Raw genomic sequence first — 72,089 nt, forward strand, 5'->3', positions numbered from 1 at the left:
TTGTTCAGTCCTCAATTCTTAAGACCACAACTGTCTTCTAAATGAAACTATCACATCACTGCTCAGGATTTCTAAGTTTCTTGTCTTTTGCTTTTCCTGTTTCTGGAATTTTTGCTGAGGAGTTTGTAATTTCTTAAACACAGCAGCCATATCAATAAGGACTTTAAATTTATTATAAAAAGCACATTTAAAATACACACTTGCTGCCCGATTGTGTTTGTTTATTTCTTTCGAGACAATGTCTCACTCTGTCATCCAGGCTGGAGTATAGTGGCATGATCATGGCTCACTGCAGTCTTGGACTCTGGGATCAAGCCATTTTTCCACCTCAGCCTCCCGAGTAACTGGGATTACAGACATGTGCCATCATGCCTGGCTACTAAAAAGAATTGTAGAGATGGGGTTCCACTATGTTGCCCAGGCTAGTCTTGAACTCCTGGGGTCAATCTTCCCACTTCAGCTTTCCAAAGTGCTGGAATTACAGGTGTGAGCTGTGCTGTGTCTAGCTTTTGTTTTTAAATCTTACTTTGGTTTATTTAGAAAACTGATTGTTTTTCATGCAATAGAAAATATTTTTTTTAATTAGGTCATTGTCTTTACTTACCTGTACATTTTTGAGTAAAGTTGCAAGGATTTATAATTGGCTGATTCTTCATAAATATATTTTGGGCAAAATTCAGAAGTATTAATGAAATACCAAATACTCCATTATCTGACATTTGGAAAAAAGAATAATATACATACATTTCTGAGCAGTATTACTGGAAAAGCTACTCTCGGTGACTGAATTTTAATCATCTATATAGAGACTTCAGTTTTTCCATCCTGGTCCTGAAGACCCAGAAAGTATTCCTCGCAAGCTGCACTGCCTCAAATTTTTCTGAGTCTTTGCATTTTCTAAAGGATTTCTACATGTATTATAATATTTAGGTATCACACAGGGTGACCAAGGTACCAATTTGTCCAGGACTGTCCTGGTTTTAGCACTGAAAGTCCTCTGACCCTAGGAAACCCTTCAGTCCTGGACAAATTGGGATGTTTTTACTGTAGCACAGCAACCTCATGAATTAGAGAGGGAAGAGTTTATGTCCATTTCATATATCTTAAAAATGAGGTAAAGTAAGGTTGTATTATATCACTTCCCCGAAGTCACAGAATATGTCTTTTTATGCTGGTCCAGTTCTTTATCTACTGAAATCTACACTATTAATCTTTCTCTGGGGCTCTGGGCTCTTCACAGGCAGAAATTTTATCTTATTTATCTCTGTACCCCCACCCTGGGACTGCCCCAGTGTCTGAGGAGGCTCTCCACAAATGTTTCCACATACCTGTTGAAATAAACACAATGTTAAAATATTGGGGGTATGGCTTTTCTTTCTAAGACCTACAGTATAATTAAAGAGGATCAAAGTGAAACACTACAAAAAACTGAACTGAAGGGAAAAGTTTTCACCCCGTTGGGTCTTCATCTTGCCTCTCCTACCAGCAGGCTCCACTGTCTGACTGCTGCATTTCTTACAAGAGCTGTTATCAACCTCTTCTAGATGTTATGCTTTTAATTCTCCATATTAAGTATATCAAATCCAGTCACTTGTGTCTTGAGAATTTCTCTCATTTCACATCCGTATCTTCATCCTTACTGCTGAATTCTCATATGAGACCTTATTTTGCACCCTCCCTCCATTTCTGCCTTCATTTCCAGACTCATCTTCCTAAAATCTTCCCTGCTATGTCACTTTCCTACTCATGAACTCACAATGGCTTCTGATTACTTACCAAACTGTTGAGATTGTCTTTTTGTCACCCAAACTCCCTAAAAATCTTCTCCTGACGTACTTGATCTTACTTCCCATTCCTCTTGAAGTAAGCCTTCTATTGAAATCAAGACTCTTCCTCTGAATACTCTCATCCTGCCTCTGAGCTTGAAATATTTATGAAGCAGCTGATAAATAGTTGGAAAAATAGATATGAGACCAGAGAGACTAGGAGCTGGCTCTACTGCAAGTGGTGGGTACTTGAGGTCATTGGAGCAGATGAGATCACCCAAGCTGAATGTCTAAACCACAACTCACAAAGAGGTGGCCCTTGATCTGAGTTCAATTTCTATTAGGCCCCCAAATAATTTTAAAAAGAAACATTGAAGTAGTCTTTAATATTTTCAAACATAGCCTTTTATATAAAAAACATATTTCCAGATTTTTTTTGAAAGAGTTTTAGATCTGGTCACCTGCGACCAGGCCTTTCACCTGGCCACAATTAGCTAGACATGGTTTGTATTTGAAGTGAACTCCATGATCATCAAGATCACACAAGGTCTCCTTTACCCTTCCTCTTCTATACTTGGAATCTGTGACCTCTTGTGTAAAGGCAGTAGAAGAGAGAAGAAGGGTGGAGAAAGAAGTCAAAGAAAAAGGGGAAGAAAGAGAGAGAAAAGGAGAAAATGGGATTGGAGAACCATAGAAAGAAGTGAAGAAACCCAAGAAATGTCAGATGCACAGGCTTTACTGCAAAGCTCAGCGTGTGAAGGAAGGAATCAGACATTTAAACTGGGCCAGGAGTAAAATTCCACTGAAAAGGAGAAAGAATGATCACATCCAAGATGACATTGAAACACATGGTCCAGCTGAGTGGCTATGAAATCAGAGCCCATCTGAAATACACACATCCCATTACCTTTGTTGGTCCCCACCTGTGAAGTCTTCAGGCATGTCAGGCATCAATTTGCATATCAGTGCCTGCCATTAGCAGTATGCTGTCTTTCATTCCTGCACATAACGCTCATTCAGTGTCAAAACCAGCACCTTCACACCAGGCCTTTCCCTTTGTCCACATGCTTGCCTGCTGTGACCACAGTCAGAAAATCAGATCAGCTTAAATGAAGGTAAAAATTAAATCTGCAATGGAAATATTGTCTCCTCCACTATCCACTCAGGTGGCTCCTCCAATTATGTCAATAACTTTCCTTCCCAGGAGGTGACCTTCAGTGCACAATGGCTGCCACAGTCATGTCCATGTATACAATGAGATATTTCAGTATGCTCACAGACTCAAAATCTAGGTTTTTTTGTGACACTGCAGGCTTTTTGCAAGTTTCAGAAAAGTGTCAAGAGAGCAAGTGATTTGGACTGTATAATGTACAGGTGCAACAAGGCGATGCTATCATACAAGCCAAGAGTTAAGACATAAAATAAATCCTGCTTCAGGATAAAGTGGAAGAGTGACTGGGCTCTCTAACTCGTGTTTCTTGGCACAAGGCCTTCATTAAATAAACCCCTAAGAAATGATGGATTGGACAAGTAGAATTGCAAACTGGATACACTGCCTACTGTTTAAGAGATAAACAGAGTTTTCATTACCTATTTTATCCTCTAAATTTTACAGTTTGCCATTTCCGACAGCCTCTGACAAGCTCTCTTATTAGCCTAACAGGAATAATCTTGATAAACAAGTGAATATGGTTCGATCCTTTCGGGCTGTTTGCCTAAAATCTGGATTCATTGATCCGCGCCCACGCTTAGATGGGAGGTGCTGACTGTTGTAATCTACATGTAATAGGCATTATGAGATTTAAGAAAAATAGCTCGGCTGCAGTTGAGTCAGTTTAGGACAGATCATTATAAAATTCCATTATCACCGCTACAAGTTGGACTATTTGTCATCACAGAAGAGATGACAAGCTCAGAAATACTACATTTGTTATTATCAGATGATAAATGATATTCCATTAAAGCCGCAATACATCATCGGCAAAACTGCAAAGAAGATATCAAACCTATCAGGACTTGACTTATAATTTAATTTTCAAAAGCTGTCAACTAAAATTCCAAAGGCTAAGCATTTTCATTTTTAAAGTTCATCTTATTTATTTTCCTCATCTGTTAGTCTAATTTCGGTGATATGGCAAAAATAACTGATTATGTGCAATGTATAATTCTCTTCTTTTGATTAGGTAATATATCAGGTGTCACTTAGGTATTAAAAATTAAATGACAGATAATAAAACAAGAGAGTTCTGTAAAACACATCTTATTTTGATTTACTCACGTTTTGAAATATAACAGTAAAGGACAGGTCAATATTTGTTAAGGGCACACGCATGCTACAAAAAAGCATATTTCCCCATTATTAAGCACTCTTTCATGTCATCTACAGAGGAGCTAAACATGCTTTTCTATTTGGTGTTTATAAAATCTTTTCACAGATGGACAACCATTCTTTAGTTTAATTCTATAAATCACAATCATATATTCCTCCTATATGTGCAAGTGTTCATGATTTTTCTGTTATTTTCATCACTACCAAGAATAAGCACTCAAATGCTGACTGGGACAGGAACAATTCTTGTCGGTTTTTACTGGCACGAACATAAAGACACAACCTTTCAATTTATGTGTGTCTTGCTCACACCCACAGACTTGTAGACATATTCGAAAATATTTGGACCACCTGAGACTAGCTATATGAAAAGAATCAGCACATTTGGGAGCTGGAGTGCAAATTTGAGATCACCTGACAGGCTCAGAGAAGAGAAGGAACTTGCCTAAAGTCACAGAGCATGTAAAAATGATTGGAGAAGAAGCCATGATCTGGCATGCCTGTTCTAATTAATTCACTATTACACCATGCTGATTTACGGAGTCTTATGAAAAACGTGACTCTTAATACTTAGTTTTTGGCTAAAAGTCTGGCTTATAGTTGGTACTCCTTAAAGATATTTTAATAAAGTGGACATACAGATGGATAGATAGATAGATAGATATGGATGGATAGATAGATGGATGGGTGGGTGGATGGATGGATGGATGGGTGGATGAATGGATGAATGAATAATTGCCTACTTCTCTAATCCACTACGTGAAGGTCTTGTTTATATAAATAAAACCTCCAGAGCCTAACCCAGTCTCACCTTTTAAAAATGTAGCATGTAAGATGTTTTTCACAGAGACTGTGCCCGCTGCCTCTCAGGTCTTGTAGAGCACTCCAAGGTACTCTAAAAAAGAAAGGGAAGTCTCTCTGCCCAACATTGAGTCAAGCACAATTATATGGCTTCAAGCCATACAGGGAAGCAAAGGAGCTGATGCTCAGATGCACCTTCTACTACTCAGGGATAGTGATGCAACCACATGTTCAAATAGGTGAAGCTGTAGTTACATCTCACTGGCCCTGTGAGCTACTGGGGATGCCACACCTCTGTGACACAGCACCATAGAGGCAAAATGGGAAAAAGAAGGGAAATAGAATGAGTTTTCCAATAATCAAATGAATTCAATTCAAAGCAGGAGAATTCTCCTACTCTCCTTCTCCTTCTCCTTCTCCTCCTCCTCCTCCTCCTCCTCCTCCTCCTCCTCCTCCTCCTCCTTCTTCTTCTTCTTCATCCTCCTCCTCTTCATTCTTATTCTCCTTTTCCTCCTCCATCTGCTCCTCCCCCTCTGTCTTCTTCTCTGTGGTAAAATATACATAATATAAAATTCATTATTTTAACCATTTTGTAAGAATTCAGTGACATTAATTACATTTTCAGTGCTGTGCAACCATTGTCACTATTTTCAAAACTTTTCATCATGCCAAGCAGAAATTCTGCACCTATTAAACATTAAGTCCTCATTTCCCCTCTCCCAAGTCCTTGAGAACCTTGAATCTATTTTCTGTCTCTATGAATCTGCCTATTTTATACATTTCATATAAGTGAGATTATATATTTGCTCTTTTGTGAAAAGGACTGTCTTTTTAACTATTAAAGTGATATACATTTAGTGCAAATAAATGAAGCAATATAATAATTCAGAGTAAGAAATAAAGGTCTCAAACTTATCTTGCCCCCCTCCCTCCAGTCCATCCCTTCTCTTCAGATGTAACCTCTGACAACAGTGGTGTGTGTTCGTCCCTGTGCTTTTCTGGGCTTGGACACTTAAGTTATATAAAGTCTTCTAGAACAGGCTCTGGAATCAGACTACCTGAATGTGTGATGCTGGGAAAGTTGTTTAACATTTCTAAGCCTCAATTTTTGCATTTATAAAATGACATGGACAACAACTCCACTCCCTCAGCACTGTGAGCATGAAAGGAAATAAGGGTTTTGGGTTTGTTTTTTTTTAACATTTTGATGCTGTTGTGTTTTTCTGTGAGATGGAATCTTGCTCTGTTGCCCAGGTTGGAGTGCTGTGGTGTGATCTTGGCTCGCTATAATCTCTACCTCCCAGGTTCAAGGGATTCTCCTGCCTCAGCCTCCTGAGCAGCTTGGACTACTTAGCCACTACACTAGCTAATTTATTTTTATTTTTAGTAGAGACAGAGTTTCACCACATTGGCCAGGCTGGTCTCAAACTCCTGACCTCAGATAATCCACCTGCCTTGTACTCCCAAAGTACTGGGATTAAAAGGACCAGCCATCATGCCCAGGCAAGTTAAGGGTTTTAAAAGCACTTTGCACAGTGCCAGGTAAACACTAATAACTTACCAAATGGTAGCTACGTATTATATGGAACTTTGGTTTCTAAAAGCAAAAATGTGATCACATTATTCATGTTGTTCTCCAACTTGCTTTTCAAACTCATTCCTTATTGGCACACATATGCCCACCTCATGCTTTCTTAACTGTTGTATAATCTTAAAGCTCTATAATTTGTTTGCAAATACATCCTTCTGGTATTTTAATTTTGTTTTATAAAATTACTGAAGCTTGGAATTCTGGAGCCAACATGCTCCCAGGTAGGTCAACACAACTTGAAGATTCTAAAAATAATGATAAAAAGAAGAAGATGAATCATTTAATGAACTCCAACTATGTTCCAAGTATTGTGTTGGCGACTTATATGTCTCATTTCTGGCCCTCACCACACTGTTCTGCCTCTGTGGAAATGATGTCAAAGGTGAAGAGTCCTGTCTCCTGCCTGCAAGCTAGGGGATGTTTGTTGGCAGTTGGAGAATTTCACCATCCAGCAGCCTTTCACTGGGCCATGAACCATTTTCAGTGGAACCCATCAATCTTAGTGTGCTCTGTGTGTGTGTGTGTGCGCGTGTGTGTGTGAGAAGTTTTGGTCCAAGCAGTGGAGAAAAGAGGGTGGTGGAAAGATGGCTAGTGAACAGAAACTTGAGAAATATGAGTAAAGAGATACTCAGTGGGGAAACGGTGATGTCACGACCTCCTGAAGATGTTTCAGAGAAAGATGAGAGAGATGATTTCTTTCTTTCTCTAGTTTACCTTCTGGCTTCTGGGGGAAGCTGAGAAGCAGGGTCTTTTCTTATTAAATGAGTGAGATCTTACCCAGAAGCATAGGTGAAAGATAGGAAAGCTTTAAAGCCTCCTGCTGTATTCCCAAGCCCCTGTCTGGAAGAGATAAAGGGTGCCTGTAAAGAGGAAAGCTCAGGCTGTAGTTTCCTGGTACTTCAGAATGAAAGCTGCCCGTGTTGAATGCACAGAAGTTGGAGCAATCTCTATCCAATAACCCACAGGGTCCCAAGGAGACCCTGTCTAGTCAGGGAGAGAAAAAGCACATCTGCCATACCATGAAGTCTTGTCAACGAGGGTGGAGTTCCTACTCCATTGTCCTACTGTCCCCAAAGAACAGGTTGTTAGGCTATTATGTCAGCTGGGTGTGGCAATCTGACTATAGTTAAGTATGGTTTCACCTTCTGGGACTGGGCTGTCCACACACAAATAACTCACTGGTCCTTATAAAAAAAGAATTATCCTCTTATTTTTCAAGTACTAGATACTGAATTTAGATATTGTATTATTAATATATATCATTCATATATTAGATACTTAATTTAGATATTAGATTATTAATAGATACAAATATCTATTTGTATCTATTATGAATTATTGTATTAAAACAGTATTATTAGTATTCTAATTATTACTATATAATTGATAATTAATTAATATATAGTAATATTAGTATATTATATAGTATTATATAGTATATAATATATAACAATTATATAGTAATAATAATTATAATATTTCATATAATACTATAAGAAATAAAAATATTATAGTATATATAATTACTATATTACTACCTAATATCTATTAATATCTAAATTCAGACTCGTGACATATAGTTTTGTTGCGGTAGTCACTTTATAAAGTTTCCAAGCTTCATCTGTTTCTGATGAACAAAGATACTCTCCATATACAGGAACATTTTCCTGGAACGCTCAGGCCCAAGGAAAAAAAAATTCCCAGAGGCCCCTTTGTCAAGAGCTAGTTTTTAAAATTGCCTGGAACTCCATTTATTCTCTTATCTTCTTAAAATTCTTCCCAATTTTCCCAGCCATATTGAAGTTCCATTAACTCCATGAAATCTTCCCCACGTTATCCAATCCATGGATTTCTTCTTCTGTTTAATTCTCACAATTGCCACATTCTGGAGAACATTGTTGCAGCATTTATCCTTTCTCTATTAATATTACTTTTGCTGAATTATAAGTGCAGCAAAAACAGTGACGATTCATCATTTTCCTTCGACATCCATTACATGTTCTAGAATCATCTTGAGTGTATACACTGGTCTCAGTAAATATTTGTGGGTTCTAATCTCAAGTCAGTAATAAAAAAATCCCAACTTGTAAGAAAAAAAAAAATGCCCATTTTTTTCTTTTTCTTTCTTAACCCAATAATGAAATCCTTGGGAAAATATTTTTACATAAGAATCTTAATCTTGCCATGCCAATTTGAGAAAGGATATTCTTTATGTGGTGTCACTGGATTTGTGTCAGTTCTTATGACTTGAAATGAGATAGGTTAGTAAACATTTACAAGTTTTTCTCTGATCTCTAAACAGAGCCCTTTGGAAAGAGCAAACCCAAATGCTGGTAAACTTTAGATAACTTAGAGAGAGGAAAAGTCTGTCTAAAGCAGCATTTACCACATTTATTTAAGGAGTTATTTGTAAACAAAAAGGTTTTGATAGTCATGGAAGGCCTGAGAAATCATGATTAAATAAAATTATTTGTGTTTCTTCATTACAAAATTTCTCAGTACTTTTAGTATGCTAATAACTTCAAAGAAGGAAACATTTCCCAAACTTAGTGAAAAGCTCTTCATCTGAGCCCTCTCTGTGGAGTGTCTATGGGTCTATTATTTTGCAAGTCAGTTGTTTTTACCTCTGCTCACTCATCTGTCACTCATTTGGTACAAAGCCCTGCATGGAGGCCTTTTGACTAAGCACAAAGTTACCCAGATTTCTATCAAGACAGGAGTAATACTAGTTCCCATCCACTCCTCCCCGATCCTCCACCTTTGTAGAATCCTCTGTTGTAATAATGACAGTGTGTTTAGGAGATCATTGTTTGGCTAAAGTATTTCTTTTACTAAGCCGGTGTATTTTGAAAAAAAAAAAATATATATATATATATTTTATTTTTAAGAGATGGGCTTACTCTGTCACCCAGGCTGGAGTGCAGTAGTGTGATCATCACTCATTGCAGCTTCAAACACCTGGGCTCAAGAGATTCTCCCACCTCAGCCTCCCAAGTAGCTGGGACTACAGGCATGTGCCACCATGCTTGGCTCTGTAGATTGATTTTTTGATGGCATAGCAAATCCTATTTTTCAATTGTCATGATGGTATTTACACGTAGTAAATACGTCAATATGAAGTTATTATACAACAATCCATCCAGTAGGCATAAAAGACATGTGTTTAGGCCTGCCAAAAATGTAACTTATGCTCTCAGAACCAGCTCCCCAAGTATAGAACGGGGAAAAACGGTGATTAGGAGTTGACAGCCAAACAGTAAAAGCCTGCAGTTCTCCACTGAGTTTAAGGTAAATTTGTGTCAGTATAATATTGCTAAAAACAAACACAAATGATGGTTTCAGGCTAAATTAGCATGCTTATATGCAGAAATTAAATTACTTTTGCAGATCTCTCAGGTACTAGGCAAGAGGAGTGACTGCCCACCCTATGTTGGTCAGACAACTGACCTAGAGTTCTGCAATCAGTTATGAGTTCTATATTCTCAGAAGCCAAGTGACATTTGTCAAAGTATAAAGAGAAAAGTGAGGGCAATGAAAAGGAGATTGTACAGGGAGCATTAGATCTGGTACAATGTGGACATTTGTAAGGCTGTCAAGGGAGTTAGTTGCCTTCCCATCTCAGTTCTAAGTACAAGATCAGTGGGTAGATGCTATAGGCAGACAGCTTCTGACTACAAACAGGAAGATAGCTGATGGTCAGAGCCAAAAAAAGTTGAAGGCATGACCATGGCCTCTCACATTCGTAAACATCTCATCATGAAAGATATTTAAATAACTCCTTGGTCTCTAAATTTGAAAGTAGATTTAATCATAAGGTAAAGATGGAATCAAGGCCACCAGGAATGTATTTAAGGCCCAATGTAAAACTCTCTGCAGGTCCTCTAGCAAAGGCAGATGTGCCAAAAATGTTCACCCAGGCTCTGTTCTGGCAGAGTGGGAAATGTGTACTTGGTTCCCTCACTTCCTGTGTGCCCTGGATCAAAGGAACTTGCTCCAAGGTTCTGTCCCAGCTCTGAGGTCTTTTAATAAATATATAATAGACTCTTACCAGCTTGCCATGAGGTCATCTCGTCATGACCTCGAGGAAGTCCCGTCTTGTCTCTGAGCCCTGATTTACAACTCTGTGAACCAAAGACGTTGACTTAGATGAGCCAAAGATTCCCTTCTATTCTGATAGATTTCATAGACACACACGAAACAGGGCAGGAGAAGTGCTTAGAAACCTACTTATTTTAGCTAAAAAAGTTTAACTTTAGGAATCCTCCCTGAAAAATATGTTATTTTTTTCTTTTTTTGATGGTAAAGAGGGATTCAAGGAAATAACACACGTTAAGGAAGTTTATTTTTATTTAAATAAACAGAGTGAGACAGGGTCTCACTCTGCTCCCCAGGCTGGAGTGCAGTCGTGCAATCACAGCTCACTCCAGCCTAGACCTTCTGGGCTCCAGTGATCCTCCCACCTCAGCCTCCAAAGTAGCTGTGACCATAGGCTTGGGCCACCATGTCTGGCTAATTTTTGTAATTTCTTTTCTTTTTGGAGATGGGGTTTCTCCATGTTGCCCAGGTTGGTGTTGAACTCAAGAGCTCAAGTGTGCTGCCCACCTCAGCCTCCCAAAGTGCTGGGATTACAGGCATGAGCCGCCACACCCTGCCTCAGGGAAGCTTTACAAAGCAAGATGGAAAGGCTGGGTCTGGGGCCTGGAGAGCAGGATCTGAGCTCTTTGAAAGGACTTGGGGATGGAAGGAGGGCTTGGAAGGAGAACATTTCCCAGTCAGTCCCAGCAAGGGTCAGAGTCCACCAAACATAACCCAGAGGAAGTGAATAGAAGAAGTGGCATTCCCAAAGCCATTTCTGGGCTGCCTGCTAACCACAACAGGAAGCCTTCTCTGATAACCATCCCTCCTCTGTCTGAGTGCCATTGTGTGGTGTCTGTGTTACTGACACTGTTGTTCTTTCCAGGCTTCAGTCTCCCTAGCTGGACTAGACCATCACTCATGACCAGTTCCTACTCTCTACAACTCTTGGACGTGATGTGGAAGGCAAACCTTAAAGAAAAGTGGTGAGCTGGATTCTCTCTACCATCCACCTCAATGAAGAAACTCCAGACTTCACACCCACTCACCCATTGTAGCTGAGCTGAATGGTTCCCTGCCCATTTCAGAGACTTACCCCAAAGCTAACATGTCCAGAGCTTCCACCAGCAGATCCCGATGAGTCTACATTGGCCTGAGCTCAGGGCTAGCTGGAAATGGGAGCTAGTACCCTTCCAGAAGCAGCACTCTACCAATTTAGGAAAAGAGCTAGAGGAGGATGGACCAAGACTTCCTGGCCCTTTTGGTCTCCTCAGACTGGTTTCTTAGAGGGTTCCAACTGGAATTGAGCCTACTGATCCACGGCAATACCTCATGTGTAACATCCTTCATTGGCCTTTTCTCCTTCCCTATCATGTGAGACTCCCTAACAGTGCTCCCTTGAATTCGCTTCCAAATAAATTACCTGTACACAAGTCCCCAGCAAGTGGGCTACTTTTAGAAGGACCACAGGCTCAGATGGCCATTAAACTCTGCGAAGGCCATTTTGGCCCTTGCTGGGTGCAGCTTCATTGCTAAGTCCCCTTTCATGGAACTTACAAGGGAAAACAATGGCAGGGCCCCAGTGGAAGTGGCTGTGAAACCCATAGCCCTGGGCACCATGTTCATCCCCTCCCCCATCCCATGCATTCATCTCTGTCTTCTTTTTCAAATTTGATTTTAAATATTTACAGCATCATATATCTTCCCCCACCAGATATTACTAATGAACTGTTATTGTCTGCAAAACCTCCCAGATGAGTGATGGCCAACTTAAAAAGAGCATAAATGTTTTATTCGTAAAATAGAAGCTGGAAACAGAAAATGCTTATGCACTTTTATGCCTTTCATCATTATTATTATTGATACTCCAGTACAGAGGAGGCACTTGGGCAATTAGCAAAATCAAACAGAACTGAAAATTCTACACAGCAGCAATAAAAGTTATATAAATATGTACATGTTTACAAACGTTTAAATCAATAAGTAGGGCACATTTCAAGAAAATGTTAATGTTCAACCTGTACATTTCAAGAAAAATGTGGAATGCTAAATGCCTTTTCTGTGGGTGAATGTCTCATTGGCAAAGAAGAAACTCCAGACCCTGCACTGTCCTGCCAGACAGAGGGCAGTGCCACTGTCAATTTGTATTTCTTGATTGCAGCAAAACTTCAGAGACCCTCATGGGCATTAACATCAGCCTCCTGGAATTGACTTGCGTTCTGTCCCCATCTGCCCTGCCTTTCTTCTCTTACTTCTTTTTCATAATATGAACCCCACATGGAGGTTCCTCTTCTGATTCTGGCAGGCAGGCTGGCTTAGCAGACAACAGAGGATGCCTCTTGGTGACTAGATTAAGGGAGTCACAGAAATTAGAGTTCAAATCTTAGCTGGCCTTTCCAGCTGTGTGACTTGGAGCACACTAGTCTCTCTGATTCTCAACTTTTTTATCTTTTAGGTAGAGACGATACTAACCTAAGCTAATGCAGACCACGTGCTTAGTGTGGGGACTGATCCCTCCCGAGTGCTCAGTACGAGTGGCTATTCCCTGCCCTGCATGCAGTAAATTAGCCCAATTTCTGTAAACTCTGTAGGCTCTGCTTATGAGAGGACCTGCATTTTTAAATGGTTTGTCTTTGCCCAGTGAATCTGTGATTCCAGGTAGCCCAGCCTAGGTGAGATCATGGCATTCAAGTGAGCTAGAAAGCTATCATCACCACAGATTTAAGGCTTTTACTGGGAACAGTTTCCTTCTATGTTAATAGGGAGTGGTTGAGAACCCATGCCCACCACTCAGCCTCCTTGAAGTGGCAGCCAGCACAACTTCTCCAGATGTCAGTTTGCTAAGGGGGAATTCAGGAGGGTGGAGACCATACTGGGAAAATGAAGCAATGGAGAAATATTAGAGGGGTGGGAGTCAAGCACTTGGGTTCACCTCCCAGACTCACCACTGGTGGCTATGTGACCTTAGGATAATATAAGTTAGCTGGGGTCTTTAAGAGTGTGAACCTGGGATCTAAAAGTCCTGGTCTAGAAATTTGGCTTTACTACATCCTTATCTGTGTGTCTTAGGGGAAAAGGCCTCAGTTTCCTCATCTGTAAAACTTCAAAATGCATGCTATATGGAGAATGCTCTGGACAGCAGCAGACTTATAGGAAGTGCTCATAGCCATTGTTGCTCAAGTCTTGTTTTCTCCTCTGTGTAATAGGATGGTCATCTCTTGCCCTGCTACCTCAGAGGCCTGCAGAGAAACTTTTCCTAGGCTAGCTCTTCATAGGATGAAATCATCTGCCATCTCAAATAATGATTAATGCTCTTACTATATCTGCACCAGATTCTGGGTGGCTGCTTGAAAGATCATGCTTCAAATTAGCACTGACCAGTTACAAGAAAGAAAGAACACACATATGTGATTTCATTTAACTGTCCTAGTTGAGGTCATTGCCCAAGTTATGGAAACTGATCATCTTCTGCCCTCATGGCAAGTTCATATCTCCCCATTCTTCCATTTTGCTGCAATTTTCTGAAATGAGAGACCCAGTTCTCTCCAGAGGGGAGACTTTTCAGCTAGACCTTGGACATAGCAAAGCAGAAATAGAGGCATCCTGGGAAAGAGGCAGCTAGCTCTCTGCTGGGATGGAGTAGGAGAGGAAGGTGGGTGATATTTCTAGTCTTATGTGCCCTTCCTTCCAGGTTAGGCTGATTATAAGGCAGCTTAGATTCAGTCACCAAGCTTAACAGTGTGGGTGACAGAATAATTTAATGCTTTCTGCAGGAGGGCTAAGTAAGCCCCAGCATAGACTTTTCACAATCACTGTGCAGACAGATGGTGAATGGCTGTTCAGCATGCCATGGGCCACAGGAGGTTGGCTATCTGCTGCATGCTCTTAGCAACTGAGAAATTTCCACCCTTGTCTGATTTTTTCTAGGTCTACCTTGAGACTGAGTCACTTATCTCTGTGTCCCCTAAAACAGAGCACAGTAAGTGGTACATATGCATAAAACAAGTGTTTTTTGGTTGAAGAAATAAATGCATTTATTGGGGAGGGGGGATGAATATGGGAGAAAGAATGAATGGATTGATGGTTCCAAGGCAGAAAGCCATGAAAATAGAAGGAGAATATGCTGAAATGTCTTGGAGGCCTTGCAGTGTAGTGCAGAGGCAATGTTGCTGGATTACAGCTCATGTACTAAGCTAACTACAAGGAAACCTGCAGTATTTTGCTTCACAAGAGGATCAATTATATAGGAGCTCCAGCAACCAGGATATAAATGCTGCCATGCCCCCTCTGGTCCACCCATGTGCCAAGAATCTGAGGCAAAATCAAATGCTGGGAATAGGATGAGGGCCACAGGATGCATTGCTGACTATCACTTTCCAGTCCCAAGCCCAGGCTCCTTGTCTTCTGCCCTCCTGTCCTTTCTGCTGCACAAATGACTCACAGGTATTGGACTCACAGGCAAGGTAGCAGTCCTAGAAGTCCACTCTGTCACAAAGATGGAAAATTGAAATAATAAATGGGGACTATGAAGGGAAAACATAAAGAGGATGAGAGGGACTGTAGCTTCCACATGACTTCCCTGTTCCAGCTATACCTCCAGGGAGCCTCAGGACCCACTTCCTCTTTCCACTATTCTCACCAAGCTTTGCTTTAGTCAGTTCCCATTTTCAGCAAAGGATGCTTGAGTACCACAAGGCACAACATTCCCTCTTTTTATCTGTGTAGTTCTCAGGGTTCAAAGCATGTCTAATAAGCTAGATATTGGTGCTCTTTTTTCCTTCGAGAGAAAATAAGTAAGTCTCATAAAGATATTTGCCTTCTGCATGCCTGATCTACTCCTTTCTCTGGAAATATTTAGCCAAAACCTATTACATATCTTCTCCCTTCTCAGGGAGCTGGGTAAATGGAGTTTGCTAAGGACTTGGATGCCAGGAGAGAGAATTATGGAGGTGATGATTAGCATTCTTCCTCATCCGTGAGGCACTCTGGGCCTCCAAGAGATGAGAAACAGGCATCTAGAACTCCACAGTGGGTTAGGAAATCAAAGGTTCCCAACCATCACCACCACATACCCCACTGATACAAATTCTTCCACAGTCTCTTTGGGGTTTAATTTTCACAGGTCTCTGGTGGCAGTGCACATACAGTTAATTCAGTCATTTTTTTCCCAGGATGACAGCTTTTGTTGCTATTTCTATTCTGAAACACTGACTCACACTGTTAATTTAAACTGTGTGTGTAACCGTGGAGATTTCATTACCTTTGGCATTTTTTTTTCTGTCCTAGAAAATCTAATTTCAGAACAGAGAGGAGAAGGTAGAAGTCACTTCCACTCCCTGCACTAAAATCATTCACATACACAAAAGTTTCCATTGGTCTACTAGAAGAAATCCCCACTGGTGCCATTTTCTACCTTGTTGCCTAATGAAATAAGAAAAGTGTGGCTTTGAGAGATGCCAGCTGATGTGCCATTCCTGCCAAGCGAGACAGATAGAAGATCTAGCTCTGCAGCGACCTTAACTCTGAGCTGTGGTTTCCCTGTCCATAAGAGAAGAAAGTCGAACCAGGTGATCTTTAAGGAAATTCCCTTATGCAAATTCTTTGACATTGCAGAGAAATCACCCCATGGTAGTCTTTTCCTGAGTGTGTATCATAGAACACTGGTTTAAACCTTCATCAGGACATTCAAAAGGTATTTACTAAACACCTCTTTGGCACCATGGGATGTCTAGATGCTTGTAAACTGCAGTGGTTAAGAGCATGATTCTGATGTCAGAGGCTTATATCGGAGGCTGGGCTTCATATCACTTACTAACTACGTGAACCTGGACAAGTTCTGTGCCTCAGTTTTTTAATATATAAAATGCAGTGATAATCATATCTGCCTTATAGGGTTATTGTAAATATAAATGAGTTAGCCCATTTATTGTAAATATGAAAGAGTCACGTGCCAGGCAAAGTACTTACAACTACGCTTGGCCTGCAATAGGTATTGTTTTTTGTTGTTATAGCAGCAGTGAGCAAAAGCCAACATGGTCACTGTCTTCGTAGAACTTACAGTCTTATATGGGAGACAGATACTTATCAAACACACATTCAAACAAAGATAAAATTGCAATCATGGCAAGTTTTATACATGTATATGTTGCTATAAGAGCTTATAATATGGATATTTTGACCCAGTTAAGGAAGGTTTCCCTAAAATTGAGCTTAGATACAGAGAATAATATAGGAGTTTCTTCAAGAAATGGAAGGTATTCTTTAAATATAGACAACATTGAAAACATAAAAGAATTTTAAAAGGGATTTCAGGCGGAGGAATCAGCTTGTTCAAAGGCCTGTGGAAGAAGGAAGCAGGTGCAATGCCCTGAGGCTGGTTCTGTGTCCTCCTGGGTACCTGAGTACATGCTGGGATTGCACTTCCCTGCCTCCATGAAAGTGGATGTAAATATGTGACTTGTTCTAGCCAATGGAATATGAACATACATGTGTGCACATAACAACATGCCTGCATGGAAACCTCAAGAGCTAGCATGCAGTTGGCTATGCTTTCTTATAGTGCACGCACACCCCTGCAGCGTGCCACTGCTAATACACACTAGATATGTATTGTGAGCAATAAATGAGCCTTTGTGCAAAAATTTAAGATGCTGAGATTTTGGGGTTCCTTGTTGCTTCAGCTTAACCTACCATATCCTGATTCATAAAGAAGGTCAATGAAACTGGCAATAAGAGCATATTGGGTAACACAAGACAGGGCAGTGTTTAGGGTCAAAAGTAAAGAGCTTTGTTTGCCACATTAAGAAGAGGCAATACCATCCTAAGAGCAAAGGCAAGTTACTGAAGGATCTAAAATGAAGGATTTACTGCATGGCCCAGGCAAGATATCATGATAGTTTTGCTATAGTGGTGGTAGCAGAAACAGGAAGTAGTGGACATCTTTGAGATCCATCTGGGATGTTGGAATTGATGGGACTTTGGTGATAGACTATGAGCAGTGAAACAGGAGGAGGCTTCCATATTGCTGGCTTGTCCAACTGGACAAATGATGGGACCACTTACTGAGATGGCTCATAATAAAAGAGGAGCCAAAAGCAGGGTTTCCATTAGCAAAACTTTCTAGTGTCCAAGAACAGTTTCCAGCAGAAGGCTTATATCAACATTCATTCATCAGCAAGAAAAAACTCAACACATGCACACAAATGTTCATTACAGCACTGTTTACAATAGCAAAGACCTGGAACCAACCCAAATGCCCATTGATGATAGACTGAATTGGGAAAATGTGGCACATATACACCATGGAATATTATGCAGCAATCAGAAATGATGAGTTCGTGTCGTTTGTAGGGACATGGATGAATCTGGAGAACATCATTCTTAGCAAACTGACACAAGAACAGAAAATGAAATACTGCATATTCTCACTCATAGGCAGGTGATGAAAAATGAGAACACATGGACACAGGGAGGGGAGTACTAAACACCGGGGTCTATTGGGGGGAAAAGGGGAGGGCCAGCGGGGGGGCGGAGCTGGGGAGGGATAGCCAGGGGAGAAATGCCAAATGTGGGTGAAGGGGAGAAAGGAAGCAAAACACACTGCCATGTGTGTACCTATGCAACTGTCTTGCATGTTCTGCACATGTACCCCAAAACCTAAAATGCAATAAAAAATTTAAAAAAAAACTCAACTCTAACTGACAGTGCAGGTATTTTAAAAAATATGTCCAAGTACTCCATCATGGAAGCAAAAAATGTGCTTCAGAAAAAGAATTTCTCCCCCACGACCAGAAGGAAAACATCTAGAAAAAATATTATTTCTGTCATTTTTGTAGAGGTGGGGAAGTTTTCCCCCATGACATATTATGATAAATATATCAGGTGGCCTTTTAAGAGTCCAAAAAGGGAAGTAAAACTTGTTTGTTCTATTTGACTTTGTGGAAAGTAGTAGAAGAAACACAAAACTTGGAGTCAGAGGAGCCTGTGTTTGAACCCAAGATTTTCCACTTATTAGCTGGGTGAACTTGGGTCAATTATGTTGGTATAAATTTCTCTACATCCCAGTTCTGTCATCTGTACTAACACAGAGTATTAACATCCGTATCTCAGCTGAGTGTATAGGATAGGATACTATATATGACTTGCTTAATAAATAGGTCCTGAGGATATAGTAGGTGCTCATTAAATGTTAACCTCTTACTGGAGGGCTTCTCTGATAGAGATATTAATAGAGGGTTTGTAACAGAGGTATGAGACCTGGATAAGATGATTAACTTCTCTCTTCCTGTGAAGATCTTGCTCAAATAATTCTAAATAGAAGAAATAGTAGCTAATTGGGATTATGATTCCTGCTTCAATTCCTTCTTGTAGAAATTGAAGGTAGATTGAACAACGTTGCTTACGACAGAAAACTATAGTAGGGCTCGTGCTTTCTGCTTTGCCTTGAATCTGAGGTGGCTAATAGTCACAGACAGCAGAGAGGAATAGAAAGAGAGAATGGTGACCAGTTCTGATTGGGAGGCTGGCTCTTTGAAGAAGTTCCTGCCTCATGCAGACAGAGCATGCAAGAGGCAAGTTGTATTTCCCTTTCACCCCTTACTTAAGTGAGTCTGTCACCAGTAACACATGGGTCAGTAACATTAATAATAACATCTACCAGTTAATCTCATAGCTACTATAATTCTGAAATGCCTAATCCCAGCACTTTGGGAGGCCAAGGCGGGTGGATCATGAGGTCAACAGATCGAGACCATCCTGGTCAACATGGTGAAACCCCGTCTCTACTAAAAATTACAAAAAAAAAATTAGCTGGGCATGGGTGGCACATGCCTGTAATCCCAGCTACTCAGGATGCTGAGGCAGGAGAATTGGCTGAACCCAGGAGGCGGAGGTTGTGGTGAGCCGAGATCATGCCCTTGCACTCCAGCCTGGGTAACAAGAGCGAAACTCCGTCTCAAAAAAAAAAAAAAAAAAAAAAAAAAAAATTGAAATGCCATTGAGCATAAATAAATTTTCTTAAATCCCTGAGACAACTGTAATATAAAATAAAAATACCAGGGATTTCTACTGGTGAATAAAATCACAGGTACCATGAGTACCATTGCAGTTTGTTATGAACATTTCATAACAGATTGTAGTTGTAATAGGTAAAAGTTAGCAGAGGTATTATTTTCTTAGCCAAGTTCATTCCTCTTCCCTACTAGGATTCTACCCAGGTATCTATTCCCTTCCCCACCCCACCACACAGTGTTCAGTGCCTGCAGAAGTCAGGTTTTTTAATGCAATAGTTTTATTCAGATATAATTAACATACGACCCAATTCATTCATTTATGTAACTCAGTGGTTTTAGTGGCTTGAAAGCTCTCTGAAGAGAGCTCTGCAACTGTCACCACAATTTTAGAACACCTTATCTTCCCCAAATGAAACCCCATACCTGCAGCAATCACTTCCTTCCCGCTTTCATCCAGACCTAGGCAACCACTATTCTCCTCTACAGTTTTGCTATTCTGGACATTTAATATAAATAAAATCATACAGGCCAGGCATGATGGCTCACATATGTAATCCCAGCACTTTGTGGGGGCCAAGGTGGGCAAATCACTGAAGGTCAGGAGTTCGAGACCAGCCTGGCCAACATGGCAAACCCTTTCTCTACTAAAAATACAAAAATTAGCTGTGTGTAGTGGTGCGCACCTGTAATCCCACTTACTCGGGAGGCTGAGGCAGGAGAATCACTTGAACCCAGGTGGTGGAGGTTGCATTGAGCCAAGATTTTACCACTGCACTCTAGCCTGGATGACAGAGTGAGAATCCATCTCAAAAAAAAAAAAAATCATACAATATGCGGTTTTCTGTAACTGGCTTTTTACACATAGCATGTTTTCAGGCTTCCTCTATGTTGTAGCATATATCAGTGCTTCATTTATCTTTTTTGATGAATAATATTCTATTGTATAGATACAACAATTTGGTTTATTCATTCATCAGTTGCTAGATATCTGAGATGTTTCTGGTTTTGCCTATTATGAATAATGTTGCTATAAATATTGGTGTACAAATTTTTCTGTGGACATAAGTTTCTCTTGGGTAATATCGAAGAGTGGGATTTCTAGGTCATGTGGTAACTTCATGTTTAACTTTTGAATAGTTATTCAAATAATTAAAGTGACTGTAGCATTAGTTATTCAAATATTCAAATAAAGTGACTATACCACTTCACATTTCCACCAGCACTACCTGAGAGTTCCAATTCTCTACAACTAATCTAATACTTGTGATTACCTTTTTATTATAGCCTTCTTAGTGAGTGTGAAGTGGTATCTTATCTTAAGGTTTTGAAGAGCATTTCTCTGATGGCTAATGATGCTGTACATCTTTGTAAGCACTTATTGGCCATTTGTTTTTCTTCTTTGGAGAAATATATATTCAAGTTCTTTGTCCATTCTTAAATTGGGCTGTCTGTTTATTATGGACTTGTGTATGTTCTTTATATACTCTAACATGATTTTTTATCAGATATTTGATTTTCAACTATTCTACAGTTCTGTGGATGTCTTTTCCCTTTCTTGATAGTGTGCTTCGAAGAGGACAGAATTTAATTCTGATGAAGTCCAATTTATCTGTTTTCTCTTGCTCCTTGTGCTTTTGATACCACAGCTAAGAAAGCTCTGCTTAATCACAGAACATGAAGATTTACTTCCATATTCTCCTCTAGCAGTTTTATACTTTTCACTCTTATGTTTAGATATCGAGTTGCTTTTTGTGTATAGTATGAGTAAAGGTCGAACTTTATTCTTCTATATGTAAATATTCAGTTTTCCTAGCACCATTTACTGAAAATACTATTTTAAATTATCTTGGTACCCTGGTCAAAAATCAATTGACTATAAATGTGAAAGTTTACTTCTTTATTTAAGGCTTTGGATTTTTTCTAGCTTTATTGAGGTTTCATTGACAAATAAAATTGTGTGTATTTAAGGTGTACAATATAATGTTTAGATATACGTATGCATTATGTAATGATTGCAAAAACAAGCTCATTAGCATGCCCACCATCTCACAATCCCACTTGGTTATCTTTTTTTATAGTAAAAACACTTAATATCTACTCTCTTAGCAAATCTCCAGTATACAATAGGCATATATTATTAATTACAGCCATCTTCTGTGCATTAGGTATCTAAAACTTTTTCATCTCGTAACTGAAAATTTGTACCCTTTAAACAGCATTTCCTCATTTTTCCCACTCCTTTGCCCTTGGTAACTACCATGCTACTCTCTTCCTATGAGTTCTTTTTTTTTTTTAACTCAACATGTGAGATCATGCATCTCATTTAGCATAATGTCCTCCAGCTTCATCATGTTGCAAATGGCAAGATTTCATTCCTTTGAAGCCAGTTTCATTCCTTTTCAAATGAGTAATTATGCATTTTCTTTATCTGCTTTTCCAATGAGAGATACCTAGGTTGCTTCCATATCTTAGTTATTGTGAATAAAGCTGCAATGAACATGGAAGTGCAAATGCCTCTTTTACATACTGATTTCAATTCCTTTGGATATATACCCAGACACAAATAAATTATTGCTGGATTATATAGTGTTCTATTTTTAGTTTTCTGAGAATCCTCCATCTTGTTTTCCATGATGATTGTACTAATTTACATTCCCACCAACAGTACACAAGGGCTCCTTTTCCTTCACATCCTAAATTACTCGCTATCTTTTGACTTTTTGATAATAGTTATCCTAACAGGTATGAGATGATGTCTCAGTAAGATTTTAATTCAAATTTCCCTGATGATTAGTGATGCTGAGCACCTTTTCATATACCTATTAGTCATCTGTATGTCCTCTTAAGAAAAATGCCTCTCCAGGTTCTTTCTCATTTTTAAATTGAGGTATCTGTAATTTTGCTATTTAATTGCTTGAATCTCTTATATATTTTGAATATTAATTCTTATTGGATATATGGTTTGCAAATATTTTCATCCATTACATAGGTTACCATTTCATTTTGCTTATTGCTTCCTTTGCTGTGCAGTAACTTTTTAATTTTATTGAGTCCCTCTTGTTTTTGTTTCTTTTGATTTTTGTGTCATATACAAAAAATGTCATTGCCAAGACCAATATCAAGGAGATTTCCCCTATATTTTCTTCTAAGAATCTTACATTTAAGTCTTTGATTTATTTGGAGTTGAATTTTGTTTGTGATATCAGATAATGGTCCAATTCCATTGTTCTGCATGTGAATGTCTAGTTTTCCCAACAACATTGTACAGACTATTGTTTTCCCACTGTGTATCTTTGGTGCTTTCTCAAAGATTAATTGATTATATATGCCTGGGCTTATTTTTAGGTTCTCTATTTTGTTCTATTGGTCTGGTTTCCTTTGTCATGCCAGTTTTATAGTATTTTGATTACTATAGGTTTGTAATATAATTTGAAATCAGGATGTGTGATGACTCCAGCTTTGTTATTTATGCACAAGATTGCTTTAACAAGCTATCTGAAAAAGCTCATGCTTGCTATCTGTAGGGGTGCATTCAGTGAGCTGGCCACAGGGGAAGCCATGTGTGAGACACATGGAGCATTGGGAGTCTTTGTGGGCCAGTTGATGGCGTTGGCCAGCAAGACATTCCAAGAGACTTGTGCAGAAGCTTCCTCATGGAGTTTGTGATCCACAGACCTTTGTTGACTTCTGAGTCCTGGCTGCATTGAGAACCAGCCTCTCTTTCCTATTGCTAACCTCTCTAAATCACTCTGCCATGCCAGTCCCTTCAGTATTCTGGGCAGGACAAGAAATAAATGGTCTTTGGGGGCAGTGTCCTGCAGAGCTGAAAAAGCTAGATTCTTACTCACTGCATTGTAACTTTTCTCCCTGGGAAAAACAGCAGGCCAAGGGAGTCTCTCTTCACAGTCATCTGTGCCGCCTTGAGAGAGAGGTGATACAGATAAAGCAAAACTCTTCTTCTTATGTTCTTTAATATATCTATTCTTGAAGTTTGTTGCTTTAATAGTGTGCTAAACTTTTCCACCGGACTTCTATACACCCACAAATGCGCTCTTGTCCATGAATTGTTGCCAAAAATCTTTCTGTATGAAGATGACAGAGAAAACTTATATTTCACCATTTTCTGATATTACTCCATTTAAGGAAGGCAATCTGATTCTCACAACCATTTTATGAAGTGATCGTTATTATTTTTTTCACCTTCCAGAGCAAAACAAACTGGATCAGAAAGGGTAAGTAATTTTTTAAATATCAAAAAAGAGTAAGTAATTTTTTAAATATCAAAAAAGAAAGAGGTGAAGCTGGAATTCAAACCTATGCATGTGTCACTAGAAGCCTTTGCAGCCTGAGATTCAGCAGTAGCCTTGATTCTGGCCAGTCAGCCAATCAATAGACATAGGCCTTGATTTCTTTCAGAACAGAATTCTTCCATATGATATGCAGGTAGAGGAGTTCAGCTTATCAATATTTCAAGGTAATTAATGTCCTAGAAATATTCAAATGTTGTTGACACCTTGAAACGGTTTCAGCATGTTTCAGTGTGGAACTAAACCCTCATAAGAGCATTGCTTTCTCATTGCCAACCTCGGTGTTAGCCATTAACTTCATTTAGTTGTCCAATGCCAATAGATATAAAAACCCAAAGAATTTCAGCAGCAGAAACCTCCCCCCTCCCCAGGGGCTCACCCTCAGGTTAATGGCAAACAAATTTTTAAACTGGCGCTTTCAAGGACTTCTTTTCTTGATTTACTATTTGAAAAAAATCAAACTATTGTAAACTTTCAAAGGTTGCTTTTCTGATGGCAGGCAAACAGATTAATGGATTTTTTTTCCTTTTGTTTTTTTTTTTGAGTTGTTTGAGATCTAAAGGATATTTTACATCCCTGAGAAATTTCAAGTTGCCCTCCAAGCTCTTATCTGACGTCTGACCAATCTTTGAGTCTGGCTAGGCTTAACCGGATGTAACTACAGATTGTTCACTGTCAGAGGAAAGATTTTTGTCCCCAGAAGTATATATGTATGTCTCTCAGAGGATGCTAGAGGAGAAATGATCAATGAGAGAGAGCTGTGTGCTCATTCATAAATGCTGGTGTATACTTTTTCTCCAGCCAACTGCTAGGTTTCTCTCAAAGCTAAAGAAGAAAGTAAAGTTATAATTTCTCATCTTACTTGGGATATGGCTAAACAGGGGTCATACAAATATACTGATAAATTGATACTAAATTCCCAAATCTCTGTAATATTCTTGTTTCTGTTCTTGGATTATTATTAATGGTATTCATGCCTTAATTTCCTACAGAGTATAAAAGCATAATTATTTTCATCATGGGGTCATAACTATCTATTGTGACATCGTCTTAGTTTATCAGATGAGCTTTTATCACGCCTAGGAGACAATACATTAAGAAATGTTAACAAGTAGGAAAGTTGTGTTTGTTTATTCTAAGATGAAAGGAAGAAAAGAAATGTTCATTACATTGAGTAATTTCCAAGTGGACTCTTGCAGAAGGGGCACAGAATTGGAAGACACTGCAAAGTCAGATATGTTGAAGAGACTAAGGGATATTATATAGGTAAATCCTATAGCACAGTGTTTAACCATGGTAAGTCACAGTAATTACTGGTTTTCTTTTTGGCTATATATAGAAAATATTTGCCAGAGCTGAGTCAGTTTGATCTGGCTTGTCCCAGGGAAGATCACTGTCAGGAGAGTTTTAAAGATGCCATCCATGTTGCCTCCTTCCCAGGAGTTGCACAGAATCACTTAGGATCATATATATCTGTCTCCTCAACTATGTAACCTATAAAGAGATTCCATTGAGGGGTATTTCTTGGACCTTCTAAGCTCCAAAAGGGCAAGGACAAAGTCTCTTTTTGCTCACCATTGTATCTTCCACAGCACGTGGCCCATAATAGGTGCTCAAAAATATATTTTTATTAATTTAAGAATGTTGAGTATGGACAAAGTATATTGAACTGAACTGTGGGATCAGATGTCACAAGATAAACTCTCTGCTTCATCATCATGTGCAGGGAAAATTTATGTTTGGGTTCTGGGACCCAAATTATGGGTCTTTTCTTCACTTAAATGGGAAGAAAAAAAGAATATCACTCATTCTTAGTTCTCAGAAGACCAAGAGTTCCCTTCAAAAAGGAGTTCTCCTTAGTGGTGTTTACCCAGAATTTGACTGAGATCATGCTTGCTCTGACAGCACAGCTTCAAGAGATCTGATCATAAAATTCTCCAAAATATGCAGACATTCAACCCCAGACTCACTCAGGCAGTGGGAATATAATTTCCATCATCTTGACTCTTCCTCTTCTCCTTAACCTAGGGAAGATTTGAGGGGTTGACTGGGAGTAAGTCGTTTGAAGCTATTGAGAGCATGGAATTAAGAGGAAAGAGAGGCATCTAGTCCTGTGTTTTCTGTTCATGCAGGAATCCTTTGAGACACCAGCCACCTTCCACTTTTCGGCCACTGTTCCACGTAGGTCTTGATTTTCCCTTTGACTCATGCCTCCTTCAGGATGGGTGTCTCTCAGGCTACTTGAGACATGCTTAATATTGTGAGATTTATTTTGCTTCTTCCATGATATTGGAGCATGTCATCTCTGCAAGCCTGTTTCAGGCCCCTCCTTGAGTTATCCATATCCTCCCATCTCTGTCCTCCCTGATCCTCATCTCCATTCCCAGACCAAGGAAATTTTACCTAATCTATGGAGAAGCTGACGCAGTACACTTCTTCCTGACATTTTTGTCTTTGCATTGTTTCTCCCACATCCTAAAGGTTTAGTCCTTTAAAACAAAAACCTGGAAGACACTTACTTTTCTTCTCTGCTTTCCACTCTTTCATTTCTTCTCTTCTATGGATCCTTTTGAAGCAGAGAAAACCTAGCTTCTCAAATGAAGTGAGATGATGAGTTTAGGTTGGATAGGGGGACAATACAGGAAAATTGTGGTAGATACGTTTTGTGAAGAGGGCCACAATAAACCCTTCCATCCCTTTATCCTGTCCCTTTGGAATGTGACTTTGCTGCTCCCCCAACAAGAGGTAGAATCTATTTCTCAACCCCTTTTGAATCTGGGCTGACTCTGTGTTTTACTGTGACCAACAGAATGTAGAGGAATTGATATCGTGTGATTCTCAAGGCTAAACCTCCAAAGTCCTTTCCGCTTTCACTTTCTTTCTCTTGGCATGCAGTGCCATGATGTGAAAGAAGCCAAGCTAGTCTTCCTGGAGAAGAGAGAATGCACAAAGAGAGAAACTCAGCTGATGACCAGCACCAACTGCCTGGCATGGGGTGAGGTCATCTTGAACTTCAACCCAATTAAGCCACAAAATCACTGAAGACCCATGAGCCACTCCACGCAAGACCAGCAGGAAAACCCATTTCTGAGCCCAGCATATAATGCTTACTCACAGGATTATGAGCAAACCAAATTACAGTTACTTAAGCCACAAAGTTGTTGCACCATTTTTTTATGAAGCAAGATACCTGATAGAGACATAAATACCAGGAAGAGAAAAGTTGGGTAATGTCTCAATATATTATTATGGCACAGCTATGCCTTAAATTTTATTTCCAGAGATTTCAGCATTTCCTAATGTCATGCTTCCAGACTATGCATTAGGAAAGTTTACATTTAGAATGGGGGTTTCCCCAAGGATAGTGGGGGAAAAGGCAGAGGGTGAAAATGGCAGGGATGACATAGAAGTAGCAATAGTTTCTGAGAAGTGTTGGGAATAATGGTCAGTTCATCAAGAGTATAACTAATATGCCTATTACATGCCTATATCCATGATACTGGGATACCAAAATAATCCCAATCATCAAGAATTTATTATCTACTTGGTGGTAGGGTGACAAATATTAGAACCAGTTTTCCTTCAAAACCAGAGTTATATCTTCTCAACTAATTGTGTATGTATGTTCCATGTTGAGAACATGTCCCTAGGGGTCTGTCTGACAGGGCACACACTGTCTCTTCTATCACTTTTGGTATATTGCTGTAGCTCCCAGAGAAAGAGCTATCAGCAGGAAGCATTTAGAATACGTTCATTGAAATATACCCAATAATTTACTGTCTGTGTAACTTCTATTGATCATGAAAACTCTGATGTGATCTGTTTGTTAGGTCTGGGCTTCCGTGGTGATATTGATCAAGCCGATTCCTTTGTGAAAAGCTACATCGATTAGTTTCCTGACAACCTGTTAAGGCCACTTGCAAAGCTGTCACTGGTGATACTTGCAGTCAAAAGAGTGAAGCTCACCCATAATAGTCTTTCTGAAGGGAGATTGAATGGAAGATAGATGAATGCAGACAACATTCTCTGTTCTGGGTAACCACTCAGTGATTCATCTCCCAGCTTCTTTTTCTATAGGGAGAAAATTAACATTGAGGCAGTAAACAATTTCTACAACAACCATGATTTGCATGTGTGCTCAAACCATGCAACCAGACAGGTCTGGCCATGTTTAGCTGCCTTGTTCAAGCATACCTTTGGCAGAGCAGTGCTCTTCAGCTCCTCCTCAGAATGGCAACTGCCCAAAACCCCAGTGACAGAACTTAAAATCTGGATGGAAGACAACAAATACATTTTGTCATCAAGAATTCAATGTGAACATGATAAGGGTTAGAACAATAGGCCTCAGTGCTTTTTGACAAAAGAACACCAGATCGCAAGCACAAAGGACAGTTGGCAATGCTCATTTCTTTACAACTAAAGTTGATTAATAACTTGCGCACCCAAAAGAGAACAAGAAGCTCTATTTAAGTGCTTCCTGTTACAGGAGCTAAGCAAGGTCTCTAGAATTGAAGGAGAGAGGGAGGAAGAGAGTAGTTGGTACAAGAGTCTGACTCTAGCTGGAGCAGCTTTTCCCAAAGCATGTGGTTTGGAACCTATTCCCCTGAAATGGTCTTCAACAGAGTTCCATGATTGACTAAGTTCAACTAACAGTTGGACTTCCTATTAGTTTATCTGAGAAGTCTCAGATAAAAGAAGTCTCCTTGGCTTATATGGGGTAGATATTGGTTAAGCTAGTTGTCCACTGGGTCTAGTTGGTAGAATCATTAATTCAGTCAGTGATTATTTCTTTAACTCTGTGTTAAAATACTTTAGGTTGTTCATCTAAAAAGAGTGACTGTGGTCCTGATTCTGTCACTCACCAACAATGTGACCTTGGGCAAGTTAGGCACTCCCTCTGAGCCTCTGTTTTGAGGATTAAATAAGAGAACATGTGTATAAGTGATTACTTACCTGAAGATAATAGATTAACATTGATTATTAATAGATTCTAAAAATGAACTCATGCTTTCCAAGATGCCTATTTAATATGTAGCATATTCCTGTTATTAAGGCAATGCCTCTAACTATATCTAATTTGCTATGAAACTGTTTGGTTAGAGCTATCTATCTTAACCCTCAGTGGGTAAGTGAAAGGTGAGCCACCAGGGAAATGAGTGCAAGGGGGCCTTTATCTCACCAGCTGTCGCCCAAATTGACTATGAGCAGAACACTACAATATACTGTTCTCTTTACGTGTGTGCAGCTCCCAAAATATTTAACACCACAGTTTTCAAATAGAGAAATAACAGTTTTACTTGTCTACTTGTTTTATTTTTAAAAATCTTTTTGTCAGATGAAATCTTTTGTCAAGTTACAAAACTGGCATGTGTCTACCACAATCCTTGAAACTAGTGAAATAATATAAAACCATGTAAAGAAAATGTTAATCATACTTCTATCCCCCACAATAGTAAATAATATACCAGTCTGGTGTCTTTCTAGTTATACCTTTTTTTTTTTTTTTTGAGAGAGACTTTTACTCTGTTACCCAGGCTGGAGTGCAGTGACATGATCTCGGCTCACTGCAACTTCTGCCCCCTGGGTTCAAGGGATTCTCCTGCCTCAGCCTCCCTAGTAGCTAGGATTACAGGTGCCTGCCACCATGCCTGAATAATTTTTGTGTTTTTAGTGGGGACCGGGTTTCACCATGTTGGCCAGGCTGGTCTTAAACTCCTAACCTCAAGTAATCTGCCCGCCTCAGCTTCCCAAAGTGCTGGGATTACAGGTGTGAGCCACTGCACCCAGCCACATCTTTTTACATTTAAAAAATAAACATTGATATAAGGCGTTTGGAGTTGTTATTGTCATTTTATGCCTTTCTCACATGTTAACACATTATCAACAGTCCCCTGGGTCAACAGAGACTTAACTTATCCATTTTAGGAAACATTTAATTTTCCATAAGAGGATTATTCCAGATTTTATTCAGTGTCTCCCTCATTAATGAACATCCGTGTGCTTTGTTTTGTTTTTGCTTTGACAAATAATGTGATAAACACTATTGTTTATTAAAGTCCAGCCTTTGTTTCATTAGAGGAGATTCCTGTAAGAAAGATTTCTGTGCCAAGAGCTATGGATGTATCTTAAATTTAAGATATGTTGCCACATTATCAAAGTAAAATCCAGAAGGATTAAAGATTTAAATTTTATACATAAAGTAATACAATCTGAGCTACGCAGAAGAGCTACCACCAGCTACTTGAAGCCTCTGATTATAAATTCTAAGTAAATGTGAATCCATATCAAAACAAAGATGAAATTCTCCCCTTGAACTAAAATTAGACTTTCAGATAAGTTAGGCATATCAGAGGAGGGAGTGAGATAAAGCAGAGCCCACAAACTATCAGGCATTCTACTTTAATTATGACCCAGTAGAATACCAAGATGCAATGAGGTACCATTATTTTGGATTTCTGGGATGAAGTACCAAAATGTTACTTAGATTTATTCTTCTTCAAGTTTGGTATATTCCTATAAACCAGCAGATTTCCTGGTGTGGTGATCTGGGCTGGTGCTTCCAAAAGTGTGTCTGAGGAACAGTCAATGGCCTTGTTCAGTTATGCACAAGGACTTTGTTATTCAGAGTAAGATTTCCAAAGTGAAGGAGACATTGAATCATTCTAATGTATACAGAAAAGTCTAAAAGGCTGTATGGGGAAAAGAGAAAGGAGAAAAAAACAACGAAGCAGATAAGGAGAAACTAAAAAATAATTGAAAAACAAAAAAAATGTTGATTTTGCTGGAGAGTGATCAACATGACCTGCTGATCTTTCTATAAAACCTTCAGAATAGTCTACTTTATTTGCTATTCTTTAGAGTCTGACCTGTATTGGAGGAAGAGGAGGAGATGGTGGGAGGGATAGGAAGAAGTACCCACTCTGGTCTCAGAGTGGGCAGGAGCTTCCCAAGAAAGACTATCACATTTGACCAGAGTTTGAACTGCGGCTCACAAGTTGGATTAAAAATGAAACCACATTCCAATCTGAAACCCCTAAACCTCCCAATCAATCATAGTTTACAAAGCATCTAAAGAAAGAAAATTTTTTGACCAACTGATCAAAGCAGCACTCAGAATGGAACCACTGATTGAATATTGACCTCAGCAGGCACTGTAATTGCATCTTATTGGCAAATCATTACTAGTTTATCTTAGTAATAGAAAGCACAGATTGAAATTACAGAGGACTTACTTCTCTGGGTCAAGTGAATAATTAGCAGGCAAAATTCTCTCTGGCCTTTTGAAACATGGCAGAGATGTTGGGCAATGGGTGAGGACTTCCTTGCTGGGAAGATCAGAGATCAGCTTAGCCGGCCTCCCTGTAACTGCGATAACAGTATCTTCACTACCATCTCAGTGCTCACCCTCTCTTCAAAAATATGATTCTAGTCACACCCTCCATGACAAAACTTCCCTGACATCCCTGGCCCTCATCCACTCCCATCTCCTTCTATACGGTTCCAGCGCAGTTCAGTGTAGTGGTTAGGAGTTCAGGTTCACAGTGTGCAAAATATTCACTTTTAATCTTCACAACCGCTCAGTGAAGTATTAATAATATCATCACTCTATCACTGCTTCTGTGCTTTTTGGCTAAGATAAAGTATCATAATATCCCCACCCTAGAAATGAAGAAATTAGTGCATGGAATTAAAGTTAAAAATAAATTTTATTAAAAATAAATGTAATAAAAATAAATACATACAGAGGTTCAAATCTACCTTATAACCCCAGTAGATAAGGATGCACTCTCTGAGAAGTATATAGTAAACTTTGCCATCTACTTCTTATAGAAATTGGCGAACTTTTTCTATAAAGGGTCGGATAGTAAATATTTCAGGCTTTGCAGATCAAATGTCTCTGTCATAACTAATCAATTCTGCTGCTGTAGAGCAAAAGCAGCCCTAGACAATAACTAAATGAATGGGCACGGTTGCATTCTAATAAAACTTCATTTGCAAAATCAGCTGAGAGGCCAGATGGGACCCATAACCATAGTTTGCTGACTCTCTTCTAGATTACAGACTTCTTCCAGGCTCAGCATTATTTCCAACAAGTATTATAGTAAGTCTCTAGTAAATGCGATCTGATTGCAGAATCTAAGATGGTCTTGACCTTCAGTTGGAATCAAGACCATCTTCTGCTCCTCCCCCAAGCATTAACTATCTCTGCTAGATAATTGTTCAGCCACAGCTCAAACATCTCTAGTGACAGAAAACTCATGTCTGCACAATTTATCCATTTTCATTAAGGGACAGATGAAGATTTGGGGCACTTTTGTGTTAAGATTTCTGTTTGTTTGACTCATATAACATTACGTTTATAACTTTCCAAATATTGAAATCTCAATAAAGTGAACACCTTCCGTCCAAGAAGGCTCTTGAAAATTTTTTCTACTGAGCAGTCTTGTGCAGGGTATCCTAAAAGTATTCATACCAGTGAACATATGAATGTTCAGACTTTAAGATAATCTCTCACCCAGCTGGAAGGATTAGTAATACTGATTTTATTTGCATTGCTTCAGTGAAAAAGCATCTATGAAATACATATGCATGCATATGGCAGGTACACCTACTCAGACTGTTTTTTCTACTGTTTCCTTAGAATAAGAATAATAACCAGAGAAATTAAATTCACCTTGAATTTCCATGGATGATAAAGTTTCCTACAATAACACCTACCCATCTTTTTTTATCCAAATATTCCCTCAACACATATTTATAAGCATCTGCATTGTGCTTGATTCTGAGAAGGAAACAAACACACATACATATAGAGTTTCTGCCCTTGGTGACCTTAACATCTAGTTTGAGAGACAAGGCATAAGGTTGCAAAAATGTACAAACCTGCATGTGGCCTCTTGGTCCCATGCCAGTCAGAGCACTTCTGAGAACTTTTGCTGAAACTGAAGTGTTAGATCAGCTCTTAGAACTGTTATGACTGTGAAAGGCTATAAGATGGATATATTTTTATTTTGGCCAAATACAATAATGATGATTTGCATTTATATATTGTTTTATAAACTTTTAAGTCACTTTAATTTGTATTAGTTTTATGTATCCTCTTTGTATGAAAGAGATACGGCAAGCAATATTATCCCTGCTTTACAGATCAGGAAACTGAGACCCAAAGGGTGTTTTTGCCCAAAGACACATGGTAAATAAATGGTAGTAGTGTAACTAAAGGACATCACCTTATCTCTAACTATTAGCCTTTACCATTAGACAAAGATATCTCTCTGCTGACAATATAGATTAAACATTTATGAATGCTGTTGGAGTTCCAATAGTACAGGCTTGGGTTCTAATCAAGGCTGGAAAGAACAGAATGTCTCTCAAGCTAGCTCCAATGAAAGACGGAACGTATGCAAAAGAACCATTTGGAACACAAAAGCCATAGGGAAATACAGGTTTTAAAGACATGAAGATTCTCAGTAATAGAAGAATCTCCCTCCATCTCTCAGGGTGGCCTCTCCCATTTCTGCTCCTTGGTCTCCTCTCTCACCCACCAGCCCTTTCTTAAAAATGGCCTGACCTTGCCACCAGCCACTGACCTGAATCTACAGGCTTTGCTGCCCTGACTCTCCTTCTATGAGAATTGCCTCTAATTCCCCTAGTTCAATTTACTGGGACAGATAATCTGGACCTTGATCAAATCTTTTCTGGTGAAGGGTTGAGCATGAAGTTTATCCTGCATATCCTTACAGAGGCTGTGGGCAGGTTCAGCAAATTGACCTTCTTCATGGGTTTACTGTAAAGAAGTAAATGGGGCCAGTGCGGTGGCTCACGCCTGTAATCCCAGCACTTTGGGAGTCCAAGGCGGGTGGATCACGAGGTCAAGAGATCGAGACCGTCCTGGTCAACATGGTGAAACCCCATCTCTACTAAAAATACAAAAAATTAGCTGGGCATGGTGGTGCGTGCCTGTAATCCCAGATACTCAGGAGGCTGAGGCAGGAGAATTGGCTGAACCCAGGAGGCGGAGGTTGCAGTGAGCCGAGATCGCGCCATTGCACTCCAGCCTGGGTAACAAGAACGAAACTCCATCTCAAAAAAAAAAAAAAAAAAAAAGACGTAAATGAAATGTTCCAAGTAAGGCACTTACAACAAGAGTAACAATAGCCTAACACATAGCAAAACGCCAATAAATAATAGCTACTCCAGTGAGTTGCAGCACATATTCTTTTTACTTACATGAATTCAACCCCGGAAATCTTGCACTGGAATGGTGGTGTCCAGGGAACACAGAGGCAAACTATAACAAAAATGGAAGAGACTTGTTAATCACTCCTAGAAAACAGCTGGTAATAGCCAAAACCCTTTTAAAATTCACCCCTCCAACCCCCTCCTCCGACCTCAACAGGAATAGCTGAAAGTAATTAAGAGTGGATGGTTAAATGGAAAGGAGATTCAGCGTATATGTGGCTATAAAAGTTGGGTTAATGACCACAGATGTGATGCTCTCTGCCTCTTCCACCTCCTCCTGATTACTCCATGCCTGTGTTGACCCATCCTTATTGGATATCAAAGAAAACTTTAACCACTTTCTAGTGTCTGGCCAGACATTTAAAATAAGCATATATTCAATGAAAAACAATGACGAGAATGAATGGACAAATGAAAGAGAAGTCCAAGGCTCCTCTGCCATCATTGTATAGGATGTCTGCAGGAAACTTGCAGAGTCATTCTGACTTTAGAAAACCTTAAAGTATGAGGGAGTTGACACCCCACAGGGCCACCCTTATCCAGTGGGGGACAGAAGCTGCTGGGAAGATACACCTCCCCTCTGGGGTGCACTCCTCATGGCTCCTCTGTGGATCTCTAAGGAATCCACTCCAGTTACTCACAACAGTGAACAGCTTGCCAATCACCTTTACTTAGCTTTTCCTCCTTTCCTTCCACTCCAACAATGCCATACTCTTGTTCTTTGAGAACGCTTCCCAGAATACACTAACTGCATGGAAACAATGGTCCTATGCTCTGTTTTTGTTTGTTTGACTGAAGCTTTTTGAGGGGGTCCTGGTGAGGCAGGGAGGGGATGGAATGTATAACACACTTACCAAATTATTCGCTTGAATTTTCTCCTCTCAGTATATACTTTCCCTGGGTATTTGATTCACTCCTGTGGATTTACCACCACTTTCATTCTGTTGATTTCCAAATCTATAGCTGTAGCCAAGACCTCCTGGCTGAGTCTTAGAAAAGTCAACTAGGTTTTACATAAGAAATCTGACTTCAATATGTGTAAGAGTGAATGTTCCAACTCACCACCTACCATCTTCCTCCTGTTATATTACACATTTCTATCCAAGGTATCATCATAAAGCTTATTATTTGGATTAAAAATGCATACATGCTTGAATTTTATTATTCTGTCTATTGACTATACTGTTCCAGCAGTGAGCTCAGGCTAGAGAGAGGAAATGAGCTGCAATTGCAATACACAAATCTAAGCTTCCAGTACTAGGAAGAGAGAGCACGGGCATATTTGAGATAGATTTGGGGAATGAATGTTCTTGCAAATGTGGCAGAACCAAGAAGAATAAAAGAGTACTTATATGGTTTCTTCTTACTCACACAGCAAGAGCATGGTTGAGATAGGCTAGACTTCTGGATTACTGACTACTACCTGGTCCAATATTCTTTTCACTGTACAATTCTGTTTTGTCCTGAATTTTTAAAAGTCTTTTCCTGGAAATTTTAGAAGAAGCTCAAGGTAACTAGGAAGCTACCCTTTTGGAAGTAGCAATTATATCAAAGTACAATCCAGTTAAAACCCATTAGATTAAAAAAAGTTGGTTAAGGCAGCAGAGAGCAGGACCCACCAAATCTGTAGAATAGAGCTATGAACTAACTAAACCATTTACAGTCTCTCATGAAAACCAACTGTGAGTCTCGCCCTTGAGCTCCAAAAGATGCCCTCATACTCTACCAATATTGTTAATTTCCTTTCTTTGCAATCAGAACTGAATATCAAAGAGACCTCTTAAGTCCTGATATAGTATATTTCAGAATGCCATAATTTCTTTTTATGACATTCAAATTCAGTCTCCAAATTGAAAGTTTTGTAAAGTGCTAATTACAGCTAGACATATATTATTTTGATTTTGTGTGATTTTATTTAACTTGTGGCCTCTAAAATTATCCTGCATATAAATAGCAAAGGGCAAATATTAACCTTTGCATGCATATAACAATAATGAATATATAATAGAAACTTCCTACAGAATAAAGATGTTAAAATGTGTAAGGTATACAGCTCATATGAATTCTAGCAATTTTCCAAATATTTCATAGAAATCTTAGTTATGAGTGAGTTAAATTCTTTGAGTTGGGCTTTTTTGCCAGTTGGAATATTTGTCTTCTTTAGAATAGGGTACATTTCTTCCAGCCCCTCAAATGCATGTAAAAATTGTCCAATAGCTGGGCACAGTGGCTCACGCCTGTATTTCTAGCACTTAGGGAGGCTGATGTGGGTGAATCACAGGGTCTGGAGATCATGACTATGCTGGGTAACACTGTGGAGCCCCATCTCTACTAAAAATACAAAAATTAACCAGGTGAGGTGGCACGCGCCTGTAGTCACAGCTATCCGGCAGGCTGAGGCAAGAGAATCGCTTGAACCCAGGACACGGTGGTTGCGGTGAGCTGAGATTGCGCCACTGTCCTCCAGCCTAGGCCACAGAGCGAAACTCTATCTTAAAAAAAAAAAATTATTCATAACATATTCAGTTAAATTCTTTCCTTTAACACCATTGGACAACTTTCAACTTGGGCCGTTTTAGCTAAAATGCTGCTTAAGTTATTTTAATAGAGAAGGGTAACTTGCCATTCGAGCAGTTAACTGTTACTCAGTTTGTCATAATTTGGATAATTGGGAAAGTGTTTAACATAGTTTAAAGGAAAAGAACATTTTAACAAATTAGTAGCAAAACTAATATATAAATACACTAACTGCAAAGAACTCCTACCTGCTCATTAGGTGAGTTATTAAAATATTATTGCATGTGCTATCCCCAAGTTAGCACTTACAGAATTTGATAACATTAATATTCTATATTTAAAGTGCTATGCTTAGCACTTTGTAATTTATGACATTATATAATCTAATAGTGATATTAATAGAAGTTAAAATGTGTTTAATGCTAAGTGCTTTACATGATACATCATTAGATCCTCAAAACCACTTCATGAGGTATGTTTGTCATTATCCCTAAATTATAAATGGGGAAACTACAGCTAAGAGAAGGTAAAAATACTACCCATATCTGCCAAGTACAAATGAATAAATCCTTTAACTCAAAAATCTCACTTCTAAGATATTTTCCTATGGATACTTGAAAATATGTAAAATTACTTATGTATAAGGGCATTTACCTCCCTGCTGTTTGTAATAGAAAAGACTAGGAACAATATTGTGTTCATAAATAGGTTAAATAAATTATAGTATATTCTTATAGACATACCATACCACCGGAAAAAGTAAAAACAATAAAGGAGCCTTCTATGTGTACATAGAGAATGGTCTTCAGGATAAATTTTTAAGGAAAAAAAGAAAAGTGCAACATAATGTATGTAAAATGCCACCTTTTAAGTAAAATGTAAGTTTCCATTTTTTTGTCTTGAATTTCGTAAGTCTGGAATATACATAAGAAACTAACAGGCCAGGTGCAGTGGCTCACACCTGTAATCCCAGCTCTTTGGGAGGTCGAGGTGGGTGGATCACCTGAGGTCAAGAGTTTGAGACCAGCCTAACCAACATGGAGAAACCCTATCTCTACTAAAAATACAAAATTAGCCAGGCTTGGTGGTGCATGCCTGTAATCCCAGTTACTTGGGAGGCTGGGGCAGGAGAATAGCTTGAACCCGGTAGGCGGAGGTTGCAGTGAGCCAAGATCGTGCAATTGTACTTCAGCCTGGGCAGAAAGAGCAAAAGTCCGTCTCAAGAAAAAAAAAATAAACTAATTAAGGTGGGTACCTATGAGTGCATGTCACAGGGGTGGGGGTCACAGGGGGAACTAGGCAGATATATGATAAAGTTAAGACAAAGACATGTCGCTGAAATTTTATAATGAATTTATTTGGTTTTAACACATATGAGTGTATTTCCTGTCAAAATTTGCATGAAAAGGGAAGAAAAGAAATGGAGTGGGGAAAGGAAGGCAGGGTAAGCAGGAGAGAAATTCTCAAAAATGACATAGCAAGCAAGGACCACAGCCAGGTTTCAAACCCTGCAGGTCAGCCTAAAGCCCTTCTTCTAAGTACTGTCAAATTGTGAGTGACTCTGAGTTCTCATAATAACTCTGTAGATAGCATGAAAGAGCAAACAGAGCCTGAAAAAAGTTTTCTCAAGATTACGCAAACATTAAGACTGCAAATATCATTTACTTCCTATTACACCACAGCCACAATAATCAACATGACAATTATACTCTAAAAATATTATAACATTTTGAGTTGGTACTAATTCCAATTCACTTTCCCTTCAGTATATTTATTTCACAGGTTTAATTCGTGTAATATTTCTTCTAGCTTTTCCAAACTCTTAACACTTATATTTATAGCTTCTGTTTTCTTTTAAAGTTGTAGTTCTCTTTGTTCTAGTCTCTTCTTTGTCAGACTTTCAGGGAAGAGGGGATAGTGTTGATGCTCTGAAGAAGGTTTTGGTTATTTATTGCACTTTGTTTTCTAATTCATTAAATTCAGCTTTCATCATCATTAGTTATCTAATGATGTTATTTTGGTGTTATCTTTAGTTTCATAAGTTAAATAGTTAATTTATTTCATTTTTTATAGTTTTCTTGTTTAATAACCAAAATATCCACAATGAAGCTACATACTTTTGTAAATAATGTGTAACCTTGGGTTTGAGTTGTTCTAAGGTTTGTATGCATTAGGATTTCTTAAGGTTTTCTTTATGGTAATATGATAAATATCAACAAATGTTTTCATAATAAAAAAGAACATGTATTTGCTATAGATCATATAGTTTTATATGTATTTATTACATGTGCTGGTTAATAGTTTCCATTTCTTACTTTGTTTTCTCTTCACTTTCGCTGCATTTAGAGATCTAATTCTCTTTACTTTCTAGAAACACTTTTTAGAGAGTTTTTTCTTCAGATATCTAAATCCAGAAGATCCAGACATATGTCCAATCATATCAAATTTTCAAAGTTTGTCCTGGCTGCCTTTTTCACATGGAAGAATGTGTGATTGTTCTGATGGCCACTGGCAGTTTCCTGCCAAGGGAACACACACTGATTGCTATATAAACGAGTTGCTGGGACACACTGAATTTTCTGGGGTAGAATTTGATCTCGATACAATATAAACAGCAAACCAGAAAAAAGGGGAAAAAATTATTTTCTTCTGTGTTTCTAAGAAGTGAGATCTCAACGGCAACAGTGTAGCCATCCCATGAAACGGCCAATAAAACCGGAACAGCCAGCATCTCACCTAGATTCATTCTCCGTAATATCCTCATCGACCTACTACTCTACATCCCACCATCATTTCTGGTCTGTCCCAAGGCCCAATCAATTCAGACCAGGGCCATTTAAGAACTTCCTAACTGATGGTTCTGCTTTCTGTCACTGTTCCTTCCTGTCATTTAACCCTAATAACCTATATTCCTAAAGCACTACTCTGAGAATAGCGTTCCCTTAAAATCTCTCTACACAACGAAGCCAAAACATCTTAGACACCAGAGTTCCTTGACAATAGAACCAGTCCTCCTTTCTTTTTCTTTTCTTTTTTTTTTTGAGACGCTCTTGTTACCCAGGCTGGAGTGCAACGGCGCAATCTCAGCTCACCACAACCTCCGTCTCCTGGGTTCAAGCAATTCTCCTGCCTCAGCCTCCCAAGTAGCTGAGACTACAGGCATGCACCACCATGCCCAGCTAATTTTTGTGTTTTTTAGTAGAGACAGGGTTTCACCATGTTGACCAGGATGGTCTCAATCTCTTGACCTCGTGATCCACCCGCCTCGGCCTCCCTAAGTGCTGAGATTACAGGTGTGAGCCACCGCGCCCGGCCCCCGTCCTCCTTTCCAGTCTTTTCAACCTACCTTTTTCCATTAATCCTCATGACATCCCAGTCATAAACTCATAAACTGCATACCCATTTTTTACTTTCTCATCATGAAACATTGTCAAGCTGAAAATCCTTTGTGTCCTACATTAAAAATTGAGAATAAAACCATTTCTGGCATACCTAAAGTCATCGTTCATAATTATGTACCTTGTGACGTACTAAGCATTGTAGTGAATGTTTCACATTTATTTTTTTTTCACTTAATCTTCACATTTCGATGCGATAGGCATTGTTATTATCACTGGCCATTTAACACACATGGACATGGATGCTTAGAGCAGCGAAGTGTGAATCCAATGCATATTTGGTTAAGTGTTACACTTTACTCTTTCTTAATTACCCTGACAAAACCAAGAGAATCCTTGCAGCCTAGACTAATCACTCACATAAAGTGGGCACTCATTATATAGTGAATGAATGGTTGAATGACTGAAGAAATGTGAAAAGACATCTTAAAATGCTTTAGAAATGGTAATTACTATGCAAATATTATATGTCATCCACAAAAATCACTATTATGAAACTGCTTTCATGATTAAAGTTGACACCATTTTTCATTTATTTCTATGCCTTGCATTAATATTTGCTAAGTGAAAACATTGATCTAGGTTTTTGTCAATTGTTTTTCCTCCAAAGCTAGGCAGAAACTTCATCTTCCATCATGTGAACACCTTGTCCAATTGACAAATATTGACAGTAAGAAAACATCATGTTGAAATTAGCCTTCTATTCTTGTATATTATTGAAAAACCAGAAGTTCAAGACCAAAGACTGTAGAGGAGCTGTGCATGTGTGTGCATGCGTGCGTGTGTGCGTGTGTGTGTGTGTGGTGTGTTTGCCCATTTTCAAACATTTAGTTTTGCTGTATTTTATAACATGGACTACTCTCAGGAGCCTCTTTCTGACCTGGTACAATCTCAAACTGCATACAAACAGCAGATGTCAGTGTTGTGCAGCTTTCGGGCTGGCTGCTTGCAGAGGCAAGCTGTTCCTTGTTGCTTAGAGACAGGATCAACAGTCATTTGTACCCACAAACACCCCTAGGTGCTAGGTAAACTTTAGAGGTCCTCCACAAAGAAACTGTAATTTGAGAAATTACACAGCAACTTATAAAGATGCAGTTGTGATTCAAAGGTTGGAATGGGTGGGCACAGGATAAATGGTGCAACCTATCATGTTTTGCTGGCCCAGAAGCTGATAGCGACACCCAGAAAGCACCAATTTGGCTCCTTTGTCACAACTGCTGTGAGCCAGAGCAAAGGAAGATCAGAGTAAATTGGCCTTGTGTGATGAAAGAACAGTGCTTTCATTTGCAAGCCACGTGATCAGACAGCCAAACTCCTAACATGTCTTCAAAGCCCAGCATAATCTGGTTCCTGACTGCTTCTATAGCTTTCTTGGGAGCCACTCCTTCTCCTTTCTCTCCACTGCAGCCACCGAATTCTTCCCAGCTCACAGGCTCTGCCTGTAATGCCCTTGCCACAAGCCCTTGTCTCTTCTTTAGTGTCTGCTCCTTCCGATCTCAGCTTAAATGTCCCTTTTTCCTGAAACGTTAGGCTGCACACATCAGGTCTTTCTTTTATGGTCTCCCAGTACCCTTTGATGTCCCTCCCAAGACTTGTCACAATTTTCAATTATATTTGTGTCTGATTGTTTAATTAATATCTGTGTACCCAACTCCAATAAAAGTGCCAATTCCACAAAGGTAGATAATGTGGCTGTTTTGCCCATTACTGTCTCCCTAGTACCTAGCATGGTACATGGCATACAGAAGATCAAATAAATGTTAAGTTTAAAAAAAAGTTAAAACGGTGACTGAATGGAAAATTAAGCAATTTGGTGAATGATCAGATACATGAATTGATTTCATCTACTCTTCCTCTGAATAGACCTCCATGTACCAGTGAGTAAATACAAGGTAGGCTGGCTTAAGAAGAGGAGAATATCTCAAAGACCTGGAAATATAGTGATCAGTATTGTTCCAGGATTCTGAGAATAACTCAGCAGGTTAAGAGATTAACCTGCACAAATGGATTCTGACTTGGGTCTACATTCTGGTTGCAGAGCTTGCGTTCTCTCTTGCAGCAATGAATTTCTGTCTAGCGCTTCTGAAGGCAACCACCACATCCTGGTCTCCTATCAGTAAAGAAAGGAGATCAGGTTGTAAATATGTGAGAAATACTGGCCTTTCTTCAGAATAATGTATTTGGAATATATCGTGTGAAAGAGAAGAGATTATAGACAAAGAGAGAGATAAATGGGTTGAATTTTCTCTTCTAGGGCAAATACCCAAAGCGGGAAAGAATCTGGCTGTTTTCCTTTCTTCCACAAGATGGGGCAAGTGGAATGAATTTAACTACAAAGGAGTACTCGCAAATGTCTTTTCCGTGTTAAACAGCCCGATTCAGTCAGACCAGAAAAATGGAGCTGGTTTTGAACTTGTTTATGCAAGACTGTATAGCATTTCCTGAAAACAGTAGGCCTGGGGTAGACAACAGTTAGACCAACGGGGAAAGCCGAGGACACATGCTCACTCTATACTGGAGTCAAAGGGGTGCTGCCCAGCTTCCAGAACCACCAACATTCCAGCCCCAGGGAGTTGCAAGGGTCTCTGGCTCAGAAACAGCTGCTGCAAAATTGAGCAAATTTACCATGCAGAAACATCTCCTCACATTGGAAGGAAATTCTAGATGAGATATAATGATGCCTACTTTGAACTAAATTCTTGTAATATAATCAATCACAGTGTACAAATTCTAGTTCTTATATCTTAGTCTGCTGCTTACAGTCTGCAAGATGATTTTATTTAGTGGAATATTCCACAATGCATTAAATTAGGCCCTACATAAAATAATTATGACATTATAGTTTTTTTATTCTACCTATGACCTATTTGCACATAACCCTTCTTGCTTCTTCCTGGTTATAGATCTATTACCAGATTATTATAAATTTATCTCTGGAAAGAAATTAGGGGAAACGGGCCTGACAACAATTTCTAGATTAAATTAGCACTGGTTAGAAATACAATTAATATTGGTGTGGCATTTTTATGATCATTATCTCATTTGATTTTCCCAACAAACTGTAGTCTAAATAATACTTTTATCATCACTCTTTCACAAATATACAACATGGGATATTTACTTATTCAAGTGTCAATATGGCATATTTATTTACTTACATAGGAACAGCAGGTAAAACCTGGAGATAGGCATGAACGTGGCCTCGGGTTCCCTTTCTCACAGCTCATGGCAGAGATGGGGAAAAGAGAGAAATTAGAGAAGGGAGTTAGCATGTGCCTTTATGAGGGCCAAATACACATGGTATAAGGTAGGAAACCCAGCCAAACTGGCTTAAACAATAAAAGGAATGGATTGGCTCCCACAGTAGAAAAATCCAGAAGTCCTGGTTGCTAAAAGATGTCATCATGGATCGAGTCCTTGAGAACAGCTAATTTCACCTGATAGTTTTAGTTCAACCAGGCAATTTCCTTGTGGTAACAAAATAATCTAAGCAGGTTCAGTCTCATAGGGTCCCACTGAACCACATTATTCTGGAGAAAAGAGTGCCTCTTCCTGAAGTTCCCTCACCTGTGACTCACCCTCTCATAGTTAAGGGTCTATCCTTAAACCAATCTCAGCTGGGAAGATAGGCATGGCTTATTGTCTTAACCAAATCAGAATCCCTACACTGAAGCCAATTGTACTCAAACCCTCCTTGCTAAGAGGGAGGAGAAAATGGGAAATCATAAATATACCTACATTTTTTGGAGTTTACCAAATTATAAAACGTTCTCTCTTTTAATATATAAAAATGTATGAGAGTCCTAGGTCTATCCTGGCTGATATACAATTATTTTTTAAAAGCAATTAACCATTGTAAAATGTTCTGAGAAAGGCCTTAGGCATTAGATTTAGAAAACTTAAAAACTAAATTCATAGGTATTACATGAGTGACACCTGGTGCCTAAAAAGCAGAGGATTACTCAGTAACCCTGGAGAATTCAGACATTTAGAGCAGGGAAATGTTAAGAGGTGGGAAAAAAACACAAGAACAAAAGCATCCACTTAGGTTGAACACTTGCTAGATCCTTTACATAGACGTCTTCAAGAAGTACTATCCAATAAAACCTCCAAGAGCATTCTGTCTCCTCAAACACTAATTTTTTCAAGCCCCTTTTTCTTCATTACTACTACAAAAGTTTGGAGTGGTAGGACCTCCCTATCTCACAGGGTTTTGTGACAAGTAAAGACAAGAATGTCCATAAAAGGCTTTGTTAATGTAAATGCTTACAAATGTAAGAATTATGTTGCTGGGAATTTTATATATCGTTTTTAAGATGATGTAGAGGAAAAAAAAAAGACACATCTTCCAAAAATCAGGTTCTACATCATAACTAAATGAGTGGATGTCAATTATATATACCTCATTCGCACCAATCCCCAATTTTCCCACTTCATCAATATCAAATCTCTCAGATGTTCGCCTAACACACTCCACATAGTACTCCCTAAAGTTTTTACACAACCTAAATAGTATACACGGATCCATATGCCTGTGTTCAGGATTAGTTAACTGGCCTCATTTGCACAAGAAACTATTAAAAACTCTCTAATAAAAGTTGAAAATGTTGCCACACTTTGTTAAAGAGCTAAAGGTTCTGAAATACAATGCCTGTCATCACTTAATGGAGCTGAATTTGAGAGAAAAAAACTCTTACAAACCCTTCTAATTTTCACTGTGATGCCATTTGTAAAGTTCCAGCAGATACCATCGGGTAGCTCTGCCTTAAGGATAGTGAGTGCACAAGAAGAAACAATATTTTAAAATTCCCCTTTTTTTTTCTAGAACTGAAAAAGTTAATTGAGTGAGTTGCCTGAGAGTTAAGATGCCAGTCTTACCACGTCATCTCCATTAATGACCTCTGGCACTCGTATTCTATAACAACAACCTAAATGCCAAAAAGAAATCTTTTTCATACATAACATAAAATAGAACTGCTGTTCTTCAGGCATTTTTTCTGGTGCTTGAGGTGCAAACACATGTTAGCTTCCATCTCCAAGTTGCTAGCCTTTGCTTTCAGCACAGCTCAAGCTAAAATGAAATCATCTAGAAATTTATAGTTACACACTTAATTCCTAGCCTTTAGAAATATCATTTTCTTAAACATGGAAATTTCAGGAATTCCTCATCAACATCTCTCTTCCTCTAACATTCCTTTGTTACTCTGTAGTGTCATGAGTGTTTTTTTTTAACCCAGAACCACTTAAAGTCATCCATTAACTCTGCTTTTTAATATCTTTTAACTTATGAGAAATGCTAAAATGATTGTCCATTTAGACATCATGCTTTTCCTCTTGAAATTTGAAAGCATAACTTGAACTGATATATTTATAATAATTACAAAATAAAAATTCATAGAATAATGTTAATAGCTTATATTTCTGTAGCATGTGTTAAGTCTTAAACAATATTCTAGATATTTTACAGATATTGACTCATTTGGCCTATGTATAACAATAAGAAGTAGCTCTATTATTTCTCATTTTACAAGTGGGATAAATGAGGCACAAAGAAACTTGGCCAAAGTTTTGCAGAGAGGAAATATCAGACTGAGATTTTCAGTCAAGCAATCTGTCTCCATATTCTGGGTTGTAAACCAATCAAAGATTCTCCTGTGCCCTTCAGGATGTATATTCTTGATCAGAGAAGCAGAGAAATAAGATCTCACTAAAATCTGTTCAGGAATGTATTAACTATCTTGCTTATGTGAAGTTAAAGCTAATGATCCTTGTGATTTTAAATGATGCAGATTTGGTAGGGGGCAGAGTGAACACTTGTCCATATATGAGCCAGTCTCTATAGCGAGACTCTATGTTTGATCTGCTTAATTAATTAGCAACCTTGTTCAATTTTCCATATCACATTTAGTGATGTTCACAACTGTGTGGAAGAGTTAAATAAGCAACTACTGAGCTAGGACAAACATGCATACCTGAGTCGGTTTTTTTGACATGAATTAAAATGGTTTTTAAGATTAGAGTCACTTAATTCATTTGGGAATATGAGAATCCATTGATTAGAACTCTTTTGATTAAAAGTGACATAAACCCAAGTCTAGGAAAAAGAAGAGAAGGATTATTTTTTCAATGGACATAGTCTTAGGAACAGTTGGGACCAGGGGCTTCAATGCCACCAAGATTCTCTCTTTCCCAACTCCGCTTTTCTGTTTGCTGGCTTCATTCTTCCCATACAAACCAGCTTTCTCAACATAGTGAAAAACACAGCTGTCTAAGCTTCCACGGCTGTAAACGTCTATCTCCTACTTACAATTTGAAAAATTCTAGAAAGATTGGGGTTGGATGTCCAACCCTTTACTAATTAATCGTGTCCAGGGTGTAAGGTCTGATAAATACACTGTAGCAGTAAACAAATATTTGTAGTTGGAAATGTAGGTGCTCCCCTGAAAAGAGAGGGTCCATTTTTACAAAAGAAAAGAATAGTTTGTCCTGGTAGTGGTTGTCCTGGATAGGCAAAAGATTGCTGTCCACAAAAAAAGGTAGGGTAAGTAAAGACATGAGTTTGCCCCTATAAAACAGGACCAGTCAAAAAATCCCCCAAGTCTGAGATCTGTTTACTCTGTAATAAGAAGAATAAACCTACCTATTTCACCAAACTGTGGTAACAGTTGCCTGAAACGTGTGTGCGTAGTAACTTCAAAAATATTATAAAATTTCAGGGTATGACTGTTGTTATTACTATCTATATAGGTAACTAAATTTCTCATTTTTCACACTGACGCCTGGAGTCAGACTGACACAGCAAGTAGTTTGAACAAATTGAAGCTCATCTAACATCATGGGCTGTGAGTACACTCCTTCTCAAGCCATATTGCTGTCCAGCTGTGCATGGTTATTATGCCAAGTTCATCAAGAGATATTCGAGCTTCTCAGGGAGCAGCAGCAGAGGAAGACAGAATGAGACTCAGATGGAAGGAAATAACTCAACCAAAGAATCTCTGGTTAGTCTACTTCCTAGGGAACTTCCTTCTACTTTCCAAACTCTTAGTCACTATTCTATCTTCCAGACAATTTTCAGCTAATTAATTTCCACGTGGACAAGGATCACTGTTTCATAGGTCAGCAGTGTTTCACTCTGAAGTGAAAATCAGCAAAGAAAAGAGGGGTAAATGATAAAAGGTATCAATAGTGTGATGTCTATGCTAAGTCAGCACCGGGTATAGGAATTCAGTCACTGGGCTCCAGCTTCACTGCTAATGAATGAGGAGTAACTGGCTGTAAAACCTAAGGCTTGCTATTTCTGTACTACCTTTCTCTTTACATGATATCAAAGGGAAAGTCCCCAAATAATGGCAAAACATGCCACTTACATTGCACGCTATAATTTCCTAGGCATGTTTCCATATGCCATTTATCTAAAACGATGCACTTACAGTCTATTAGAAACATTGCTGAGCATGGTAGCCTTAAGTACTTGCCTTACTGGTTAGGTTGGTGGCCTTGGGAAAAGTCTCGCCTTCCATTTCTTCATTTGTAAATTGGGGACAGTAGTATCTTTTTCAACCTGTTACCATGAGGCTTGAATGCAATGATTTATAAGTTCTCTGTAAAGTGTGACATCAGTATGAAGAATTTTTCATAAGGCCTAGTGAAAATATTACGACCCAATGAAAATAAAAAATTTCTACGTTTAAACTTAATGAAACCTGGATTGAAACAATGCCAAGGACTTAACCCAAAGCCACCCACAGGTAGCTCAAAGGTACAAGGCTTCCAGTTCCAAACCCACTTTCCTATATTGCCTCACCAATGATCCACCAGGGGTGGATGTCATATCTTTTTTCTGAAAATATATCTTTTATTCCATGATTTAAGCTAGGAAAAGAAAATGTAACTGAAGACACAGCGTGAGTTATCCAGCAATTAGTTCTCCTAGATAATGCCGCTGATAATACATAGAACAGTGGCTGCATTTCTTTAGTGCATCATCTATGTCAAGCACTGGACTAAGCAATTTACATGCATTAAGTCATTTAATCCTCAGAATTGATTATTGTCCCCATCTTGCTGATGAGGAGGGTGAGGCACATGAGAATTAAGTATCCTGCCCCAAATGACTTAGCAAGTGGCAGGGTGAGTATTCAACACAGGCAAATTAGCTTATGTTTCTGTAATCCTAACCATTAAGCTAGACCATCTCCCAAGGACACCAAGCCTAGTGCACCATCTGATTCTACCTTTTAAAATTCAAACAAGCCAGGTACCATGGCTCACGCCTGTAATCCCAGCACTTTGGGAGGCTGAGGCGGGTGGATCACGAGGTCAGGACATCAAGACAATCTTGGCTAACACGGTGAAACACCATCTCTACTAAAAATACAAAAAATTAGCCAGGCGTGGTGGCACCCGCCTGTTCGCCCAGCTACTTGGGAAGCTGAGACAGTAGAATCACTTGAACCTGGGAGGCAGAAGTTGTAGTGAGCCAAGATCACGCCACTGCACTCCAGCCTGGGCAATAAAGCAAGACTCCACCTCAAAACAAAAAACAAACAAACAAAAAACTCAAACAAAAGGAGGTGAATTTTATCCAGAGTCTTGAATTGTCTCTTATGTATTTACAGAGGTTTTCTCCCCTGGCTTCATACTGCCCAGCAATGATCTCAAATATCCATCTTAATCAGCATTGAACTCAGGAGTTTAAAATCATTTCGAAGGCTGCAAAGCAAAGCACTTGTCCTTCTGGCCGGCCCCACCTCCTGTCTTGCTTTGTCAGTTTTAGCAAACGTGTGTTCAGGCATAGTCAAAGGCCCTGAGCAGAGACTAGCCAGGCTCAGCCCCATCCTTCCCATGTGGGAAGAATGCTTCTCCAGAAACAAGGTTGGTCTCGGAAGTTGACTGTTCCCCAAAGAGCAGGAGAGAGCAGCATGGGGGAGTCAAACTGAAAGTGACTTCAAATTATACAAATTCCGCAAATACAGAAAGAGGAAGAAAATTGAAATCCCTGATACCACACCATGCTATGCATTAGAATCACCAGACAAAGCTTAAAAAACAGCTACCGAAACTTGGCCCACTCTGGAAGAGCTAAACCAGAACGCTTGAGGACAGAAACTTGCTTTAAATCCTGAAGGCATTTCCTACACTTGGCTACTGAACTTTAGATGGAAGCAACTCCTCTCTGGTCTCAGTTCCCAGGAGCCCTTCACAGTGTGACCATCTCAGTGGACAGAATGCAAATACACTATAAAATAATACTTAGCATATAAAATTATTATATGCTAAGCATTACTGAATATATTATATATTTATAAATATATTTAGGTATATTTAGGGTTTTTTTTGGAGGGGCGCAAGGAAGGACAACAGCTAGTACAGGTTCAGACTCAGAGGATCCAATAGACTTTGCTACTATATCAAGTTAACTGAAGGATAAATAGAGGAAATGTACGTAGCACACCATCTTAAACTAAGTGGGAAGCTAGGAAACCACTTAAATACACATCTTTTTTTTGTCCCCTCGTCTATTCAAGACAAGTATAGCTACTGCACATGAGTGCCCATGTGAGTTCACCATCTTTATATGGAGAACCTACAGCTTCAGCTTGCTGCCAGTCTTTAGCCTTTCTGGTCTCATGAGTCTTCCTCAAATTCATTGTTCTCCCTTTTCAGGAATAGTTTCACAGATGGGAGTTCCATAGCACACAGGTGGACATACCAACTCTGTAGTTGCAAAGAGCTGGTACTGTAAGAAGACCTGGTAGCTCCTGACTCAGTTCTATCTCTGTCTCTATCTCTATCTCTATCTCTATCTCTCTCTATCTCTAAAATCAATCAATCAATCTGTCTATGTATCTATCTATCTGTATAGAGAGATACTACCAAGCAAGTAGGCTGTGACTATCTCTGGATCTATAATATTTTGAGGAGTACTAGTTGCTGTGAAACCTAATCTCTAAGGGAGTTGCAATTTTGCAATGAAAATTAAAAATCGATCCAGTCTATCTTTGATGGCCATATTGGTTGGTTCCAAGTTATTGCTATTATAAACAGTGCCACAATAAACTGAAAATGTGGCACATATACACCATGGAATACTATGCAGCCATAAAAAAGGGTGAGTTCATATCCTTTGCAGGGACATCGATGAAGCTGGAAACTACCATTTGCAGCAAACTGACACAAGAACAGAAAATCAAACACTGCATGTTCTCACTCATAAGTGGGTGTTGAACAATGAGAATACATGAACACAGGGAGAGAAACATCACACACTGGGGCATGTCAGGGAGTGGGAGGCTAGGGGAGGAATAGCAGGGGGTAGGGGTATTGGGGAGGAATAACATTAGGAGAAATACCTAAGGTAGATGACAGGGAGATGGATGCAGCAAGTGACCAAGGCACATTTATACCTGTGTAACAAACCTGCATGTTCTGCACATGTACCCCAGAACTTAAAGTATCATAATAATAAAAAAATTTTAGTTCTACCCGTCAGTTATACTGACATTCTATCAGTAAATTTAGCCTTCAGCCTGCCAAATGAGAGGTTCTGCTTTAATTGGGCAATAGCAAGACAATTTAGAGATGCATGTAGCACCATCATACTTCTCTGGGGAGCATACGCAGTTGCTTACTTCTTTGTGCCCATTACACAGAGGCATTGGGAAAAGACCCATCAGAGTTGTAAGAGAAAAGGCAGGGCTGCAGTGGATTAAGCACTGATCTGAGTAGGAGCTTTGGTGGCCCTGCTGTTTAGGAGAAATACCTACACTTGAGCTCCAAGCCTGGGTTTTGAAGGCCGCAGCTGTCCCCAGGTTCTTACTTGTCAAAGGGCACACATAAGGATCTCAGTCCTTCATGCTCTGCAGTTACTGAGTGAGGCTGGTGGCCCAAAGATGTTCCCTGCTTGCTACTGGGCAAGAGGCCCTTCATAGACGTCAGTTGTCAACGTGAAACTAGTTTTGCTATGGGCAAAATGGTGTTTCCTCGTCCCCATATTAGCACTTGGCTAAACCAAATGTCACAGGCCATACAAGTCTTATTTATTTATTTATCTTTCCAGAAATGAGCTCAATGGGTCTGCCGAGACTGAAAGGAAAAAAAAAAATCATAAAAGCTGTAGAGTACAAATAGTCTTGTTTTAAAAGCAGGGGGGTGGGTCCCCGCCTGGAGAACAAAGCCCCACTTTGAAGACTTAGCGATTCTAATTTGGAGCCATTTCCCACTCCCAATTCCAAATCTGCATCATTAAACCATGAAAGAGTGAAGAGTAATAATTGTGAGCATGCTGAGTATTTCTTAATGATTTTCTGTCTTATACCCAAAGCAAATAAGCCAAATGCTTACTCAAAGCCTAGGGGGGAGTAGGGTGGGACTTGGTTTTGCAATTTCTTTTTTTTTCTATAGTCTTTCTTCTTCCACTGAAAGTGTCTATAAAATTTTTAAAGGAAAGTAGGTTGCTAAAATGTACTTAATTTGCCATGATAGATTGAGTCCATGCTTCAGTGACTGTAATTGAATCTGTGACCTATTTCTTTAGTAAAGTAGAAATAGTCTCTGGGGGTTTTGTCACTACCATCTTTTAATGAAATTCAAAAAGACTGTCAAAATGTCTACACTTTTTCTACTGGTTGTTAATGTTATTACTTTACAATTTGTTACTTTTTAATTAATCTTAATAAATGTGTACACACTCTACCTGGCCATTGGAAATGCTAGGCGTTCATTCTTCACTCTCTTAAAGCCAAGCAAAATTAACAGGACAGAAAGGGCAGAGGAGCCAGCAAAAGTCTTCATATATATTTGGTGGTGATTTTAAAAACTATTTTGAGGAATCAGTTTAAGGTTCTGCCCCTAAGAGGGTTGTGGAGCGTCAACAGCAAAAGGCTGAGGGGCTCTACCCCATGGCTGTCCTCTTGGTGCCACCACTAACTGCTCCCACTTTGCTTAAGGGCTGCAAATGTGGCAAGCCGACAGCCTGGGGGAGCAATATTTTATTGACAAAATGTAAGAGAAAATATGTTCAGCTGCTTTTAAGCAGTGGTGTAGGAGGGTGTTACAGAACCAGATGGTCTAAGTTAGTCTTTCGTTTGCCAGGATGACGGGAAAACACTGCCTTGCTCCGCAACTGAAATGGTGGTGGCCGCTTTGCCAATGGACGATTGGCTGTGATTTTTCTGAGACAGTTGTTCCTTCAGATGCAAAGTGCCCAAGGCTCTGGGGGAGTTCTGAAATTCATCTCCTACAGTGTCTGAGGTGAGAGTGGGGATGATGCCTTCAGGTCTTCAGCATGATGGTGTCAAAAGGGAAGTCTGCAGTGGTTCTCAAACCTGGCCCCAGATCATAGCATCACTCGAACTACTGAATCTGTAATCTAGAAATGGGGCCCAGCAATCTGTGGCCCAGCGATAATTCTGTTGTTCATTCTTTTGTGAACCACTAGGCCAGAGAAAGGAATTAAGGTGGCTGGAGCCTGGAGGTGGGGATAATGAATGGAAGATGAGTTACATTAGGGTCAGACTGAATTATCAGGAGTGCTCATGTTACCTAACTGTGCTCAGGGCTTTTCTATCTCTTTGCCTGTGAGAGTCCTCTGGCTAGAAGGCATCATCTCCCATTTTCGGCTTACCTCTTCCCTATCGCTATTTTTCAAAATCTTAGCCATTTTCCAATGGCATTTGCAGTGTCTCTTACCCTATAGTCTTTACTGATTCCTTCAAGAGCATTTGGTATGTATCTTCACTGAAACAGCAAGGCTGTGACTTTTCGTGCAGCACCTAGAGTTAGCTTTGTTTATCTAGAAAACATACATTTTGAGGGCAGGTGATCTGCCTGGTCATTAGTGGATGCTCATAATGCCTATTATGATGCAGGCAAAGTGGGAGATGTTAAAATGACTTTAGAAATATAGGGACTTTTATTCAGTTGAATATGTAGACAGCCACCAGCGAATCTCTATTTGCTTGGTAAGTACTCCAGTTCTCCCCTTTGCCTGGTAATCAAAGTAGACCTCCACTCATGAATCAATGAATGGACCACATGGTCAGAAGTTTCTAGAAACACAATGATTCAGTTTGACACACACTTACTGAGTAGACTGACAAGTTTACTGCGAAGTGCTTGAAGATAGACAAAATTCAGTCTTTGTCTTTGTAAAGCACATATTTCTAATGGGAAAAAGAACACATAATCAGATCATTTCAATGTACCATTATAAGCAGAGAGCTATGTGCAAAGACAAAGCACAACCTCCCACAGCTCCCACTCTGGAGTTACAAAAAAGGTTTGTTGGAAAAACAAATATAAGTTAAATCTTGAAGAATGAGAAAGAATAGCAAGGAAAACAGATTATAGAAGGAAGTTCTAATAAAGAGAACAGCACAAAGGCATGGAGGTGTAAACAATGTCTTGGTAAGAGAAGGGCCTCATGGATGGTAAGTACTCTGGGATTGTTAGATCATCAATTTCTAGTCAGACATGGGCAGGGCAGGGAACCAGGTCACAGAGGGTTTTGTAGTCCATGCTAAGAAATTTGGAATTTATTCTGGAAGACTTGGAAAATAACAGGAGTAGTAGTTAGATTTGCATTTTAAATCGATCATTCTGGCTCCAATGGGAGGAGGGGTTCAAGGAGATGAGGCTGGATGGTGATGAGAGAGGACAAGATGAGCTCTGGGCATTTGCAGGTTTCCCCAGGGACACAAAGTAGAATTCACTCTCAAATCAATTGGAACAATGAGTTCTTTCTCATCAGGAGGAAAACCCAAGCAGAGTACAGGACTGAGTGAGACACAGCAGGCCTTGCTCCTAGTAAATGGAGTGGTAGCCAGGCTGGTTTGGATGAGAATAAGCTCATCTTGTATGAGTGGCCACTCTGCCCCCACTCATTTGATTAATAAGAATTTCCAGCTTGTGGACTTGAATCTAACAGATCATGATGGCTTGAACAGACATTCATCAATCACTCTATCTCCCCAAAACTCCAGACAGACTGACTTGGAGTCGTAACTATTCCCTCTCTCATTCTTGCCATTTATGCATTTATAATTTCCTAGTACATTTCACTTGATCAACCAAATAGCCGTTTTTTATACTTTCCTGTAGCAAACGCTGGAAAGAAAAGGAGGTTTTTCACCTGCTTGTTCTTCTTGCTGAAATTTAAACTAAATACAATAATAATCACAGAATTGGTATTGCTGCTAAGTAATTGGAAGTCCCAAAGGGCAGTTTGTGCCCAGAATCAGGCTCCTGAGGTCCTAGGTATGGGGAGAAAGAAAAGAAGAATCCTGAAGAATCTCATCACTCAATGGAAAACTAACATTTAAAATATTTCTTAAAGGATTTTATGGTTTGGAAAATACTCATCACCTGCATTGTCCTGATGATTCGTGATCAGTGGGATCATCATTTGTGAGTGCCAGTGTCATCTGCAGGAACGCAGGCTCAACAGCTTGTTCAAAGGTACCAGTTGGTAAGCTTCAGAATTTAAACCTAGAACGTGGATTCTACTGCCTTACTCCGCTCTTCACGTCACGCTGGAGCAGTATAACCTGACTCAGGATGGATTGAGGAAGAGAGATGGAAGGAGGTTGAGAAAAATAGTGAAGATGAAAGATTTTGTGTCAGATGCTTTCAGAATCTTTACTCCCAAGTGGTCCATTTCCTTGGATTACTATCCAGAGATAAGATGAGAATAAAGAGTCAAAAAATTGCTTCATATTTAATCAGTGTGAAAACCCACTACCTATTCAAATTCTAGTTTAGCTTCAAGACTTAGCACAGACTCCTAAATTTTCTTTCACCATTAGAGCTTTCAATCACTTACTTTTTCTTAGAAACTATGGAAAGGGGTGGCAGACAACGCAGCATTTAATGACATCCTGCAGTTTACTCTTAGCTGTGCTTCATCAACAATGCTAAAACCTCTGCTATACAGAAAAATCAATTCACCAGAGTGGCTGAGTCTTCCAGATAACTGATGGTTTTCTTTCTTAGGTCCAAGCATTTTTAAGAGTGTAAATACTTTGGCAAGAAGCCCATTTATGGTATATCTCATATGTCTCTGTCTTTTTAAACATGGTATGTTAAACACGTTTTTGCCATTTATTATTATACCATCCCTTTTACTGGGTATCCTTGTACTTAATGCCCTCATAGTCTGATGTGTATTGTATTTTATTTGTTTTTCAAATTTCTCCTCGTATTCCAGAGGCTCTCAGCCATTACTGTGCCTCCAATGGGAATCTTCCTTCTTTTTTTTTTCCTTCCCTCTGGTGTGATCTCGGTTCACTGCAACCTCCACCTCCTGTATTCAAGTGATTCTCCTGCCTCAGCCTCCTGAGTAGCTGGGATTATAGGCACATGCCACCATGCCCAGCTAATTTTGTATTTTTAGTGGAGAGGAGTTTCACCATGTTGTCCAGGCAGGCCTAAAACTCCTAAGCTCAAGTGATCCACCTTTTCAAGCCTTCCAAAGTTTTGGTAGTACAGGTGTGAGCCTCTGTGCCAGCCACTAATTAGAATCTTCTATCACCTTCCAACTCACTGCTCCTAAAGCATCATTAACTGGGAAATCAGAAAATCATGATTGTGAAACACATGGGCAAAGTATGAGTAAATGAGTCTCCAGTCAGAGCCAGAGGAGCAGTTTCATTATTTGGGATGATCAAAGATTTGATCAACGATTCAACTCATGTCCTTTGACTATTTTTAGTTGGAGAAATTTCCTTAAGAGCTGAGCTCTGAATAGGGCAAATGTTTCTGAGATAAAACTCATCAGGTAATGTTTTTGCAGTATCCAACTCAGTGCCGAGGACACAGCAGACACTGAACAAGTTACTTGGTGACTACAGTGTCTTCAACTGCAAAAGTGTCCAGTAATGCTCAACAGATTCTTTGCATTACCTGCTATTTTGATTGCCTTCAAGATTTCAGGCAGTATTAAAAAAATGAACATAATATAGTTTTGTGGTTGTTATGGCATCTTTGTGAATCAACTTAATTCTCTTTAATACATGGGTATGTGTAAGCAAAAGGGTAACTTTGAATAAATAGTGGTGCAACACCCAAAGACACAGTGGATTGAGTAACCTCTAAAACTAACAGTGCTTATAAGAAAAGACAGTCATTGTTAAACTTAAAAAAAAAATCTCTGAATGAATGTGCATATTATACTTAAGATTGCTCTGGTTAATGTAAAGAACAACTAAGAAAAAGAATGAAACCAAAAATATAAAATGTTAATCAAAGCTTGCATCAAACAAACTCTGTGTCAGTTTTCAGGGTTCGTCCTACTGTTTTATTTCAACTCTTTATGAAGAGAATATTGAGGGAATATCAAGAAATGGCTCTGAAAAAGAAACATAGATGAGAGAATAATTTTTCTTGTTCTGTTTTAACTTATCACATCATTATATCAAGCGTAGGTTATCAGTGAGATTTGCAAATTATGCCACCCAGACAAACCAGTGCAGTGATGATGATGGAGACTTCTGGCTCTTGTAATCTTTGCTCAACCTCCTCTGAACCTGCTTTTTAGCATTTTAGAAGAGTTGAGAGGAGCTCTAGAAACTACGGCTTTGACCATTTGAAAGCTATTATCTGGGAAGTCTTAATGACTACATGGTTAAACTATCATATTTTTGCCCCAAGGTACTAATTGACTCTCAAAGGTAGCATTCAGCATCCTTTCCTACTGAGATCTCATTATGTAATGTGAGTAAACAATGATATTCTATTAAATTACATTCCTCCCCTTAAATTAGCCTTAATACAGAAAGGGAGGAGACAGGGTGCTTATTCTTATGAGATCAAGTAATTAATTTTGTAGGTTCTATGAAATATTGAAGGAAATCATGCAAATGAATTTGCAAACAATTAGAACAGTAACTACTCAAATATGTGCATTTATGAAAAAAAGGAGATAAAGTGAATACAGATCAGTTCATTAGTCTTATAGAGTTTCTTAATCAGGGTAAGAGTGTTGAACATGTGACTGAAAGGCTTATTAAAATTTTAGACAGATGTTTATTAACTGTTAGATGTTGACTTTTATTTCTAAAATCACTTTCAGAAATTCTAACATTGTGTCAGTTAGCATTTTAGCTCAATCTGATACCTAGAAAAAACTGTGTTTATAACCATAATACTCTCCCCTCCTTCATTTATACAGGATTTAAGGGTTTTCAACTTACTTCATGATCCAGGGACATTACAAGCACCTCAGTTAGAAAATTCTATCTTTTTGAAAAACAAAGGTTGAAACAAATATATTTCGTGGTTAAATGTTCACTAACTAGAAAATGTAACCCACACAAAAAGCGCAAACCCAGAGCACGTCAGATAATCAAGGTTTATTGTAGTATCTATTATTTAAAACTAGAAGCTAAAAACATAAGGGCATCTCTCTGGTTTTATGCTTCAAATATTTATACACATACTTCCAAATGCTCCAGCATTAGCATTAGGGAAATATGATTTACAGGAGGAAGTATCTACATATGGCTCCTGTCAAGTTCTGGGTATTTTCCCCACAATCATTTGAAATCACTTGAAATTAGTCTTATCAGTATCCAGCCTTGACCCTAGGACAGGGTTTCTCTTCCTTAGCACTATGGACATTTTTGGCCTGAATAATTCTTTGTTGTGGCAGTGGCTGTCCTGGGCATTGCAGGATGTCTAGCAACATCTTTAGCCTCTACCCATTAGAAGCCACTAGCATGTCCAGAGGTGCCAGTAGGGTGTCTCTAGGCACTGCCAGATGTCCCTGGAAGAACAGAAATCTCTGACACGAAATAATGACTAAAGATATGACATTAGAGATCTATGCCACAGTAAAGAGAGCTCCAACATGTACGGTGACTGGAAGCTTATGGCGTGGGGAGGGATGACAGAAAAATAAATTAAGACACGATTAAAAGATTCTTGAATTAAAGGAAAGAAAGACTTAATTGAGAATAGGAAGGCCTATCCATATCCTGAAAAATCAGCAAGATGTAATTTGGTAATAAACTTCAAGAATTAAAACAAAACAAAACAAAGATACTACAAAGGAGAAAAACGTTCTGCCTCAGACTTAACCAAATAAATGCTATAAGATTATTAAAAAAAAAAGTTCTGTTATTTGGATGAGTTACCAAAATAAGGCATGCTTCTTTGCTGAAGAGGTGGAGCCCGTGACACAGGGAGAGCCTCTGCCTTGTTAGACCACTGCTCAAACTCTGGACCACAAACTCAGGCATTGGTGGGCTTTTTTGCTATTCCTGGTGGATACCCCCAGTGTATTCACTCATTAGAAGTTGTTTGAATGCCTACTATGTCCCAGGAGCATGTCAATTACCCCACTCTCTTACCAACAATGCTTTTATATATGGCCAGAGTATCCATTTTTATCTTCAATAAATTTTCATCTTTACTAAGCTTTTATCTTCACTTGTTAGCATTGAGCAGGCTTTTGTTGGTTAATTGGGCATTCCTGTTTCTTCTTATATATTGTGTCAGTGCACATTGCCTATTTTCCTACCATTTTCTTCATTTTTTAAGCTGGACTGCAGTTGCTCTTTGTGAACTGTCAGATGTGTTGAGAGAATGGGCTTCTCCAGAGAGTATTTTATCTTTTGAATTTGTTTCTGGTGTTTCGCTAACCGAAGCTTTTCATTTTAACGTGGTCAAATCCTTCAGACTTCTCCTTCACAGCCTCCGGGTATCTCATCTTCCTTGGAAAGGTCTTTATATCACTCTGGGATTATGATATTCTTATACTTTTAGTATTAACATGGCTGAACAGCAACTGATGACAGGAAATTGGATGCTTCTGACCCAGTGAGCAGAAGAACCCTGGGAAAAGGATGACATTTTTTCAAAGGGCTAAAAATGTAAAACACAAAAGATTATACAGTCCAAACAGCAGAAAACTGAAAATTGAAGGTCTATAAGGTCTTGCCTACGTATAATTTGTGAACTGATAGAAAGGACAAAGCAACATACCTTAAGGTCCGTGATCAGCTATGCTGCCTATGGTATATTGCACATGTGTGTACCCACATGTATATATATAGAACTGGCAGCCTAATGATATACATAGGCCCTTCTACATGCCTAGGAAGAGAAGAAACTCTGACAAAGCCCATAATTCTTTCCAATTTGGCATATTTTAAGTGCCCAATATCAATATCTCATGGTCTTCATAATCAACTAGGACTCTCAGATTAAACTTTCATGATTCTGAAATTTTATACTCATTCACTCTGTTCCCTTATTTCTCCAGTAGTCTAGAAAAAATGCAAAATAGAGATCTTTGTAAACTACCCCTCCTGATCTCAACTCCCTACCCTACCTCCCTGGATTAAGTTTCTCTTGATTGATGGAGTTTGGTTGTCTGGATTCTGCAAGCTCAGGTGCCCCAATTCATAGTCTGTCTCCAAGCCCCACCCACTGCTGAATGACAGGGGCATTGTGAGGTTGAACCTAAAGGTCTCTATTGTGACATATGCAGCTGGTACAAAATAATTTTTGCTTTCCCTCTTGAAGGTCTTGCACACTGCTGGAAGCATGCTAGATATTGAATATAATCATCATGATAATGGCTAAGATTTATTAAGCATGTGCTTTATGGTGCCAGGAACTTATCACGTATTTCCTCATTGAATCTTCACAAAACATTATGAAGTAGGTAAAATTATTATATTATCACTCCCCAGTTTACAGCATAAGTTAACAGAAGTCCCAAATAAAAATGACTCAAAAAGACCTTTCCAAAAAAAGAGAGAGGATCCATTTTATCCATTGTAAGAAATTCTGTGATAGGTATATATGGTAAACTTGGCTACCCCAAGCAATGAATGACACATGAAAAAAACAGACCCTTATCTGCAACTTTTCAAAATGTAAATGATTAATAATGTTCATTTCTTACTAAATGGCTTGAAGAAAGCAGTGCCCCTTTATGAGGGAGATAAGGTGTACATGAAAAATAGCAGGGAGTGGAGTTAAAGGCAGGGTAAATCACTTTAACACTTGCAGAAAAGAGAATTCACCAAGGAGGGCTTGGGTGCTGTTAAGACTTTCTCTAAGACAAGGCGCACCTTACATCACCACTGGGTATTTCCTAAGGCAGAGATTCCACCCATTCCATCTTTGGACAAGCAGTGTCTGCCCCAGGGTAATTGAAGAAGAGTGAGAGGGATGATTCCATCTCTAGGTCTTCATATGAACTAGAAATAACTATTGTGACATAAGAACTTGTGAAATTTCTTTAATTCCTTCAATATTATCACTGGTTGTTCTTCTTTTTTTTTTTTTTTTTTTTTGAGACGGAGTTTCACTCTTGTTACCCATGCTGGGGTGCAATGGCGCGATCTCAGCTCACCACAACCTCTGCCTCCTGGGTTCAGGCAATTCTCCTGCCTCAGTCTCCTGAGTAGCTGGGATTACAGGCATGTGCCACCATGCCCAGCTAGTTTTTTTTTTTTTTTTTTTTTTTTGTATTTTTAGTAGAGATGGGGTTTCACCATGTTGACAACAGGATGGTCTCGATCTCTTGACCTCGTGATCCACCCGCCTCGCCCTCCCAAAGTGCTGGGATTCCAGGCTTGAGCCACAGTGCCCAGCCAGTTGTTGTTCTTATGCTAATTTTCCTATAGGAAAAAACAGTAAGACGCTCAAAAGAAACCATTTGCTGATTTTGAGAGGCAGTAGAAAGGGTAAAGTAGATCATGCCTTTATTTTCTATTACTACATAATGAAAGGCTACAAACTCAGTGGCTTAACACCATAAATTCATTACCTCTCAGGTTTTGTGGGTCAGGAGTCTGACATGTTTTAGCTGGACACCCACAAAGCTGAAAACAAGACATTGGTCATTTACATTATCATCTGGAGACGAACCACATAAATGTCCACCACCAAGCTCCTGCAGATTGTTGGAAGAATTTATTTTCTTGTGACTGTATGAATGAGGGTCCCATTTTCTTGCTAGCTGTTGGCCAGGGACTGCTTTCAGCAGCTAGAGGCTGCTCTCAGGTCCTTGCCATTTGGCCCTTTGCACAGATAGCTTAGTACTTGACTATTTAATCCTTCAAGACAAGCAGAATTTCTGTTTCTTTCTTTATAAAGGTCCAGGCCTTTGAACAACTCACCTGATTAGATCAGGCCCTCCATAATAATCTTTCTTGTGATTTAATCAAAATCAACTTCTTTGGAACCTTAATTACATCTCCAGAATCCCTTCACTTTTGTCACAGTAGGCAACCTAATTATGAGAGTAAAGAATGTGAATACTAGTGGGGCAAGAATTGTTGAGACCATCTTAGAATTCTGCCTACCATGCCTGCAGACCCAGAACTCCATTAGGGATTAGAGGATGCACCATGAGAAAGCAATCCAAATCCTTGAGGAATGCTAAGAGAAAGCACAGGAACACAAGGGAGAAGGTAACCTGGAATGAGACAGAAGAAACTATGTTTGCCTGTCAAAGGTGTCCCTGCTGTATCTGTAATGCTTTACTAGAAGCAGAAGGAGGAGGGAGCTGCAGAAGAAGTTGAATATTTATATTTTCCCTACTAAGGTTGTCTTCTATATCTGGCCACTCATCCTAAGAAGAGGAACCACATCACTGGCTGAGCCCAGACCCGGAGGGCAGGTTATTTCATCTTGCATTGCAACCCTGATCAATTGGTAGAGACTGCATGCAATGTCCCTGAAAAATATTCTGAGACTGTGTTGTGGTTCAGCAAGAAAGAGTGGTGCTGATTAGCTACGCCTTTCATGAACTCTGGATGGTGACTGGAGGTGTGTTGAACAGGACTGTACACATCACCTGAAGGCATCTCAACAAATATCAAAACAAGATACCAAGTGCTCAGGAAAATAAACTGTATAGAAAAGAGACAGCCTTTATAAGATCATTTTGAAGACTAAGCTCTGATTTTTTTTTTATCTTGCTCAAATTTCTATCTAAGGGGTTTAGGGAGTCATGCCCTACAAACTGTAAATTCTCATTAGATGGGTTTTATTTAACCCTGTATATTGTAATTTACTTTCCAATATGACTCTGGCATAACAAGGAAGAAGATCAAAATGTTTTACCCCAAAATATATTTCCTTGCCACACCTTGAAATTGCCCTGCAAAGTCTCTTGTGGGAAAAATCCACATTCTGTAGAGAATCCCCTCTCCCCTTTGTTTTCTTTCCTTCCTTTCCAGATCCAGGAGACAATCAACTAAGAGGCAGCACCCTTTTAGGTCCAATAAGAAACGTTTTACAACCTGCTGTCTCTGAAGTCTGCTATCTGAGAGCTTCCTCTGCACAATAAAAATTGATCTCCACAATCCTTTATCTTAACCTCAACGTTTCCTTTGATCTCAGATCTTCAAATAAACTCAACCAATTATCAACCAGAAAATGTTTAAATTTATCTATAGCTTAGAAGCCCCCACTTTGAGTTGTCCCGCCTTTCTGAACAAAACCAATGTATTTCTTAAATGTATCTGATTGACATCTCATGGCTCCCTAAAACATATAAAACCAAGCTGTACCCTGACCACCTTGGGCACATGTTCTCAGGACCTCCTGAGGGCTGTCACAGGCCATGGTCAGTCATATTTGGCTCAGAATAAATGTCTAAAAATATTTGACAGAGTTTGAGTCTTTTTATCAATACTTTCTTTGCTTCCCATCCCCAAAACTGTCATTTTTTTTCTACTTAAAGTCTCCTATTGGAAGATTGTTTACTTACAGACCCAATCCATATGCAATTTCTTGGGAAATACCAGGTAAATGTAAGTTAGAATGTACAGACCTCAAGGAGTGATGAAGTCATAAAACAAAAACCCTTCAATGTTTGAAAACAGTTTTGTAAGAGTGAACAGCCTATCGACTCACCATTATGCCACCAAAGCAATATGTAAATATGTATCTTATTTTCCAGTGCTTCTTAGAAGCCACAGAAAGGAGATGTCCATATTAAAGAAAGGATTGATTGAATGACTTCCTGGAGAGTCGGATAAGCCACATCCCATTTAGAAGACAGAGAAATTCAGGATTATGTCTGAGTCTCTAGGCTCCACCAGACCTTCTCATTTTGGTCAGAGAAAGTCTCCTTAGCATTTTAATATTGGGAACATTTGCAGTCTTTATTGGAGCCATTTCTGCTTTCCCATTCCTTGGGGTTTGGCAAGAAGAAGTCACCTCATTTTTACAACTTCATGGCATTTTCCCAATCATGAAAATGCCATCATGTTTGTCACCCATACAACAAACAAAGGCAAGAAAGCAATTCCATCTGCACAGTAGTGCCATATGAAGCTAGATTAAAATGCTAATGGGTGAGCATGACACAGAGAAAACAGCACACTGCTGAGGGTTAAAGAAACATGGATTTCATCCAGAAAGGCCTTTTGCATCACAGCCTGTTCTACCCAGTTCTGTCTGAGGGGCTGGGGACAATGAAAGTAAGACAGAAGTGGATACCAGACTTTTATGCCTCCTAGTCCCAGTTATTGCTCCTTTCAACACTTTGGCTTCGTTTTTCTTGGAATGAGATTATGTAAAGCCTGAAGAAACAGCCCCTGGCAATGCTTTCTCATAGAAATTTTCCCCCTTTTATTTCTTCCCCCTCCAACCCTTTATGTAATGGAACTACTTTTGTATAGAAAATAGGATGCAATTTTCCTTCGGAACTGAGCAAGGAAAGAATGCACCAAGATGAACCTGGGAGCAAAACTAAACATGTATCCTTAAAATACTAAGCAGAATGCATGTGTCTGATATCCTCATCACTCCCGAGCCAAATTATTTAGTCTATAGCTATGAGATGCATCAGGGCAGTTCTTCTAATCCCTGTGCCATGTCTTGGCTATCAAATTTAGCAACAATATATTGGTGAATTAATTTCAAAGATCTTTGGGAGAAAACAGAATTGAATCCAGTGAATTCAGGGATGAATAATATCCCTGAAATTTGGAAATAAAATGTGTTTTCATTAAGAAATTGCTTCAGAAATGAAGTGAAACAAGATACATAAATTCCAAGCATCTCTTAACAGAAATACTTGAGAAATGTGTTTAAAGAAACATATTAATTATCTACAGCTATTCTAAATGTTTCTAAAAAACAACAAACAAAATGCCTGTACATTACACCATTGTGTGTTAATTGAGTAAGCCCAAGCCCTTAGTGTGCATTGATTCACTGGTTGCCATGGCAGAGGGAATGGTTTCTGTAATATGACAACAGTTGCCATATGTTCAGCTTCAAGTCAACTGATTCCATCACAAAAAGAGAAGAGAGCAGAAGGAGCTGTGCAGCCCCACCTATTCCAAGGGTCCTATTAGCAGCAAGTTATCCTATGAACCTCTGTTCTGGGCCTGACAGTGAACACATGCCATAGCCATGTCTTCTATTCAAACATATTTGCAAAGGATTTTTACATGGAAACCACTACTCCAGTATTCCAATCAGCATCTAACCCAAGTACAGTCCTCTGTAAGTTAAAACATGGCCTATGAAGTGATTTTTAAAAGATTCGTAGTCAAGAAGAGACACATTCTTTGGGGAGGATCAGGCAACTGGAACCACCAATGACCTTTCTTAGAGACTAGAACTTGAGACACAGAGAGGGAATGAATGTGTGGCTTCCAAGATCACCGCTAGAATCAAGAAGTCTTTACTTGTAAGAGATAAATCCTGAAAGAGTTCTAGAATTCTGTGGTGTCTGGACCATTTGAAGCAGCATCTCAGAGGGTGAGTTGGGCATATACTTGCCCAACTCTCTCTCCCCATAAATAATTCTGGGCTTAGTGTTTCATGATCTGACTCATTGTGACTGTCATGTATGTGGTTATGTTGCCAATTAGGACACCAGTGTTCCCACTGTCAGAGGACTAATGAGTGTTTTTGTATCCAAGAGATTACTTTTTGGTATTCTTCCAAGGTCCTGTGAGTAAGTTGGCTATTCACTGATAGAGAAATTTATTTTTATCTGGAACTCTATGGTATGCATTATTAAATCCCTGCTACAGCAATCTAAATGGTCCTTGAAGGAGTCAGAGCCCTTCCAACGACAAGCAAAGGACTTTTGATGTTGAGATATGACTTAATGGTAGTCTTCAGTAATCCCTATTTTTTTCACTATGGAAATATATAAGAATATCCAAACCAGCAGACTTAAGCTAGGCAATGTACACTATTCATGGTTTTGTCTTTATCACGGTTAAATTGTCTAAAAGTTGCAGATGGCAATGCTGTGTACTTTGTACATGTACACAATAACAGGGCTGTCATTCTTTTATCAAATCACCAAATCAACCAGACAGCCCACTCCACATATGGGCAAAGGGCTTGAAGAGACATGTCACCAAAGAATTCCCAACAGTCAAAATGTGTTCAATTTCATCCACATCCATATCTCAACATATCTCAATATCCATATCCATCTTTCAACAGATCAAAAATGTGTTTTATCTCGTCCATATCCAGAGAAATGCAAATTAAAACTAGAATAGGATACCATTATGCACTCACCAGATTCTTTCAAATTTAAAATTTCAGCAATATCAAGTATTAATGAAGATGTGAGGCACCTAGAACTCTCATATGCTGCTGGGAGGAATAAAAGCTGCTGCCGCCACTTTGGAAAAGAGTTGGGCATTATCCAATAAAATAAAAGAAACGCAAAAATTATTGCCTAACAGTTATACTCCAAGATATGCCTACAATTGTGTATATACACCAATGAGGATGCTCCCAGAACCATAGCTTGTAATAGCCCCAAACAGAAATTTCCCAAGTGCCTGTCAATATTATTGACAATTCATCCCAAAATTCATTTATCATCATTGAAAATGAACAAACTCCAGTTACACTTAAGAATATAGTAAACTTGATAGGCTAGGGAGAGAGTTGCTATCAAAAAGTAGTCAAGTAGTGGCCATGTAGGTTTTTATTTGTTATGTGTACATATAAATATATGTCTAGATTTCATTTTGTTTGTCCTGGTGACAGTATCTGTATTGTCTGCCATAATGAATGAAGTATTGAACATCTAACGGTTCTTCTCAACCACCTTGTAAGCTCTTGAAGAAGAAATACATATATGTGTGTGTATAGGTATATATATATATATAAAAATTGAAATATATATATATGTGTTTATTATATACATATATATACACACATATACACACACATATATATATTTCAATTTATTCTCCAGTAAGTTATATTTCCCAGTTTAAAAAAAAGTTGAAAGAAAAATCAGTATCCAACAGGGAACTTAAGTAGAAAGAAACAATTTCTTTTGTGAAAACTTTACCAAAAATTTGGAATGTAATTCCAGTAAATCTCAGTAGACACATAGGAATGTAGTTTCCATTTACCTATCCCAACCCTTATTGGAGCTGCTTGTTTGTCTACCGAACAATTCTTTTCGCTAATGAGTGTAACAGAGATACATGTAAGAAAAATTGACCAAAAGACAGTTCAGAGAGCTAAGGTTGTTTAGACGGGTAAAGAAGGAGAGAAACATTACTGTATTCTTTTTCTGTGAAGGGGCAGTAACTCGAGAGTAGAGGATCCTCATCAAACCTTGTGTTTCCTCTGATGAACTCTTGTTATGATAATTATCACTCCAGGGATGTTGATAATTATATTTAGACAGCTTTTAAAGCAATATTGTATAATATTTTCCCCATTTAACACTAGCATCAGAGATGATGAATACTCAGTCAGAAGAAATGCAGGGCTGCAGGTTTGTCCACAAAGTGTTCCCATCAGCCGTGTAAGTGAGTTTGATAATATATACATTATATTAGGGGGGAAACATACCCTTTTGGAAAGGACTGATTCTGGGTGCATAATCAGTTCCCATTGAATTTAAATGACTTTTGGGCCTACACCAATGCTGATAAAATACTTTCAAATGTACAGAATATTAACCAAATGTTTATATTAAACAACTCCTTTCAGGTGAAAATGCGCTCGGCGAAGCGTAGCTCCCTGGAGCAAGTTAGTGAATATTAATGTTTAGCACATCATAAGGCTCTACAAGTCCTCCGATGTTGGAGGCCATAAGGGAGATAAAACAGCAAGGTTGGTGGATGGGCCCTGACAGGCGAAGATACAATCACGTTGGACAAAACCTCACTGAGATGGGAATGGAGCTTGAAATACATGCAATTGGGGCTGCCAGGAACTGGGAAACAGATATGGACTGAGAGGGAGGGTACCAGGCTCTCCTGCGCGTTCCCAACTCAGTCCCCCTGCAGATCTAGGCTGGTCTCAGACCTGCCCGGGGTCCCATCGGCAGAGAGATTTATAGGGCATGCTTCATAATTAATATCAGCCAATTGCCAGTTAATCATGGGCCTCAATTTCGGGTAAGTGAAGGCTGCTTATCATGAGAAGCATTCGTACTTACAATAAGTGCTACAGTATTTCAACTCTGCCAATGCACACCAGCCATTTCCAATTATCATTGTTTATCTGCAGGTTTCAGGAAATCATATAAATATGCAACTCACCCTGCACATACACATATTTCAGGGGAAGACAGCTTTTATCAACCAGGCTGAAGGTCAAAATGAACATTCTTTGCATACCTCTTGGAGAGTAAAAGGCCAGACTGGGAAACATGAGACCCAGGGACAATACCCAGCTCAGAAAAGCACATCCGTGGTTTTTGACTAAGCTACCCCCAATCTGTACTTCTGTTCCTCCATCCATAAATGAGGATATTAATATTTCAGGTAGCCAGGGTGAAGTGCTTTGAGTAGTTTGGAAGACCCATGTTAAATAAGCGTATGTATTATTTTTTAGTCCTGTGTTAATAATATTTTAGAATTCAGTGCATATTCAACATTTTGTTGTTGAGATTATAGTCTAATTTTATATTTTAGTAGCTGCTTTTAAAATTAGTAAGGCTAAATCTTATCAGATTTATTAAAGTTCCAAATGAATAATGACAAAGGGAAACCAATGTTATTATTCCCATTTTACAGATTAAAGAATGTCAGGCCTGAAAAAATCTCTCTCTAGAAGATTTTGTGTGCATCTTATAGCCTCTGGAATGGCTCTCATACAAATCATCCTAAAATATCGATTGCTTCTAATTTTCAAAAGCTATTTTCAGAAAAGCAGAGTAAAGAATTTTCCCTAAAATTCAATTCTAATGTCGCTACTTGTATCTCATATCTGGTTTCTTTGTTTTTGTTGTTGTTGTTGTTATTGCTGTTTGTTTGTTTGTTTGAGACTGAGTCTCACTCTGTAGCCCAGGCTGGGGTATAATGGCATGATCTTGGCTCATTGCAACTTCCGCCTCCCAGGTTCAAGCAATTCTCCCTGCCTCAGCCTTCTGAGTAACTGAGATTATAGGCACCCACCACTACACCTGGCTAATTTTTGAATTTTTTTGTAGAGAAGGGTTTTCACCATGTTGGCCAGGTTGGTCTCGAACTCCTGACCTCGCTCGATCTGCCTGCCTCAGCCTCCCAAAGTGCTGGGAGTACATGCATGAGCCATCAGCCTGCCTCATATCCATTGAAGACCCATAAACTTGCAGATTCTGACACCACAGGACATGGTCACACAGTAGCTATGCTTGACGCATGAAATGAATGTTAGTACCTAGAGAAGGTAGGTGACCAGTTCAAAATCAACACAGCTAGGACCTGAGCCAGGATTACAGCCCGCATTCAAGTGTCTTCCTTACTATGTTAAAAGTCCTTACTATGTTAAACCCCACGGAGCTTGTTCTCAGTCAAGAATCCACCCTGCCTTCATGCTTTGCTTGGTTGCAAGGCAGACACAGGATAACCTTCAGCAAATTCTGATTGAGTAGCAATGTGAAAGCTGGAGTAGAAAAACAGATAAGTGTAAGATTCTCTTTCTTCTTCAAGAGCTTACAATTTGGTTGAGAAGAAAGTTAGGTGTTCAATAGTTCATTCACTATGGAAGACATTACAAATACTGTCACCAGGCCAAATAAAATAAAATCCAAACATGTGGAAGTGGACTAGTGATTTCCAAAGTATGTTTTGAAAAGCAATCCCACAAGATTGGCCATGCATAAGTAAGTAAATAAGTAAAAGTATAAATATTTTTTTATGATTAATTAAGTTTGAGGCATGATACACATTGTAGAGTCACAAGACACGAATGTATTCAAGTGCTCTGAGATGTCCCACAGTAAAGGAAACTATTGAATAATTTCCAGTTTTGTGTTTCTTGGACTCATAAAGCCTTTACAAGGCTTTCAATTGACTTGGCCTTTTCTTACTTCATCTGTGGAATTCTAACCTCTAACTGCACTTACAAGTACTCTAACTTACATGCTTCATGTCCTGGTCATTTTAAGTCATTGGATCTTAATACAGTGTCTGGCATGTGGCTCCTTGCATCTGTTTGTATATGAATACATAGCCTGCTTGGTGCTATGAGTGAGTACAGGTTCACTAAGCCATGTTCTCTGTCCTCTAGGGTGGCTCTCTCAAATGTTAGTGTCTATGTGAATCCACCTTGGGATATTAGTAAAATGAGTTTGTGATGTAGAAGATCTGAGGAAGCACCTGAAATTCTGATATTCTATCTCCCAGGTAAAACCAATATTCCAGCCCCAGGGTCACACGTTAAGGCCATAGTAGATATGAGTAATTTGGTTACAGTATAAGGTATATGAAGAAAGTAAAGTTTAGCTAAAATGTTCTCTCACTCTAGCAAGAGACGTACGCCATGAAAAGATGTAACACTTGTGATCATAGTTCAAGAACACAGTTCTAAGGGAAAATCAGGGCGGATGTGATTTATTCTGCCTGGGCAGGTAGGGAGACAGTGGAGGAGTATCTTGAAGATGTCATGGGATGGGTGATTTGAGATGAGCTTTGAACAGTGACTAGCATTTTGTCCAGCAAAAGAAGGAAGGACTTATGGAGTTAGTCAACAGCATGAACTAAATGGCAGAGCAAACAGCATGTACTACACATTCACGGAGCAGTGAGGCAGGAGCACATAGCACTTAGGGAGCCAAGGAATCAAGTGTAGAAGGGATATTGGATTGAATTGTGTTATGGTTTGGATGTTTGTCCCCTCCAAATATCACGTTGAAATTTGATCCCCAGTGTTGGAGGTGGGACCTAATGGGAGGTGTCTGGGCCGTGGGAGTGGATCCCTCATTAATGACTTGGTGTGGGCCCTGTGATAATGAGTGAATTCTTACTCCATTATTTCCTGAGAGAGCTGGGTGTTTATAAGGGCATGGCATCCCCTTCCTCTCTCTCTTCCACCCTCTCTCACCATGTGACACACGTGGCTTCTCTTCCCCCTCTACGATGATTGGAAGCTTCCCAAGGTCCTCACCAGAAGCATATGCTGGTGTCTTGCTTCTAATACAGCCATGCAGAACCATTTTCTTTGTAAATTACCCAGCCTTGGGTCAAGCATGGTGGCTCACTCCTGTAATTCCAGCACTTTGGGAGGTTGAGGCAGGTGAATCACAAGGTCAGGAGTTTGAGACCAGCCTAGCCAACATGGTGAAACCTGTCTCTACTAAAAATACAAAAAATTAGCTGGGCGGGTTCCTATAATCCCAGCTACTTGGGAGGCTGAGGCAGGAGAATCACTTGAACCCAGGAGGAGGAGGTGGCAGTGAGCCGAGATTACACCACTGCACTTCACCTCCTCCATCTCAAAAAAAAAAATTATCCAGCCTCAAGTATTCTTTTATAGCAACACAGAATGCACTAAGACAGCATTGCATTTTAAAAGTCCAAATGTTTAATGTTGGGATTCCAGAAATAATAAACTGTCAGGAAAGAAACTTTGATAAGTGGGTAGAAAGCTTCTCACTGCCCTTTCATGAAGCCATGTGGCCTGCATGGACACTATCTGCTCCTGGATTCAGCCCTGCTTTCAAATTTTAATGGGATGTCAGCGAGGTTTTCAAAATGATTGATAAGCCATAATCAACCCCTTTCCCTGGTTCAAGATTATGCTGTTTTTAAAAAGCACTTAGCATTTCAAGGGTTGTTTTATAGGCATCTGCACAAACCTATGAAGCAACAAACTTTATTTAGCAGTTATCGACAGACTACTACTGCTTACAGGGTTGTATTCTTCCATTCTGTTTCAGATTTTAGCCCAGCTGTTCTGGGATCTTTAATTTCAGAAACTGGAAAACCAGGGCTATTAATAGAGTCAGGCAGCTAATTTAAATCTGACAATGTGCTGACACTTGGCTGCATACTTAAGCACAGATGCCCATGTGTACAATGTGCGTTTATTTCTGTACAAATGTGTACATGCATATGTATAAATAACAGCAAATACTATGAAATCAACACTTATTATTTAATGGGGCCACCTGGGAGTTATCCTGTGCCTCATAAATAGAACACTCTTTGACATCATTTTTATCATCTACAAGGTGACTGAAGCCTGCAGGTTTAAGGATCAGAGCTATAAGTGGAAGGATTACAGATACACACAGTACTTCTGGATGGAAGAGAGACCCATAGAAGACTAGAACATTTTAGCTAAACTTTACTTTCTTCATATAACTTATACTGTAACCAGATTTCTCACTACTATCCATATATATTATACAGTTCCATTCATCTTGCTTATGTTATTCTCTCTGTGAATTAGGTAAGAGTCTGGGCTTTAAAATTAGCTTTGGGTTCAAGTTCCAGTTTTGCCAAATTCTAGCTATGTGATTTGGAGCAAATTATTTACTAAATCAAGCCTGGCCTCTCATCTGTATAATGGAGACAGTCATTTTACTTACATCAAAGGGCTTTTATGAGTATCAAATATGATAATGCAAGTGAACAGCCAGCATTATGTACAAATCCGATTCATGGTGACAGAAATCAGAGTATTTGTCTGGAGTGAAGGATCACGGGGTGTCACTTGGATAGGGACATATGGAAACTAAAGCGATAAATATTTTGTATATCTTAATCGGGGTGGTGGTTACGTATGTGCATTTTCCCATCTATACATAGGTGTGATGATGATGATGGTGGTGGTGGTTATTATTATTCTCCCATCCCCATATCTAAGCGCTGTT

General features: G+C 39.1%; 1 protein-coding gene across 3 annotated transcripts; it reads right to left on the bottom strand.

Annotated features, from left to right (window-relative positions):
* Positions 1-5,412: 5,412 nt before the first annotated feature.
* LOC103789412 (uncharacterized) lies at positions 5,413-59,410 on the bottom strand. Of its 3 annotated transcripts, none has more exons than XM_035281900.3 (10): positions 59,367-59,410; positions 54,401-58,867; positions 52,727-54,288; positions 43,195-43,258; positions 34,110-34,170; positions 32,763-32,821; positions 28,074-28,148; positions 27,846-27,950; positions 10,536-10,608; positions 5,413-6,732 (listed from the first exon to the last, which is right to left on the bottom strand). In XM_035281900.3, the coding sequence occupies exons 3-10, from the start codon at positions 52,756-52,758 to the stop codon at positions 6,662-6,664; spliced, it is 540 nt and encodes a 179-aa protein (XP_035137791.2). In that variant the 5' UTR covers positions 52,759-54,288; positions 54,401-58,867; positions 59,367-59,410; the 3' UTR covers positions 5,413-6,661. The 3 variants fall into 3 exon arrangements, with proteins under 3 accessions (XP_035137791.2, XP_035137788.2, XP_035137787.2); XM_035281897.3 differs by having other exon boundaries at positions 59,018-59,410; XM_035281896.3 differs by lacking the exons at positions 52,727-54,288; positions 54,401-58,867; positions 59,367-59,410 and having other exon boundaries at positions 43,195-45,415.
* Between the last annotated feature and the right edge of the window lie 12,679 nt (positions 59,411-72,089).

This window comes from Callithrix jacchus, chromosome 20 (genome assembly GCF_049354715.1).
Source record: "Callithrix jacchus isolate 240 chromosome 20, calJac240_pri, whole genome shotgun sequence".
NCBI classification, from domain to species: Eukaryota; Metazoa; Chordata; class Mammalia; order Primates; family Cebidae; genus Callithrix; species Callithrix jacchus.

What these genes read in the sequence shown, in the direction of transcription:
- LOC103789412 (XM_035281896.3), bottom strand. Translation starts at nt 43,308, where the DNA reads ATGCTAACTCCCTTCTCTAATTTCTCTCTTTTCCCCATCTCTGCCATG. An exon ending in GACCAAGAGGCCACATGCAG is followed by an intron (nt 28,149 to 32,762) that starts GTTTGTACATTT and finishes TCTTCCATCCAG; the next exon opens with ATTTTAAGTTCTGTCACTGG. An exon ending in CTTCAGAAAGACTATTATGG is followed by an intron (nt 10,609 to 27,845) that starts GTGAGCTTCACT and finishes TTTGGTTCACAG; the next exon opens with AGTTGTAAATCAGGGCTCAG.